The 72,089-nt window shown below is 42.0% G+C and overlaps 2 protein-coding genes and 1 pseudogene across 2 annotated transcripts; all 3 read right to left on the reverse strand.

Moving 5' to 3' along the window:
- Nucleotides 1-11,228: 11,228 nt before the first annotated feature.
- LOC132401213 (immunoglobulin lambda-1 light chain-like) lies at nucleotides 11,229-16,180 on the reverse strand. The gene is made up of 3 exons (XM_059983199.1): nucleotides 16,064-16,180; nucleotides 15,592-15,939; nucleotides 11,229-11,587 (listed from the first exon to the last, which is right to left on the reverse strand). Exons 1-3 carry the CDS (start codon nucleotides 16,110-16,112, stop codon nucleotides 11,265-11,267), a joined length of 720 nt encoding a protein of 239 aa, XP_059839182.1. The 5' UTR covers nucleotides 16,113-16,180; the 3' UTR covers nucleotides 11,229-11,264.
- An 8,659-nt stretch (nucleotides 16,181-24,839) lies between these two features.
- LOC132401219 (immunoglobulin lambda-1 light chain-like) lies at nucleotides 24,840-29,267 on the reverse strand (annotated as a pseudogene).
- A 15,999-nt stretch (nucleotides 29,268-45,266) lies between these two features.
- Nucleotides 45,267-50,211, reverse strand: LOC132401212 (immunoglobulin lambda-1 light chain-like). Its single transcript, XM_059983198.1, has 3 exons — nucleotides 50,089-50,211; nucleotides 49,616-49,963; nucleotides 45,267-45,625 (listed from the first exon to the last, which is right to left on the reverse strand). Exons 1-3 carry the CDS (start codon nucleotides 50,135-50,137, stop codon nucleotides 45,303-45,305), a joined length of 720 nt encoding a protein of 239 aa, XP_059839181.1. The 5' UTR covers nucleotides 50,138-50,211; the 3' UTR covers nucleotides 45,267-45,302.
- Between the last annotated feature and the right edge of the window lie 21,878 nt (nucleotides 50,212-72,089).

Consider the following 72,089-nt stretch of genomic DNA (forward strand, 5'->3'; position numbering starts at 1 on the left):
TGAAAGCGGAAACGATAGGGTTTTTTTTTAAAAGAGACTCCTGGACAGGTGCATGGAGATTAGAAAAATAAAGGGTTAAGGGTAAGCTTATGGAGTTCTAAGATAAGGACATGGTCAGCAGAGTTTTGCGGGCCGATGTGCCTGTACTGTGCTGTAGGTTTTCAACGTCTCTATGTTTCCAGGTGTTCTTTGGAAACCAAAAAGTTAGCTGATGTTGTCTCTTTATTTAAGCGAAACTTTAAGGATAAGCTGCGGAATTACAGCATTGCGAGCCCAGCATTTGTGATGGGAAAGCTACTGCAGGTAATTCTGCGAGACAGGATCTATATGCACATGGAAAGGCAAGGAATGCTAAGGAACAGTAAAGTGGTTTCGTGCGTCAGAAGGCACAGAACCCGAATTTACATGGCTGTTTTGAAGATGTCACCGAAATGGTTAATGTTGGCATGGTAGTAGTTTACCACATGAAATGGACGTCTTGAATTATAATGAACCACTGGGATATTCTGGGATTGCTTTCCTTTAACGCACGTAGGCTGGTATTGACATTATAGAGGTTTATTAAATAGTAAATATTAAATAGGAAATGTTTAAAGCGATACAGGGAAAATGCAGGTGATTGGGTCCAGCTCACGAAGACTCCTTCTTCGGTATGGCTGAAGTGCGTCCAACAATTCGGGAGCTGATCGCAATGAAGTTGTAAAGCCGTTTATCGATCCGATACTACGTTGGTCGTTTCGGGCAGATGGAGCTCGTTAGCCATGTTTGGCAGGTCATCTCGGAGATCTCAAACCTCCGATGCCTTGCGGCTATACCAACACATGGGGAAAGGCTCGGAGAAACCCCGGTATCCCGGTTCAATTAGTGAAAACCCATGCAGCAGAGCGATCTCCAGTCCTCTTGTGCAATGAAGCATCTAGATGACGACATCTCTCTGTGAAACTGGTAGTTGATGTGCAGCTGGTAATCCACATTAAAATAAATATTAGGTCATAGAAATAAATAAATAAGTATATTCGAATTGTTCCTGCAACTGCGCTGCCGATTCGGGCACGGGAAGGTCTGAGAATTGCACTGCAGATAGTTCATTGAATAAAAAAAAATTAAGTTATAAATATTGTCCAGAGGAATGATCTCCCTCGCTCCTGCTTCTCTTGAAAATAACGCTCCCAAAGGTCGTGTACTGTCACCGCACCTACGTAATGCCGATTGTTTGACACGCATTCGGCACCTTTCTACAATGTCAGTCCACGTTTTCCAACCGTCTTCAGTGTGGGACCTGAAACCGCAAATTGCCATTTGAGAGGGCGCAGGTCAATCCACCAAATAATAAATGACTGAATGACGATTTGTTATCATTCTTTAATATGGACATTTCTTTGTCACTCCAGGTGGAAATTATCCTGCCCTTCGATTGCTGTTCTTCCACCCGAGATTGAAGGACAGATTGTGAGTCTGATGTGACTGGTCAACAACCATTCTCTTAGACAGGTGGAGGTGTCTGAGAAATGGACCACAATGTCATGGCTGGGGTCCAGACAACCCGAGCCGTCCGGGATACCCACCAGACCTACACCCTCAACTGTTACCTCACGCTGACCGCCTCCCAGTGGAATTCACAAGAAAAGTGCACTTGTGAGGTTCCACGATTGATTCCTTTCTATTTGCAAGCGGCTTTCCTACAGTCGTACTTTACATTATGGCGGATTAAAACATTTTCACTTTGTAAAGGTAACCCGGAATCTTTTGCTATAGAAAATAAAAATAGATTCTTCTTGCGTGTCAGCGGTTGAATTAAACCAACGGAGGGGCAGCTGATATCACGCCCTGATGGTATTGGTTATTAACCATAAAACTGGGAAGACGAATAGGGCATTTTGTCCCCATAACGCGTCTAGATATTCATCAACTACTTTTTGATAATTGATCTCAGCAACATCTTCCTGTCCTTTTCCTTAATATTGAGAAATCTGTGATCTTATGAATGAATTTAATGGCGATGCCTCCAAAGGCTGGGGAATAACACCATCGACAGCACATGAAGTGCATGTGGTTGAGTGGGGTGCAGGCTGTGCGAACCTGCCGCATCTGGGAACATGACTGAACACCCTTGAGTCAGAATTCCGGTACAAGACCCTTCTCACATTTGTTCCTTGATGCAATCGCCTGATCTGAGACTGCAGCAATGGTTATGGACTCCTCATTTAGGAAAGAATCTTCTCTTCATTGAGCATGTTAAGATCTGTTGGAATTTTAATTTTCATTGAGATTTCCACTCATTCTCGTAAATATCTAGAGAAAAGAGGGCCAGACTATGCAATTTCTTCAGAAGTGGTGATTCTGCAACTAATCTATCAATACCTGATGAAATCCCTTAATGTTTTTGATGAAATCTCCTTCCCTACGTTGGTCCAGATGTCCTAATACTTGGCCTATGTCTTATGCTCTTTTTAAGCAGCCAAGGCTGGACCACGCAGTGACGTCACCATTCGTGTACGCAAATTCTCTCAGGAGAAACGGTTAAATAACATTTGTTTTCCCTGTGGTCTGTTGTTCTGGCATTTCGGCTTTCAGGAAGACGATGGCCAGTTATCTTTAATACATTACCGAATGCCCCGCCATTAAAGTAATTGACACGTCAGTAAGATATACAAAAATTGGTGCATGATATTAAAGACTTAAACTAAAGTTTCAATTAAAATTAGTTCCTGAAACAACAAACAATCGAATAATTAAAATAATAAATTAAAATAAGCCATGTTTGAACAGTTTGTTTCTCTTTATACAACTCATGTTTACCCTACACCCTACAAACAATGGTGCCTCCAATGTTTTGAAGAGGTGAATCTAGCCCAGGATACAAGGCACAATCTAGTGTAATGCTGGGCGTCGTCCTTTCGGTTCTGCTGCAGGTTCTTGCTGCTCTGTATTTTAGTTCATTAGAAAGTGTAAATGCTTGAAATATAGAGGATAGGGAGGCCACAGAGAACAAAGTAAATGTCCGGATAGGATGAAGAGAAAACGAATGGCACACCTCATCAATAGAAAGTCGGTGAATCACAGGTTTTTATTTATTTAGAGCTACAGCACGGAACAGGCGCTTCCGCTCCAACGAGCCACAGCGTTGAGCAGCCTACCTGTTTAAAATTAACCTAATCCCGGGAGAATTTACGGTGATCAATTAATCTAGTAACGGGAACGTTTTTGAACTGTGGGAGGGAACCGGAGCGCCAGGAAGAACCCACGCGGTTCACGGGAAGAACGAACAAACTCCTGCACGCAACGCCGGAAGTGAATTCCGAACTATGGTTGTAGTGTTGCGCTAACCGTTATGCCATCCCGATGCCCGGGAGCCACAGGCAAGGAAAGGTATAAGTGAATACAAGTGCTTAGATTCAGCAAGGTCACGGGTATAAATAAGAATTCCTTCGCGGATCTTCCTCAAGTTTAGCATTTCTCTTCATTGCATAAATACAAATTGTGGGTCGTCAAAAAAAAAGAACCTCAGTTTATTGCGAAATGCCGAAGAGCATGCTCGGAACAGTGAACGTGCATCGAAACTTAAACACAGAAAATGTAGGGAATATTCTGCAGGGCAAGTAGCCTTTGTGTAAGAAGAGCTATTGCTGACAAATCAATTCATCAGATATCCTGATGGCTGGTGGGGGATCAGAAACATAAACGCAGTTTCTTTTTCCACAGATGCTGCTTGAACCGCGTCTCCAGCATGTATGGTTTTGCTTTAGATTTCTAACATCTAACGTTCATTGTCGCACCAATATGACGTGTAAATCACTGAAGGTGCAACGCAATATTACATGTAACTAGATCGAAAAAAGGAAACCATCTTCTCAAGATAATATAGTGCTGGTTGTATAAATACTTCAGGACATTTCGATGTTAAGAAGAAGGAGGTGTTCGGCCACCTAATGAGTATTAAAGTAGATCGGTTCCCAGGGCCAGATGGGAGTTACCGTTGTATCCTGAAGGAGTCAGGAAACGAGATGACTGGGGCCTTGACCAGTATCTTCGTGGCCACTAGCCATAGGCGTGGTCCCAGAGCACTGACGAGTGACTAATGATGCACCTCTCTATCCGAAGGGAACTGGGGAAATCCTCGGAACTATAGACCAGAGAGCTCACGTCAGTTGTAAGAAACTGCGGGAGAAAATACTTCTGGATAGGATATATGTACATTTGGAAATTTACACCCTAACTCGGGAAAGCCAACGAGGCTTTGTACGTTGCAGGTCGTGCCTTGCCAACTACGAGTTTTTTGACAAGATTACGAGAGAGATTGATGAGCGTCGGGCTGTGGATGTTGGTTACATGGCTTTTTGTAATGCTTTTGACAAAGTCCCTCTCTGGAAACTAATCCGGAAGATTAGAAAGTATGGAGTCCGTAGCGAATTGTCTCTTTGTATTCAGAAACTACTTGCGTATAGACGACAGGGGGTAGTGGTTGAAGGGACCCATTCTAGCCGGAGACTGCTAATTAGTAGAGTTACGCAGCGGTCTGAGCTGCGACCTTTGTTGTTTGTGATCTATATAAATGACCTGAAGTCTAAAAATTGTACTTTTAAGGAGCATAAGAGAACACTGAAGAAGCAGATTAGGATGGCTGAAAGAAGGCATGAGGTTGCTCTGGTAGACAAAGCATAGGAAATCCCAAGAGTTTCTACATGTATATTGCGAGTAGAAGAGTAGCAACTGACTAGTTTCCGATCAGAGTGTCCATGAAGCTGAAAGGGATTAGTGAGATCACAATTGGATTTTTTATATCTGTATTTACTCGAGAGATGGACACAGTGTGAGGCAAAAAAGTAGTGTTTTCATGGACTTAAATGGACTAGAGAGGAGGAGGTGCTTACAGTTTTGAGACAACGTCGAGTGGATATATCCCCAGGAGCTGAAGAAGTGTTCTCGGACCTTGTGGGAACCTAGTGCAGAAAGTGCAGGGGACCCAGCAAGCATTTTAAAATGTCCTTAGCCTCAGCCGAGTGTAGCTAATTTTGTTCCGTTGTTCATGGGCTCTCCAAGAATAATATTGGCAATTATAGGCAGGTGAGCCTGACGTTAGTTGTAGGCAGGTTATTGTACTGGATTCTAGGGGATTAGGTTTATAGACATTTGAAGAAAAACAGAGTCTAATTATGAATAGTCAACATGGATGTGCACGAGGTGGGTCATGTCTAACCAATTATTTAAAGATTTTCGAGAACGTCATCAAGAGGTTTGATGACGGAAAGACCATGGATATTGTCTACATGGACTATAGAAAGGCCGATGACAGAGGCTCCATATGGGAGGTTGTGATGTAGGTTAGGTCGCTTGTCATTCAGTTTCAGGTAGTGATCTGGATCAGATATTGTTGCGCTGGAAAAACCAGAGGGTGGTAGTCGATGTTTGCCTCTCTGAGTGGAGGTTTGTGTCTGGTGGTGTATCTCAGGGATGGGTGTTAATACCGTTGATGTTTGTCATCTATATCGACGATCCGAATCATAATGTTGTAATCTAGGACATTAAATTTGTGGATAACAGGTCATTGAACCTTGCATTGGGATCTGAAGCAGCTGGAAAAACAGGCTGAAAACGTCAGATGGTGATTATTCAAGATAAAGTGAGGACAAACTGGGCTGGACTTACACGATGAGCTGTAGGGCACTTAGGAGTACGGTAGAATAGAAGGAATGCCGATCCGTAATTTCTTCATAGTGGCGTCGGAGGTAAGTAGGTCCGTAAAAGGAGGTTTTGGCATATTGGCCTTCGTAGATCAAAGTAAATATTGAGCACAAGAGTTTGGAAGAAACCTTGAAGTTGTATAAGCTTTTTTGCGAAGCCTTATTTGGTGTATTGTATATAATCCTAGTCAGCTGCCCATAGGAATACTAGAACACTAGTGCACAGTACACTATACAGCACAGTAAAGGCCCTTCAGCCCTCGATATTGTGCCGACCCATATCTTCCTTTAAAAAAGTACTAAATCCACACTACCCCGTAACCCTCTAATTTCTTTCATCCATGTGCCTGTCGAAGAGTCTCGTAAATACTCCTAAAGTTTTACCCTCTACCTCCATCCCTGACAATTCATTCCAGGCATCCACAACCCTCTGTATAAAAAATTACTCCTGCTATCTCCCCTAAACTTCACTCCCTTAACTTTGTACATATGCGCTCTGGTGTTTGCTATTCGTGCCCTGGGAAACAGGTAGTGGCTATCCACCTTACCTTTGCCTCTCGTAATCTTGTACACCTCTATCAAGTCCCCTCGCAACCTTATACGCTCCAAGGAGAAAAGTCCCAGCTCTGCTAACCTTGCTTCATAAGACTTGTTTTCCAATCCATGCAACTTCTTGGTAAATCTCCTGAGCATCCTCACCATAGCTTCCACATGTTTCCTATAATGAGGTAACCAGAACTGAACACAATACTCTATGTGTGGTCTCACCAGAGATTTGTAGAGTTGCAACGTGACATCTCTCCTCTTGAATTTAACCCCTCTCTACTCTTGAATTCAATCCCCCTGTTAATGAAGCCTAACATCCCATAGGCCTTCTTAACTATCCTATCAACGTGTGCAGCAACCTTGAGGTATGTATGGAATTGAGCCGCAAGGTTCCTCCGTTCATCCACACTCTTAAGTGATCGACCCCTAACCCTGTAATTAGGCTTCTGGTTTGTCTTTCCAAAATGCATCACCTCACACTTATCCGGATTGAACTCTATCTGCAACTTTTCTGCCCAATCCAGCATCCTGTCTATATCCTCTTGTAGCCTTCGACAACCTACAGCCCAAGCCACAACTCCTCCAATCTTCGTGTCATCCGCAAAATTACTCACCCATTCTTCCGCCTCTTCACCCAGGTCATTTATAAAAATCACAGAGAGCAGGGGTCCCAGGACGTATCCTTGTGACAGTCCACTAGTCACTGACCTCCGGGCAGAATACTTTTATTTCACTACTACCCTCTGTTTTCTTCCTGTAAGCCCTTTTTTAATCCAAATAGCCAAGGTTCCACTGATCCCACGCCTCTTGACTTTCTGGATGAGTCTCTCCTTGGGGACCTTATCAAATGTCTTGCTAAAATTTGCTGATGGTACTAAGCTTGGTGGCAGTGTGACATGTGATGAGGATGTTATGAGAATTCAGGGTGACTTGGATAGGCTGGGTGAGTAGGCAGATACTTGGTAGATGATGTTTAATGCGAATAAATGTGAGGTTGTCCACTTTGGGAGTAAGAACAGGAAGGCAGGTTATTATCTGAACGGTGTGGAGTTAGGTAAGGGAGAAATACAAAATCTAGGAATCCCTGTTCATCAGTCACTGAAGGTGAATGAGCAAGAGCAGCAGGCAGTGAAGAAGGCTAATGGAATGTTGGCCTTTATTACAAAGGGAATTGAGTACAAGAGCAAGGAAATCCTCTTGCATTTCTACAGAGCCCTGGTAAGACCACACCTGGAGTATTGTGTACAGGTTTGGTCTCCAGGGTTAAGGAAGGTCATCCTCGCTGTAGAGGAAGTGCAGCATAGATTCACGAGGTTAATTCCTGGGATGTCTGGACTGTCTTACGCAGAGAGGTTAGAGAGACTGGGCTTGTACACGCTGGAATTAAGGAGATTGAGAGGGGATCTGATTGCAACATATAAGATCATTAAGGGATTGGACAAGATAGAGGCAGGAAATATGTTCCAGATGCTGGGAGAGTCCAGTTCCAGAGGGCATGGTTTGAGGATAAGGGGTAGGTCATTTAGGGCAGAGTTAAGGAAAAACTTCTTCTCCCGGAGAGTTGTGGGGGTCTGGAATGCACTGCCTCGAAAGACAGTGGAGGGCAATTCTCTGGATGCTTTCAAGAAGGTGCTAGATAGGTATGTTATGGATTGGGGAATCAAGGGATATGGGGACAAGGCAGGAACCGGGTATTGATAGTAGATGATCAGCCATGATCTCAAAATTGCGGTGCAGTCTCGAAGGGCCGAATGGTCTACTTCTGCACCAATTGTCTATTGTCTATTGTCTAAACTCCATGTAGAACACATCTACCGCCCTACCCTCATCAATTACTTTAGTTACCTTTTCAAAAAACTCAATTAGGGTCGTGAAGCACGACCTTCCCTTCACAAAGCCATGTTGACTATCCTCGAGTAGACTGCACTACTCCAAATGCTCGTAGATCCTACCCTTAAGAATCCTTTCCAATAGTTTGCAGACCAATGACGGAAGACTCACTGGTCTATAGTTTCCAGGATTCCCCCTATTACCTTTTTTAAACAAGGGAACTACATTTGCCGTTCCCTAGTCTTCCGGGACCTCCCCTGCAGTCAAAGCGGATTCAAAGATCATAGATACTGCTCCAGCGATCTCTTCTCTCTCTTTCAACAGCAACCTGGGGTATATAACGTCCGGTCCTATCTACCTCGATGTTTTTCAGGAGATACAGCACTTCTTCATCCTTAATTACATTGTCCAGCACACAGGCCTGTTCTATTTCGACCTTACTCCGATCGAAGTCGTTTTCACGTGAATACTGAAGCAAAGTATTCATTTAGTGCCACAACCTCCTCGGCCCTCAGGCACATGTTGCGCTCTTTATCCTTCTGAAGACCCCACCTTCATTCTTGCAATCCTTCTGTTCTTCACATACGCTTAGAATGTCTTGGAGTTCTCCTTAATCCTAGATGCCAAGGCCTTCTCATTATCCCTTGAAGTACTCCTAAGTCCTCTCCTAAGCTCCTTACTGGCTATTCCAATTTTCTCATGAGTCACCTACCCCCAATTCCTGCTTTTTATATCTAACATATGCTTCTTTCTTCCTCTTGAGGATTTGTCTCACGTGTTTCGTCACCCACGGTTCCCTTTTCCGACCATTTTTCCATATCTCAGTGGGACAAACCTATCCTGAACCCAGCATAAGTGGTCCCTAAACTTCCTGCACATTACTTCTATGCTTTCACCCTTGAACATCTCTTTTCAATTTCCCTCTTTCTCTTTACAGTTAGACCTTCCACAGTTCAGCACTTATCCATTTTGTCTGCTTTTACCCTTTTCCATAGCTATGCTGAATTTAAGGGAGTTGTGGTCACTCTCACCAAAATGCTCCCGCACCTAGAGGTCTGCCACTTGACCAGATTCAATACCCAGAACTAGATCAAGTATGGCTTCTCCTCTTCAAACACCAGGACATCTGCAGATGCTGGAAATTCAAGCAACACACACAAAATGCTGGTGGAACACAGCAGGCCAGGCAACAGGAGAAGCACTGTCGACGTTTCCAAAGATGTTGCCCGACCTGCTGAGTTCCTCCAGCTTGTTGTACGTGTTGATCTGACCACAGCATCTGCAGTGTGTTTTGTGTTGCCTACATTTATGTTTTCTCCCGTCTGCCCTTCCTCACCAACTCAGAACACATTGCATCATGCCCTTGTCCTTCTACCCTAATCTCTGCACTTACATTCTAATTCCCACTCCCCAGCCAAACTACAAACTTTTGTAGTTTAAACACTCCCCATCAGCTGTAGCAAACCTGCCCGCCAGGATATCGGTCGCTTTCCAGTTCAGGCCCGCCCTTTTGTACAGGTCAGTCCTTCCCCAGAAGAGATCACAAAACGATATCAATAATATTGAAAGAGTGCAGAGAAAATTTACAAGGATTTTACTGGCACTGAACCTGAATTATAGGGAGAGCTTCAATAGGTTTTGACTCCATTAGCTGCAGCAAAGGAGAATGTACAAATAACATTTGTGCATTTGATGGAGATGTACAAAATTGTGAGAAGTATAGACAATGTAAATGCAAGCTGGGCTTTTCCACTAAAATGGCGTGAAATTAGAACTAGAGATCATGGATTAAAGATGAAATGATTAAATGAAGCATGAGGGGAAAGTCTTTATTCCGGCCGTAGTGGGAGTATGCAACGAGCTGCAGTCGGAACGATTGGGTGCGGGTTCTACTTCAACATTCATGAGCAATATAGATAGGCAGATGGATGGGAGTATATGGAGGAAAAAGCCCTGGTGACTAGTCCGCGTAATAGTTCGGCTAGATGGGCTGAAGAGCCTGCTTCTGTGCAGTAGTGGTCTATAATAGTATCTATACGTTTCGGAAGCTTTAAAGTAGTGGCTGCAATAGTTTCAATTTGGGTTCCGGTGGGCATGAACAGTTCATATATTTCACTGGAATTCGAAACGAAAAACCTGGTAACCACGGTTATTTTTTAAAATATTAAAATACCCCTTCGGTTTGAATGATTTTAAAACTATGATTTTTTAAATAAAGATCTAATGTAAAATGACTATTTCAACAAGTTCAAGTTGTGGACATACGAAGGAATAACAATTGGAGCAGGTTGACCAGATCTCCGGTCTCCGGTTTCTGTCATGTCTCGTCTCCCTTGAATCTCTTAAAGATCTTTCGATCTCAATCTACTTGGGCATCGATAAAATTTCTAAGGAATCTAAGGATTAAACGTGCATCGAGAGAAGGATGTTATCTTTTTTCTTTAGTCCTCAATACCCAAACCTATTATCCGAACACTACAACTTTCAGCTCTCCACAGAAAATAAGCGGGACTCGGCTCGGAATTCCACTTGCCTGCTAACAAAGATTTTTAGATGTTTCAATAACATTACCTCCCTTTCATCTAAATGCCATAGAAAATAGGTCGTATACATTTGTTCGCATAAACTCGCACTTATTCTAGAAACAAAATCTGCTGCGCTTCACGCAATATGAGAACCGTCCCAGACCCACCAATTTCGCCAATTCTATATTCATAAATCGTCCTCGGTTGAATGTGTTCCTTCATGACAGATGACTGTGTGTCTGTGTGCATACGTGTGTGCGCTTTCATAGCTCTTTTACATCAGGGCAATTTCATTAAAGAGAAATTTAAAATATATTTCTGCTTCATTCGGAACTCGAAAGAAAAGTCATGAAAACATGTTGCATATCAGACTGGATCGTAAATGTTATTAGGTAGCTGTTGTTGAAATTATCAGCAATCTGGCAAGAACCAAGAATGCCATCTTCAGATTACGGTTATTTGCTGAACATCTGGGAATGCCTTTAACTGAGACTAATTAACATTGGAGTTTGAATTAAGAATTATACTCATTTAATAGAATGGCATTTAAAAATGACGAAACTTAAATGCCGAATCTGAACGCAGATACTGAACTGCAAAAGAATAATGCTTAAAGCTATTTTAATGAAGGAAAATGCGGATAAAATACGCTTTTCATCTTTATTAAGTTTGAAATATGGTTTTAGATACAGCTGGATCTCTCGATCGTTGCTACAAACGGGTTTGCTAGAGCCTCGTGTTTAACCACGCAGGAGTAACGCTCGTGTGAGCTCCATTCTGAGGCTGGCAGAGTCAGGTAACTGCTCACACTGAACGTGTTGTCCGTGTCCTGAAGGACAGGGCTCGTCTCAACGCCATCGCTTTTCGTACGTCTGTCCACGGTCCACTCAATGCCCACAGCTCCCGGATTAAAACGGCTCACCAAACACACCAGTGTCGCTGTGCCCTTTCCCGTAATTTCTTCGGCTGAAGGCCGGAGGACGGTGACAGCGGGGCTCCGAGGATCTGTTTAAAACAAGGTGCCAGTTTAGTATAGGTTGAGTAACAGTTACTGTCAAAAAATCTCTCTTGTTTAAAATGCATTTGTTATTTTATGTATTCCTTCATCATAATGAACAAATATTTATTTTCCGTTTTCCCATTTCTTTCGATTAAATTAGACGTGAAAAAATTACCAACTAAAATCTCCCGTGGTATTTGTTTTTTTGTGACGCTGGGCACAATATGAATGGCGTAAAATGAATGATTTCGGCACAGGTTTTAACCAGTATTGAATGAATGAATGAATGAAATTAATTTATTTCGGTCAGTACAAACATAACAAAAATCATCATTTACAACGATAGGACAAAAGGACAACAAAAAACATAGATATTCTTGAAAACAGACGGAAAGGAAAGACTTATTGCCGCTACCCCTCTTACTTACACAACAACATATTTGGCGTCAATCATCACATCAAAAAAGATCATAATCTTTTTACACACAATCCAATTCCAAATATCAAATATATTTATATAACTCCCATTAATTTAAAATGATGTATTTTATATTTGTTCCTTAAATGATTTTTAAAGTTTTTAAAAACTTGTTAAGTGTAGGCATGTTTTGAAATTCTTGCTACAACTGTTCCATAGAGTCACCCCTCTGACTGAAATACAATGATATTTTTCATCTGTTCTTATCCTTTGATTTTGAAATATACATATTCTTCTCAAATCATGTTGATTTACTCTCATTTTAAACAACCTTTGGATACTTTGTGGTAGTTGTCCTTTGGATTCGGGTTGAATAAATATCTGAGGTTATACCTGGCTGCCAGTTGTGGCTTCCATTGGGACCTAAGCTTCCACCGTTTCTACTTCTACCTTAGACACCTTCACTTTATTCAAATCTTCAGTCATCAAGACAAGAGGCTGAAGTGTAATACATGTTTTGCTTAAAATCGGGGATTAGTACACGGGGCTCTCAACCTTTTTTATGTTATGGTCCCCTACCATTAGTAGAGGGATGTGTAGACCAGAGACTGGGAACCACTTGAATAGTGTATTTAATTCATCTCAGCCATCAGAATACAGAATTCGCTTTGCGCAGTATAAAACTACAGCCTGCCTGCACAGTAAATCACTTTTGGACAGTTTAACATACATGTTGAAAGTTACACGCTTTGTTTCCGAAATATTATTTTTCCACTTAAAGGAAATCATTCAAATCCAGTTTGTGGAGTGTAGCGGATCTTTGTCCTTACACTCTTCACTGAGGAAACCACTTTCTTACAATGTTCACGACCGAGGTGGTAAAGAGAGGGAATACAACTGTGTTCATCTAATATGGTTCAGAACTGCGGCTCAACGTGGTTTACTTTAATATCTTTAAGTAATTTAAAGTAATTTTAAGTAATGTATTTTTAAGTAATTTAAGTAGTTTTAGTAAATTAAGTAATTCTAGAAAGCTTGCTGTTCTGTGGTTCAATTTTTAGTGTAATGACAACTTTAATGATGGATTAATTCCACTGATTTACTTCCCGTTATGCCGCTGTCGTTCAGGGCAGTAACAAAGATCCTCAATCTCTGTCTACAGAAGGAGTCGCACACATGTTTCATGGCTATTTCCATAACAAACTTTCACCTGCCAGCGGTTTTATCCCTGAGATGAACCCCCGAACCTGGATGGCGTAAGGATCACTCTTAGTCGGCCCTCTGCCCTTTGATTTGTTGGGCATGTTTGACACTATCAAAAACCAAAGCGCAACGCCAAGACACTCGCCAACATAGCTCTCCGGGTCAATCAGCCACGCATGTCTTTAAACCCTATGATACGGTGGTCCTCTTGGACGTTGACTTCCACAAGGTGACTCAAATGCATCACGATTTGAAATTGCCAAGTTTCAGTATCACAATCGGCAGAAAAGTCTGTCTGCCATGTTTGCACATATTGACATTCAAAAGTAAGGGAGAAATAATACCAACAGTTGAAAGCATAAAATACTAAAAGGCGTCTGCTAATAACCATATAACAATTACAGCACGTAAACAGGCCAAGTCCGTGCCGAACGCTTACTCTCACCTTGTCCCACCTACCTGCACTCAGCCTATAAACCCCCATTCCATTCCTGTCCGTATACCGATCGATTTTTTAAAAAATGACAAAATGCAACCTGCGTCTACCACTTCTACTGGAAGCTCGCTCCACACAGCTGCCACTCTTGAGGAAAGAAGATCCCCCTCGTGTTCACCCTAAACGTTTGCCCATTAACTTTCATCTCTTTACGATTTATGTCAATGATTTAGATGAGGGCATTGAAAACTATATCAGCAAGTTTGCTGACGATACTAAACTGGGTGGCAGTGTGACATGCGAAGAGGACGTTAGGAGAATACAGGGAGACTTGGATAGGCTGAGTGAGTGGGCAGATACTTGGCAGATGTCATTCAATGTGAATAAATGTGAAGTTATCCACTTTGGAAGCAGGAACAAGAGGGCAGAGTATTGTCTGAACGGTGTCGAGTTAGGTAAGGGAGAAATGCAAAGAGACCTAGGAGTCCTAGTTCATCAGTCAATGAAGGTGAATGAGCAAGTGCAACAGGCAGTGAAGAGGGCAAATGGAATGTTGGCCTTTGTTACAAGGGGAATTGAATACAAGAGCAAGGATGTTCTTTTGCATTTGTGCAGGGCCCTGGTGAGACCACACCTGGAATATTGTGTACAGTTTTGTTCTCCAGGTTTAAGGAAGGACATTCTGGCAATTGAGGAAGTGCAGCGTAGATTCACTAGGTTGATTCCTGGGATGGCAGGGCTGTCTTACGCAGAGAGATTGGAGAGATTGTGCTTGTACACGCTGGAATTGAGGAGATTGAGAGGGGATCTGATTGAAACGTTTAAGATAATTAAAGGATTTGATAGGATTGAGGCAGGAAATATGTTCCAGATGTTGGGAGAGTCCAGTACCAGAGGGCATGGATTGAGAATAAGAGGTCAGTTATTTAAAACAGAGTTGAGGAAGAGCTTCTTCTCCCAGAGAGTTGTGGAGGTGTGGAATGCACTGCCTCGGAAGACGGTGGAGGCCAATTCTCTGGATGCTTTCCAGAAGGAGCTGGATAGATATCTGATGGATAGGGAAATCAAGGGATATGGGGACAAGGCAGGGACTGGGTATTGATAGTGAATGATAAGCCATGATCTCAGAATGGCGGTGCAGACTCGAGGGGCCGAATGGTCTACTTCTGCACCTATTGTCTATTGTCTATTGTCATGTCCTTTCGTTTGCATCTACCCTACTCTGAATAGAAAAAGCCTATCCACGTCAGCTCTATCTGTCCCCCTCATAATTTTAAATACCTCTCTCAAGTCCTCTGTCAACCTTCTACGCTCCATTTACAGACCTTACTTGTTCAACCTTTCTCTGTAACATAGGTGCTGAAATCAAGGTAGCATTCTAGTAAATCCCCTCTGTACTCTCTTTATTTTGTTAACATCTTTCCTATAATTGGGTGAACAGAACTGTACACAATACTGCAAATTTGGCCTCTCCAATGCCTTGTACAATTTTAACATTACATCCCAACTCCTATACTCAATGCTCTGATTTATAAAGGTCAGCATACCAAAAGCAATAAAGATCGAGAAGTTCCATTCTAATATCTGCGTGCCACTCTTCGAAGCTCGTTCACGTCTTAAATGGTGCAAGTTTGTTTCAGATTTCATTCAGATTCAAATTTATTTCTATACAGCAAAACACTGAAGGTTGGTTTTAAAATCCCTTGGCGGTTTAATATAAACATATAACTGCACAAATCTGGCGATGAAAAAAATAGGACAATGATCGATCTAGCAATTAGTCTTTTCAGTGACATCTCAATGACTTTCCCTATAAGTGATGGACTAATTGATCCGCTGTTTTTTATATTCTGTTTCTTTGGACACCACAAGAATTTGCATTAACTGCCTTGTTCATCATTGTTCACGTAAGTACCAAAAGGACAAGCACATTGATTTGATATTTTACTTACTGCCAACTCCCAGCCTCGTTCCTTTGCCGAAGATGTTAACATTATTTTTCCAGACAGCACAGTAATAGTCTGCCGCATCCTCCGACTGGACGCTCGATATTGTCAATGTTGCCGTGTTGCCGGATATTGAGCCGCCGAAACGGTTCGGAACTCCGGAGCCTCTGTTAATGCTGCTCCCCGAATTATACCAGAACAGATACCGAGGAACCTTTCCGGGAATCTGCTGGTACCAGTAAACATAGCTACTTCCTAAAGAGGTTCCAGACAAGGTGCAGGGTATTTGGACGGTCTGGCCCGGAGATGTGGATTTCGAAGGTGGTTGATTCATTGCAACTTCCGCGTTGATATCTGGAAACATTCAGAGGGAAGGAAAAATGTACCGAGATTAATATTCGAGTAATACCAGAAGTGCGAGAAAAATTTCATTGAATAGTATTGGAGATTCAATATAATATCGATAGGAAATACTCACAAATTGCAGTGAACACCAGCGTACTGACTACACGGACCCAGCAAGACATTGTGATTAATTGAGTGACGCTCACACAAGGTGCAGCGGTTAAGTGGCGTCTCAACTTTTCAGCTCGCTTATGAATCCTGTGACGAGCTGGCACTGCGTGTTCTCTATTTATGCAAATCAGTTCAAACAGAATGGCACATTGACACCAATCACAAGTTGCCAACTTTTTCCTGTGTCAAATTAATTTCAACTTGTTAGCCAGATTAGCATTTCGTTTCGAGCTGTGTATATCGACAATATATTTTTAGATAAAGAAATCTCCTCTCGTCCCTTCAGTTGCAGGCGATATTAAAAATACGCAAACTCGCTCTATTATTAAAGGAGGTGTGTCGGAGATTTTTGAAAACAAGAGATGATGAAAAAGGTATTGGCAATTCACTGTCGGATAATTATCTGTCGGGTTGTCAGTGAAGCAAAAGCCACTTATCTGTATATTTTTAGAAAACTGACTGCCAAACCGATGTAAAGGGTTTGCAATGATTTTGGAAATTTTATTTTCCAGCTGCTCCCTAATCATTCACTTAACTGAAGATATTCAGAAGGAAAATTGAGAAAGGGATTGAATCGACCAGACTGCTTATTGCGTGTTGTGAATAATTAAAAGTGAATCAAATGATACCGCTGGTGTTTCTCTATAAATTTTGCCAACCTTAGGTCAATATGGGGAACTATAATTACACGTAGCCACAGGTGCCTTATACCATGTAATGTACGTAGCGTGTGGCGGGTTGAAGGTACGTCTCTACCAGAGGAAATGTAAGGTGTTTCGTCCCACCGCTTGCCTGCAGGTCACCCTAAGGTAATGTGTCACAGCTGCTTGGCCCCGCGATCAATGTCACGTGAAGCAGACGAGCGGGCAGTGGAAGGTCGTATGAGCAACTGGTGCTTAGTAGAAGGCCTGGTTATGCGACCATTGATGACAGGCTGAGAATCTCTGAAGAGTATTGACAATGGCTGTGTTCACCCGACTTGTAAAGTTACTTCTTAGGAGAAAGCAATGGCAACAACTTCTGCAGAAAATTTGCAAAGTATAATCATGGGACGGATAATGCCATGATCGCCCACAACATACAACAGTGCTCATAATGCTTATTATGTGTTTATATGAAATAAGCAGACATTCTGGAAGTGAATATTTTAATTTCATTCGTCTCATAGATCAGGCAGAACAGGGACAAAATTCTTCGATCTTATTAATAGTCAAACCAACGAACATGGCAAATTACAAAGTATATAAGTTTTTGACATGAAGAGCTATTAGCAGAATAATGCGTTTTAGATCAAGTATTTAAACCATGAGTTTTGTTATCCTATTTTTAGGGACTTCCCTCATTCCTCAGAGAACAGTAGAATAAACTCTACAGCTTCGTGTCATTTTTAGGGGAATAAAAAGAGAGGAATTTTAACACAATGAAATGACAGTTATAATAGATTATGCCAGGCATTCCGAGGTCCTCTAGCATTTTGAAGGTGGAGCGAACCTGGAATACGGGGATATCTCTCAATTCCTGTCAGACCACAGAATTAGAATCAATCAGCAGCTCACCAAATATCTCAAAGCAACACAGAATTTAAAAGACGATTTCCGTACCCCAGAAGTTCATGTCCTATTTGCAACAGATTTTTACACAAGAAAACGAGTCAGTGAACTTATTCTATCAACAGGTAAGTGGCAGAACTCTTTCCGAACTCTATGGCCATCACGTGTCCGCTGATTCCAAACAGAAAACCAGTGAGATTTGTTGCTTGTAGCGTAATTCCATCCATATGTAAATTAACAAAACACCGGATGAGATTAACTTGAAGGCAACGGTTGCATTTAAACCCTGAACATGCAACTCTAATGGAAATAATTACATCGTTGTAAACCAAATGGAGCGAACAATTGCAAGTCTTCTATCATGTATTAGCATGATGAACAACAGGAACGACCGTTTCCCCGGAGCTTTGTTGCGCCTCACCGTAGATTACTGTGGTGCGGGTGTCATATTCCCTGCGAACAATGGAAAATCATAGAAGATGCGAATTCTATTTACTGTTACAATAACATTAATCATAATTGCATTTAATCATTTGGATTAAACTAATTTACATTTGCAGCAATCATCCAATTAAATTACTGAATTTGGGCTATTATTTGGAGATATTAACTGCTCCATAGGTTTGCACGGCTGCAACATCCCTCTACAACTTTATATAATCGATATATTTCCACAGTAATCGATGCAGCAGGTTTCAGGTTATCTCCCAATAGCTAAACCGCGCTGTTTCTGACCTGGGAGTATTTGACAGAGTTGTGTGGAGGGTAATATAGTTTGCCTTTGATTCTTGAGGTAATTTTCTGTGAATGTTTCATGGGACATTGCACAAGTTAATGCACGAATAAGGCACAGAGCAAATCTCCTTTACTTTCCCCAATCATTATCCAGCTGTGTCCAGCTCAAGAAGACTGCTTATTCGAATAGCTGAAGTGCGTCCAAGAGTTCGGGAGTTGATCGCAATGCAGTTGTAAAGGCGTTTATCGATCCGATACCACATTGGTTGTTTAGAGCAGATGGAGCTCGTTAACCATGCTTGGCAGCTCATCTCGGAGAAGGAACACTCAGATCTCAAACCTCCGATGCCTTGCGGCGATGCCAGCACATGGGGAAAGGCTCGGAGTAAACCCCGGTATCCTGGTTCAATTAGTTAAAACCCATACAGCAGAGCGAGCTGTAGTCTTTTTCTACAGTCAAGCATCGAGATGACGACATCTCTCTGTGAAACTAGTAGTTGATGTGCAACTGGTAATCCACATTAAAATAAACATTAGGTAACATTAATAAGTAAATATATATATATTCGAATTGTAACTGCAACTGCAACTGCACATGCGCAGTGAATTCGGGCACCGGAAGGTCTGAGTAATTGCACTGCAGCAAGTTAATAGATTAAAAAAAAATAAGTTATAAATATTGTCCAGAGGAATGATCTCCCTCGCTCCTGCTTCTCTTGAAAATAACGCTCCCAAAGGTCGTGTACTGTCACTGCAGCTACGTAATGCCGATTGTTTGACACGCATTCGGCACCTTTCTACAATGTCAGTCCACGGTTTCCATCCATCTTCAGTGTGGGTCCTGAACCCGCAAGTTGCCATTTGAGATGCCGCAGGTCAATCCACGAAGTAATAAATGACTGACTGACGATTTGTTATCATTCTTTAATATGGACATTTCTTTGTTACTCCAGGTGGAGATTGTCCTGCCCTTCGATTCCTGTTGTTCCACCCGAGATTGAAGGACAGATTGTGACTCTGATGTGACTAGTTAACAACTATTCTCTTAGACAAGTGGAGGTGTCTGAGAAATGGACCAGAATGTCGTGGCTGCTGTCCAGACAACCCGAGCCGTCCGGCATACCCACCAGACCTACACCCTCAACTGTTACCTCACGCTGACCGCCTCCCAGTGGAACTCACAAGAAAAGTGCACTTGTGAGATTCCAAGATCGATTCCTTTCTATTTGCAAGCGGCTTTCCTACAGTCGTACTTTACATTATGGCGGAATAAAACATTTTCACTTTGTAAATGTAACCTGGAATCCTTTGCTACAAAAATTAAAAATATATTCTTCCTAAAATCAGTATACCTTGCGTATCAGCGGTTGAACTAAACCAGAGGAGGGGCAGCTGATGCCGTGCCCTGACAGTATAAGTCATCAAACATAAAACTGGGTAGAAGAATAGGGCATTTTGTTCCCTCTAACACGTCCAGACGTTCATTAAGTACTGGTTGATATTAGATCTCAGGAACATGCTCCTGCCCTTTGCCTTAATATTGAGAAATCTGTGATCTTATGGCCGAATTTAATGACGATGCCTCCAAAGACTTGAGTATGGGGTGTCAGGGAGAGGAAGTACCACTGACGGGTAACACGTCGAACTCTTCTGAGTAGTTCGCCCGCATTGGTCCTCACCTGACACTCAGCTCTCACCAGTGGTTCCTCGTAGCTGTTTGCGTGCAACAGCGGCCACACCCCGGGCAACGGCTTCGACTGGCCGGTAAAACTGGGTGAGGGTAGCTGATGGGCCTCAAATCCTCAGTGAGTTAGGGCTTGTCCACCTACGGATGCGAAGACTGAATTCGGCGGACTACGCGGAGGAGACCCCCAGTTGGCGGTCCAACGAGTAGAAAGGCGGATCCAGCAAAGCGTTGTGGAGCGCAACCAGGGCACGATGAGACACGTAGAACCCTGCTGGCCGCCCACTGCATCCCGACTTATCTCCAGCCGTCTCGACTCCGTCTCGCAACTGGGTACAGATAGGCCGGGACGAGAGAGTGAGGCTGACGATTTGCGCAACTCTCCCTCACTTTAATCCAAATCCAGCGCAAATCACGACTCCAAATCCATTCCACTAAAAAACTTCAAGTCTTGTGGCGATGTGCGAGTGGCGAAGCAGCAGGTTTGGATATACTGGAAGCTGTAGTCACAAACCTGCACACAGGCGGCCCAGGGCATTGGGTCATTCTCCGCTGGAATGAAGCAGCAGTGGAGCTCGGCTGCCCCCTGGGTGTCTGAGCAGTCCTCTTTGGGAATCGCTCTGCTCACCTCCATGGAGGAAGGGGCTAGAAAAGGTGCCTCAAACATAGCCTGCTTCATTTTACCCTGGCCGGCACATCGCGGCTGGCGGGGATCCCACTCAGCGGTCGAACTACAAAGAAAACGAAAGTGAAGGTGCTCAACCTTAGCACGTGGAACGTGCGAACTCTGCTTGACATCACCAAGGCTGTCAGACCAGAAGGAAGAACAGAACTGGTCGCCAAAGAACTAGCCCGCTATAACGTGGACATTGCAGCACTCAGCGAAACCAGACAAGGGCCAGCTTACAGAAGGTGGTGGTAGGTACACCTTCTTCTGAGCGGTCGCCGCAGCACTGAACGACGAGAGGCTGGCGTTGGATTTGCCATCCGGTCCCACCTCGCTCGTAAAACTTGCCAAGCTTCCAGAGGGCATCAACGATCGCCTGCTGACGCTTCGGCTCCCACTCGGCAACAAGACGCTGATCAGCGCATATGCCTCAACAATGACCAAGCCAGATGACATCAAAGAGAAATTCTATGAAGAACTTGACTCCCTCATAGCAGCAGTCCCACAGTCAGAGAAGCTTATTGTCCTCGGGGTCTTTAACGCCAGAATGGGACAGATTACCGGACTTGGGAAGGGATTCTTGGAAGACATGGTATTCGCAAGTGTACAGCTATGGCCTACTGCCCCTCAAGACATGAGCTACGCATGGCCCTGTCATCACCAACACCTTATTCCGCCTCCCTACCCGGAACCAGACATCTTGGATGCATCCACGCTCTGGGCACTGGCATCTGATGGACTATGCCATCACCAGAAAGAGGGACTGACAAGATGTGAGAGTGACAAAGGCCATGTGTGGTGCCGACTGCTGGACGGATCATCGACTCATAGTGTCCAAGTTTAAAGTTCGCATCCTGCCCGTGAGAAGCCCCCAAGGTCAGAAGACTGCAAAGAGGCTCAATGTCTCCAAGCTGAACAGCAGAGTAGTTGCAGAAGAATTTCGTGAAGACCGAGATAGCAAACTGCATGACACACCCCAGGATGACCAGACCAGCATTGAAGAGCAGTGGACGGCTTTCAGAGATGCAGTCTACTCTACCGCTCTCGAACACTTCGGACCAGCAATGCGTAGACATCAAGACTGGTTCGATGAGAACGGCGAGGAGATACAGGCACTGTTGTCAGAGAAACACCAACCGTTCAGAGCGTACCTGAATGACCCCACATCATAAGCCTTCGCCAGTGCAAGACGGAAAGTGCAGAAGAAACTCCGTGAGATGCAGGATGTCTGCTTCAGCAATAAGGCCGATGATATCCAGGGCTACGCAGACAGTTTTGACAACAATCGTTTCTACGACGCTTTGAAAGCTATGTATGGACCTCCGTCCTCTGGCTCCTCCCCCCTCTTCAGTGCAGATGGGACTCGGCTGCTGACAGAGAAAAAGCATATTTTGGAGAGATGGGCTGAACATTCAACCAGGTCCTCAACCGCCCTGCCGAAATCAATGATGAGGTCATTGCTCACGTACCTCAGGTGGAGATCAACCTGGACCTTGACAAGCTCCCTACAGAAGAAGAAGTCAGAAAAGCCATCAGGCAACTTTCTTGCAGCAAAGCACCAGGGTCAGATGCAATCCCTTCTGAAGGCTACAAAGCAGGAGGACCATTCATGATGCAGAAGCTGACTGAACTCTTCCAGTCTATGTGGAATGAAGGAAAGGTCCCGCAACAGTTGAAGGATGCCAGCATAGTCCACATCTACAAGAGGAAAGGCAACCGCCAGTCTTGTGACAATCACCGAGACATCTCCCTCCTGTCCATAGCTGGGAAGTTCTTGGCTTGCGTCCTGCTTAATCGCCTTCTCCAACACCTTGAGCAAGGTCTCCTCCCAGAAAGCCAGTGTGGCTTCCGTGCAGAGCGTGGAACTGTCGACATGATATTTGCTGCACGCCAACTTCAGGAAAAATGTCAAGAGCAGCACAGCAACTTCTTTTTGACCTTCGTCGATCTGACCAAGGCATTTGATACGGTCAGCAGAGATGGCTTACGGAAGATAATGGTGAAGTTTGGCTGCCCTAGCAGGTTCATCACGATTGTTCGGTAGTTCCACGATGGTATGATGGTGAAAGTTTTGGATGATGGTGTCGAGTCAGAAGCCTTCCCAGTGAGGAACGGTGTGAAGCAAGGATGCGTTCTCGCCCCCACCCTCTTTAGCATGGTCTTCTCTGCTATGCCGACTGATGCCTTCCGCGATTGTCAGGATGGTATACACGTCAGATACCGGACTGGCGGTGGGCTATTCAACCTCCGGCGTCTACAGGGTGTTACAAAGGTAAAGGAGACCTTCTTCAGAGACCTCATGTTCGCTGATGATTGCGCCCTCAACGCCAGCACAGAGCAGAAGATGCAGAGAGAAATGGACTGCTTCTCACGAGCCTGTGACAACATTGGACTTACAATCAGCACCACAAAGACCGAAGTTATGTAGCAGCCAGCACGCGGAAAGCCCTATCAGGAATCACACATCACAGTAAAGTGGCAGACGCTACTGGCAGTAGACAGCTTTACTTATCTGGACAGTATTCTATCACGAGCGGTGAACATAGATGCAGAGATCAGCAACAGAATTGCCAAAGCCAGTGCTGCCTTTGGGAGACTCCGTGAGAATGTATGGGAGCGGAGAGGACTCCGCCTTACCACCAAGCTGAAGGTTATTACCACCCTCCTCTATGCCAGCGAGACCTGGACTATCTACAGCAGACACGCTAAACAGCTCAATCATTTCCTCCTGAGCTGCCTCCGCAGACTTCTCCACGTACGATGGCAGGACAAGGTCCCGGACACGGAGGTCCTGGAGCGGGCTAGCACCCACAGCGTCTAATCCCTCCTACAGAAAGCACAAGCCAGATGGCCTGGCCATGTCGTCAGGATGTCTGACAGTCGACTAGCAAAACAGCTGCTGTATGGAGAGCTGAGCCAGGGCAAGCGCCCAGTTGGAGGGCAGAAGAAATTTTTTAAAGTCTGCCTCAAAATGTCCCTCAAAGACCTCAACAACAATAGTTCATGTATTTCACTGTAATTCGAAGCGGAACACCTGGTAACCACGGTTATTTTTAAAAATATTAAAATGCCGCTTCGGTTGGAATCATTTTGAAACTGTGACTTTAAAAATAAAGATCTAACATAAAATGACTACTTCAGCAAGTTCAAATTGTGGACATACGAAAGAATAAGAATAGGAGCAGGCTGACCAGATCTCCGGTCTCCGGTTTCTGTCATGTCTCGACTCATTTGATTCTCTTAAAGATCTTCCGGTCTCAATCTACTTGAGCATCGATAAAATTTCTAAGGAAACTAAGGATTAAATGTGCATCGAGAGAAGAATGTTATCTTTTTTTTCCAGTCCTCAATATCCGAACCTATTATCCGAACACTACAACTTTCAGCTTCCACAGAAAACAAGCGGGACTCGGCTCGGAATTTAACTTGGTTGCTCACAAAGATTTTAGATGTTTCAATAACATTACCTCCCTTTCATCTAAATGCCATAGAAAATAAGCCGTATATATTCGTTCACATAAAGTCGCACTTATTCTGGAAGCAAAATCTGCTGCACTTCACACAATATGAGGATCGTCCCAGACCCACCAATTTTGCCACTTCTATATTTATCAATCGTCTCGGTTGAATGTGTTCCTTCATGACAAATGACTGTGTGTCTGTGTGTACTTTAATAGCTTTCATAGCTCTTTCTTTTACATCAGGGCAATATCATTAAAGAGAGATTTAAAATATATTTCTGCTTCATTCGGAACTCGAAAGAAAAGTCATGAAAACATGTGCATATCAGAGTGGATCGTTAATGTTATTGGGTAGCTGTGGTCGAAATTATCAGCAGTCTGGCAAGAACCAAGAATGCAATCTTCAGTTTACGGTTATTTGATGAACATCTAGGAATGCCTCTAACTGAGATTAATTAACATTGGAGTTTGAATTAAGAATTATACTCATTTAATAGAATGGCATTTAAAACTGACGAAATTTAAATGACGATTCTGAACGCAAATACTGAACTGCAAAAGAAAAATGTTTTAAAGCTATTTTAATGAAGGAAAAACGGATAAAATAAGCTTTTCATCTTTATTAAGTTTGAAATATAGTTTTAGATACAGCTGGACCTCTCGATCGTTGCTACAAACGGGTTTGCTAGAGCCTCGTGTTTAACCACGCAGCAGTAACGATCTTGTGAGCTCCATTCTGGGGCTGGCAGAGTCAGGTAACTGCTCACACTGAACGTGTTGTCCGTGTCCTGAAGGACAGGGCTCGTCTCAACGCCATCGCTTTTCGTACGTCTGTCCACGGTCCACTCAATGCCCACAGCTCCCGGATTAAAACGGCTCAACAAACACACCAGTGTCGCTGTACCCTTTCCCGTGATTTCTTCGGCTGAAGGCCGGAAGAGAGCGACTGCTGGGCTCCGAGGATCTGTTTAAAAGAAGGTGCCAGTTTAGTATAGGTTGAGTAACTGTTTCTGTTAAAACATTTCTTTTGTTTAAAATGCATTTTTTATTTCATGTATTCCTTCATCGTAATGAACAACTATTTATTTTCCGTTTTCCCATTTCAATCTGTTAAATTAGACGTGAAAAAATTACCACCTAAAATCTCCGGTGATGCTTGGTTTTTTGTGACACTGGGGCACAATATGTATAGTGGCGTAAAATGAATGATTTCGGCTGAATTCCAGCATTGAATGAATGAATGAAATTAATATATTTCAGTCAGTACAAAGATAACAAAAAGCATCATTAAAACGATGATTTCATAGGACAAAATTACAAGAAAAAACACAGATATTCTTTAAAACAGACCGACAGGGTCCTGCTTATGACGCCTAACCCTCTTACTTACGTAACAACATATTTGGAGTCAATGATCACATCAACAATAATTGATAATCTTTTTACACAAAATCCAATCCCAAATATCATATATTATATTACTCCCATTCATTTTAAATTATGTATTTTATATTTGTTCATTAAATAATTTTTCAATATTTTTTAAACTTAAGTGTAGTGCATGTTTTTAGATTCTTACTACAACTGTTCCATAGATTCACCCCTCTGACTGAAATATAATGATTTTTCACATTTGTTCTTATCCTCTGATTTTGAAATATACATGTTCCTCTCAAATCATGTTGACTTTTTCTCATTCAAACAACCTTTGGATACTTTGTGGTTGTTGTCCATTGGATTGAGGTTGAATAAAAATCTGAGGTTATTCCTGGCTACTGATTGTGGCTTCCATTGGGTCCTAAGCTTCCACCTTTTCTACTTCTACCTTAGACACTTTCACTTCATTCAAATCTTCAGTCATTAAGACCAGAGGCAGAAGTCCAATACATGTTTTGCTTAAAATCGGGGCTTAGTACACGGAGCTCTCAACCTTTTTTATGTCATGGACCCCTACTATTAGCAGAGAGATGTATAGACCCGAGACTGGAAACCCCTTGAATAGCGAATTTAATTCATCTTAGCCATTGGAATACAGAGTTTGCTTTGCGCAATATAAAATTACAGACTGCTTGTACAGTAAATCATTTTTGGACAGCTTAAGATTCATGTTGAAAGTTACACGCTTTGTTTCTGGAATATTATTTTTTCCACTTAAAGCAAATAATTCAAATCTGGTTTGTGGAGTGTAGCGGATCTTTCTACTTACACTCACCACTGACGAAACCATTTTCTTACAATTTTCACGACCTAGGTGGTAAATAAAGGGAATACAACTGTGTTCATCTAATATGGTTCAGAACTACCGCTCAACGTGGTTTACTTTCAGATTTTCAAGTAATTTCTCGTGCAAAGTTGAAAATCTCACTGTTCTGTGGTTGTATTTTTTAGGGTAATGACAACTTTTATGATAGATTAATTCCTCTGATTTACTTCCCGTTATGCCGCTGTCGTTCAGGGCAGTAGTAAAGATCCTCAATCTATGTCTACAGAAGGAGTCGCAAACAGATAGAGAGGGATGTTTCATTGCGATTTCCGTAACAAACTTTGACCTGCCAGGGTTGTTATCCCTGTGGTGAACCCCTCAACCTGCATGGGGAAAGGAGCACTCTTAGTCGGCCCTCTACCCTTTGACCTGCTGGGCACAGTTGACACTATCAAAATCCAAAGCGCAAGCCCATAATACTCGCCGACATAGCACTCTGGGTCAATCAGCCACGCATGTCTTCAAACCCTACGATAAGGTAGTCCTCTTGGAAATTGATTTCCACATGGTGACTCAAGTGCTCACGATTTTAAATTGCCAAGTTTCAGTATCACAATTGGCAGAAAAGTCTGTCTGTTATGTTTGCACATATTGACATTCCAAAGTAAGAGAGAAATAATACCAACAGTTGAAAACATGAAATACTAAAAGGCGTTTGCTAATAGCCATTAACAATTTCAGCATGGAAAAATGTCATCTCAGCCTTTCTCGTCCGTGCCGAACGCTTACTCTTACCTAGTCCCAGCTACTCGCACTCAGCCCAAAACCCTCCAATCCTTTCCTGTCCATATACCTACCCAATTTTTTTTTAAAATCACAAAATCGAACCTGCCTCCACCACTTCTACTGGAAGCTCGTTCACTGAGTAAAGAAGTTCCCCCTCCTGTTACCCCTAAATTTTTGTCCCTTAACTCTCAACTCATGTCCTCTTGTTTGAAACTCCCCTGCTCTCAATGGAAAAAAAACTATCCACGTCAAGTCTATCTGTCCCCCTCATAATTTTAAATACCTCTATCAAGACCTCCCTCAGGCGTCTACGTTCCCAAGAATAAAGACCTAACTTGTTCAACCTTTCTCTGTAACTTAGGTGCTGAAACCCAGGTAACATTCTAGTAACTCTGCTCTGTACTCCCTCTATTTTGTTGATATCTTTCCTGAAATTCGGTGACCAGAACTGTAGACAATACTCCAAATTTGGCCTCTCCAGTGCCTTGTGCAACTTTAACATTACATCCCAGCTTCTATACTCAGTGCTCTGATTTATAAAGGCCAGCATACCAAAAGCAATAAAGATTGAGAATTTCTATTCTAATTTCTGCGAGCCACTCTTCGAAGCCCGTTCTGGTCGTAAATGGTGCAAGTTTGTTCAGATTTCATTCAGATTCAAATTTAATTCTATACAGCAAAACACTGAAGGTCGGTAAAAAATCTATTGGCGGTTTAATAGAAACATTTAACGGCTCAAACTGGCGATGAAAAGAATTAAATATAAAATAGGACAATGATTAATCTAGCAGTTAGTCGTCTCAGTGACATCTCACGGAGTTTCTCTCTAATTGATGGACTAATTGATCCATTGTTTTTGATATTCTGTTACTCTGGGCACTTCAAGAATTTGCATTAACTGCCTTGTTCATTATTATCCATGTCTGTGTTGGCAAATATGGTACCAGTTTTGTTACTTTTTCGAAAAATGTAAGGAGACACCGGAACAACTTGACGAAGGTGGCGAATGATTAAAAAAAATCATATTTTCAGCATGTCGGAGATAACTAGATAATGAGGAAAATTTCAGAAAGATTCTAGCTTATTGCATTGGAACCAATCGCCTTCATCATCTATCTTTCTTCGTCTATGCAAGTTTGTGATTTTTAAAGAACCCTTCAGTGACCAGTGATCAGTAGCTAGCAGATAGATTGGGGCATCGGCCCAAAATGGTGTCATCAGCAAAGGCGCATCCACCAACTGATGCAATTAAAATTCGGGAATTTAGGATTTTACTTATATACTAATGATAGAAATAATTCTGCACCTGGTTTAGCAATTAGCATTTCGGCTTCCACAAAGCCAGCTCAAACTATAGAAACAACAGAGCGGCATTTGGCGGTTCGGCCGCGCGAGTTCAATTAAATTATCAAAGGACCGTTACTCGTGGCTGGATATTTGAAAACAGCCACCATTTGTTTCGAAGCCACCCTTAGAAGACACAGTTTTAATTATTGTTCACGTAAGTACCAAAAGGACAAGCGCATTGATTTGATCTTTTACTGCCAACTCCCAGCCTCGTTCCTTTGCCGAAGATGTTAACATTATTTATCCACACAACACAGTAATAGTCTGCCGCATCCTCCGACTGGACGCTCGATATTGTCAATGTTGCCGTGTTGCCGGATACTGAGCCGTCGAAACGGTTCGGAACTCGGGAGTCTCGGTAAATGCTGCTCCCGAATAATACCAGAACAGATACCGAGGAACTTTTTCGGGAATCTGCTGGTACCAGGAAACAGTGCTACTTCCTAAAGAGGTTCCAGACATGGTGCAGAGCATCTGGACGGTCTGCCCCGGAGATCTGGATTTCGAAGGTGATTGATTCATTGCAACTTCCGCGTTGATATCTGGAAACATTCAGAGGGAAGGAAAAATATACCGAGATTAATATTCGAGTAATACCAGAAGTGCGAGAAAAATATCATTGAATAGTATTCGAGATTCAATATAATATCCATAGAAAATACTCACAAATTGCAGTGAACACCAGCGTACTGACTACACGAACCCAGCAAGACATTGTAATTAATTGAGTGAAGCTCACAAAAGGAGCGTCGGTCAATTGGCGTCTCAACCTTCCAGTTCGCTTTTGAATCCTGTGACGAGCTGGCACTGCGTGTTCGCTATTTATCCAAATCAGGTCAAGCAGAATGGCACAATGACACCAATCACAAGTTGCCAACTTTTTCCTGTGTCAAATTAATTTCAAGTTGTTAGCCAGATAAGCATTTGGTTTCGCGTTGTGTATTTCGCCAATATATTTTAGATAAAGAACTTCTCCTTTCGTCCCTTCAGTTGCACGCGATATTAAAAATACGCAAACTCGCTCCAATATTAAAGATGGTATGTCCGAGATTTTTGAAACCAAGAGATGATGAGAAAAGTACTGGTAATTATTAACAGGTCTGTCGGATTGTCAAGGAAGGCCAAGCCACTTATCTGTATATTTTTAGAAAACTCAGTACCAATCCGATGTACAGAGCTTGCAAAGATTTTTGAAAGCTTATTTTTCAGCTGCTCCCTAATCACCCCACTTTAGTGAAGATATTCAGAAGGAAAATTGAGAGGTATTGAATCGAGCAGACTGCTTATTGCGTGTTGTGAATCAATTGGATTCAGCTGGTGCCGAGGGTAGTTCACTATAAATTCTTACAACCTTAAGTCAATATGGGGAACTATATTTGCATGTCACCACAGGTGCCTTATTCCATTTAATGTACATAGCATATAGCAAGGTGAAGATTAGTCTCTGCCTAAGGAGATGTAAGGCGTTCCGTCCCACCGCTAGCCTGCAGGTGACCCTGAGGTAATGTGTCACAGCTGCTTAGCCCCGCGATCAATGTCACGTGATGCAGTCGAGCAGGCAGCGTAAGGTCGTATGAGCAACTGGTGCATAGCAGAAGGCCTGGTTATGCGACCACTGACCACAGGCAGACAATCTCTGAAGAGTATTGACAATGGCTGTGTTCAACCGACTTGAAAAGAAACTGCCTGGGAGAAAGAAATGGCAACCACTTCTGCAGAAAAATTGCAAAATATAATCTTGAGGTAGATCGCCCACGTCATACAACGGTGCACATTATGCTGATGATGAGTTTATAAGAATTAAGCAGACATTCTGGAAGTGAATGTTTTAATTTTTTTCGTCTCACAGATCAGGCAGTACAGGGAAATAAATGCTTCGGCCTTAATAATGGTCAAAACAACGAACATAGCAAATTACGAAGGATATAGGTTTGGGACATGAAGAGCTATTAGCAGAATAATGCAGTGTAGATCAGGTATATAAGCCATGAATGTTGTTATCCTATTTTCAGAGACTTCACTCACTCCTCAGAGAAGAGAAGAATAAACTCTACAGTTTTGTGTCATTTTCAGGGGCATAAAAAGAGAGGAAGTTTAACGCAATGGAATTGAAAGCGACAGATAGAATAGATTATGCCAGGCCCAAAAGGCATAAAACAATTGTTCAAAAATAAATCAGAAAATCTTAGCAATCCCTTAGTTTTCCAAGCCAATTAAGCTTGATCTATAATGGAAGGGTGGAAAAAGCAATTAAATGCAATAGGACTACTTAAAACGAATTGAGTCAACACGAAAAATTTCCGAAATTGAAACCATATACGTAAAGTATGTTTAACTATCGGGTTGTCAATTCGTTTCGGCAATTCAGAGAGAGCAAAAGGGAGAGAAATCCCTAAAATAGAACCCAGAGCATAACCTGATACAGATTTAATTTCTAAACTCATCCAATGAGGGCCAAACGATCCACCCCAATCTTTCAACCAACATGACAAATATCTAATATTAACTGCCCAATAATAAAATCTGAAATTTGGTAATGCTAACCCGCCTTCCTTCTTTGTCTTCTGTAAATATATTTTACCTAACCTGGGATTTTTATTTTGCCATATAAATGAGGAATATATATATATTTGGACAGTTGTTTTATGTCTTTTGAGCAATTATCCAACAAATATAACTTGCCTAGATTTCATTTTCTTTTTAGATTTTTACAGATTAGACATTTTTTAAGTACTGTACTCCCTACGTTTCCAAATTTTGTGCCTTCAAATATTTTGGAGAGTTTGTTTGAATTAGACCCTTTTCAAAAAGGGCTTATTTCAAAACTTTATAATATAATTGTGAAGATACGTTCAGAGCCCCTTTATAAGACCAAAAAGGATTGGGAGAGAGAGCTTAACCTTATTATTCCTAGTGAGAATTGGGATAGAATTCTTCAGTTAGTTAATACGTCATCGATATGTGCCAAACATTCATTAATACAATTTAAGGTCGTACATAGGGCCCATATGTCCAAGGATAAATTAGCTCATTTTTACTCTTACATAAATCCTATTTGTGATAGATGTCAATCTGAAATCGCGACTCTAACTCATAGGTTTTGGTCATGTTCGCTTTTGAAAAAATATTGGAAATATATTTTTGATATTATTTCTGCAGTTTTGAATATTGATTTACAACCTCATCCTATTACCGCAATTTTTGGTTTACCAATGATGGACTCACTGCATTTATCTTCTTCCGCCCGTCCAATGATTGCATTTCTAACTCTGATGGCTAGAAGATCTATATTTTTGAATTGGAAGGAAATTAACCCTCCCACTGTATTTAATTGGTCTCTCAAACTATGTTATGTTTAAATTTAGAAAAAATTAGAAGTGGTGTTTTTGATACTTCTATTAAATTTGAAAAGATATGGAGACCATTTATTCAATATTTTCATATGATGTAATATGACCACGTTCCAAGTTCATTTGACTTTCCAGCTTTTAGCTTATGTATGTTGAGAGGACCGGAAGTGACGGCACTGATGTTTATTTATTCTTGTGAGATATTAAAAACATCCCATTTTTTCTCCCAACGTTTCTTTTTTTTTCTTCTTTTTTATTGCTTCTCTTTTCTTCTTTATTAGTCGTTAGATTAGTAGATTAGTTAATTGTGCATTATGTATATATATTTTTTTCTTTTTTCTGTTTTTTTATATCATATATTATGAAATATCTAGACTTACTATGTTCATACATATACTGTATGGTTTATGTCTTGGTAAAGCCATTTATACTGTAACTATTGTTTATGTCTTTTTTCATCTGTAATGGAATGTGTATGTTTGTAATTTTTTAAATTAATATATCATTTGTATTTTGTCCTCATGATTAATAATAATAATAAAAAGATTGAGAAAAAATGAAAAAGATTATGCCAGGCCTTTCGAGTGCCTCCAGAACTTTGAAGGTGGAGCTAACCTGGGATATGGGGATATCTCTCAATTCCTGTCGGAGCACATAATTAGAATCTGTCAACCAGCAGCTAACCAAATATCTCAAAGCAACACAGATTTTAAAGGGCGATTTTCGAGCCCAAAAGTTCATGTCCTCTTTGCAACTGATTTTTACATAAGAAAACGAGTCAGTGAACGTATTCTGTCAATAGGTAAGTGGCAGAACTCTTTCGGAATAATATACAGAATCGCCATCATGTGTCCGCTAATTCCAAAGAGAAAACCACTGAGATTTGTTGCTTGCACCTTAAATTCATCTATATGCACATTAACAAAACACCGAATGAGATTAACTTGAAGGGAACAGCTGCATTTAAACCTTGAGCACACAACTCTAATAGAAATAAGTACATTGATGTTACCAAATGGAGCGAACGATTGCAAGTCTTCTATCATGTATTAGCATGATGAACAACAGAAACGACCGTTTCCGCGGAGCTTTGTTGCGCCTCACCGTAGATTACTGTGGTACAGGTGTCATAAGCCCTGCGAACGTGGAAAGAACATACATGATGCGAATTCTATTTGTTGTTACAATAACATTAATCAAAATTGCCTGAAGGAACTTTAATCATTTGCATTAAACTTAGTTACATTTGCAGCAATCATCTAAATAAATTTCTGAATTTGGGCTATTATTTGGAGATATTAACTGCTGCGTTGGGTTGCATGGCTGGAACATCCCTCCAGAACTTTATATAATCGATATGTTTCCACAGTAATCGATGCAGCAGGTTTCAGGTTATCTCCCAATAGCTAAACCGCGCTGTTTCTGATCTGGGAGTATTTGATAGAGTTGTGTGGAGGGTAATCTGGTTTGCATCTGATTCTTGAGTTAATTTTCTGTGAATGCTTCATTGTGTACGGACCAAGTTAGTGCACGAATTAGGTACAGAGCAAATCTCCTTTACTTTCTCCAATTATTATGTCCTTGAATTTGCAATTCATATCTTTTTCTATTCATATCAATTTGCAAGTAAAATTCATATCTGTACGTTTTCCTTTCACAAACTCCAAGCATACGAATATGGTGAGGTTAAAACATATTAATTTCACTTACAATATCGCCGTAAACACTGGCTGGGCCAGGATAGCACGAGGTAGATCGAAAGAAAAGCAGCTACACTGACCGTTAGTGGTAACAATCTTCAGCAGAATACAGAAATACAGAATTTAGTTAAACGGGTCCATTTTTTCTATTGCAGGATCAGAATCGACTTCCTGTTGGGAAATGAGACTTGACAAGCGACTGGTGGTGTCGGTTTGGAGCCAGTCACCATAATTCCATTAGATTTTAAACAAGTTTTGAGAAAGAGACACTTTTAGTTCTGAAGTTAAATGCCTAACTTTGAGCAAAGTAAAATTTGATGGGATTAGACCGGAACTCTCAAAGATCAATTCGGAGAAGCCGTTAGCAGGCATAGTGAAGTTTGGCAAGTCGGAAGCTTTTGAAAATGGGATACAGAGAATTCAGGGCCAATATACCAGTGAACGGCAACGTAGGTAGTATTCAGGAGCCCTAAATAATGGAGGGAAATTGAAGTCTGTTGAACAGAATGGAATAGCCGTCTGGGATGTAGCAAAAACTGTTGGGAAAACGAGGAATGCTGGAGTCCAGTTAATGACGAAATCAAGAGCGAAAACGGCCATAAGACGTCCTTGACGGGTAAGTTGATCATAAGAGATTCTTTAAATATATAAAAAAAACAAAAGAAGGAGCTGGGGAGACAAATGGCCCACTTTGGAATTAGTTTGTTTGTCGAGACAAAGGAGGACCTAAATGAATGCTTCTATTCTACTTTAATGAGGAAAAGTCGTGGAAGCGGGAAAGCTCAAGGACGAGCAGACTGATGCCCTGAAAGGTAATGATATTAAGCAAAATCGATGTTTCTGTTTTTGAAGAGGAGAACGATGAATAAACCCTTGATCTTGCTCTCTGTATCCAAAAACGTGTAGCGAGCTTGGGTGCAGTTTGCTAGATCTTTTGCAGAGACTTGTTGTGTCTTTGTTAACCACAGGTGTTCAAGACAATGAGAAGCTGTACAAGATAACGAGAGGCATTGATCATGTTGGTAGTCAGAGGCTTTTTCCCAGGGCTAAAATGGCTAGCACGAGAGGGCACAGTTCTAAGGGGCTTGGAAGTAGGTACAAAGGAGATGTCAGGGGTAGATTGTTTTACACAGAGAGTGGTGAGTGCGTGGAATGGCTTGCCGGCTGCTGTGATGCAAGCGGAAATTATAGGGTTTTTAAAGATACTCCTGGACAGGTACATGGTGCTTAGAAAAACAAAGGCTAATGGGTAGGCCTATGTAGTTCTGAGGTGTTCAGCACAGTTTTGTGGGCCGAAGTGCCTGAACTGTGCTGTAGCTTTTCTATGCCTGTACGTTTCTAGATGTGGTTTGGAAACCTAAAGGTTAGCTGATGTTGCCTCTTTATTTAAGTGAAACTTTAAGGATAAGCAACGGAATTACAGCCTTGTACTCCCAACATTAGTGGTGGGAAAGGTACTGCCGCTAATTCTGCGAGACAGGATCTATACGCACATGGAAAGGCAAGTAATGCTTAGGAACAGTAAAGTGGTTTTGTGCGTCAGAAGTCACAGATCCCGAATTTACATTGCTGTTTTGAAGATGGCACCGAAATGATTGATGTGAGCATGGTAGTAGTTTACCACATGGAATGGACGTCTTGAATTATAATGAACCGCTGGGACATTCTGGGATTGCTTTCCTTTAACGCATGTAGGCTGGTATTGACATTATAGAGGTTTATTAAATCGTGACGGGAATATATATGGTGAAAGGTCAAAGTGCATTTCCCGTTTACACGGCTCCTAAAATCGGAGTGGATGGGCTTAAGGTGAGAGGGGAATATCAAAGAGGACCTATGGATAAGTGTTCATCGCAAAGGTGGTGACGATGTGGAAATACCTGCCAGAGGAAGTGACAGGCGCAGCAACAATTTCGAGGTTTAAAATCCGCTTGGAGATGAGCACGAATAGGAAATGTTTCAAGAGATACAGAGAAAATCTAGGTGAATCGGTCCAGCTCAAGAACACTGCTTATTCAGTATAACTGGTGAGCCCAAGAATTCGGGAATTGATCGCAATGTAATGTAAAGGCGTTTATCGATCCGATACTACATTAGTCGTTTCGAGCAGAAGGAGCTCGTTAACCATGCTTGGCAGCTCATCTCGGAGAAGAAACACTCAGATCTCAAACCTCCGATGCCCTTGCGGCTGTGCCAACACATGGGGAAAGGCTCGGAGAAACCCCGGTATCCCGGTTCAATTAGTGAAAACCCATGCAGCAGAGCGACCTCCAGTCTTCTTGTACAGTCAAGGATCTAGATGACGACATCTCTCTGTTAAACTGGTAGTTGATGTGCAACTGGTAATCCACAATAAAATAAATATTAGGTCATAGAAATAAATAAATATATATATTCGAATTGTTCCTGCAACTGCGCTGCCGATTCGGGCACGGGAAGGTCTGCGAATTGCACTGCAGCTAGTTAAATGAATTTTAAAAAATTAAGTTATAAATATTGTCCAGAGGAATGATCTCCCTCGTTCCTGCTTCTCTTCAAAATGACCCTCCCAAAGGTCGTGTACTGTCACCGCACATACGTAATGTCGATTGTTTGACACGCATTCGGCACCTTTCTACAAGGTCAGTCCACGTTTTCCAAACATCTTCAGTGTGGGACTTGAACCCGCAACTTGCCATTCGAGAGGCCGCAGGTCAAACCATCAAATAATAAATGACTGACTGACGATTTGTTATCGTTCTTTAATATGGACATTTCTTTGTCACTCCAGGTGGAAATTGTCTGCCCTTCGATTGCTGTTCTTCCACCCGAGATTGAAGGACAGATTGTGACTGTGATGTGACTAGTCTACAACTATTCTCTTAGACAGGTGGAGGTGTCTGAGAAATGGACCAGAATGTTGTTGCTGGTGTCCAGACAACCCGAGCCGTCCGGGATACCCACCAGACCTACATCCTCAACTGTTACCTCACGCTGATCGCCTCCCAGTGGAACTCACAAGAAAAGTGCACTTGTGAAGTCCCACGATTGATTCCTTTCTATTTGCAAGCGGCTTTCCTACAGTCGTACTTTACATTATGGCGGAATAAAACATTTTCACTTTGTAAATGTAACCCGGAATCTTTTGCTACAAAAAATAAAAATATATTGTTCTTGCGTGTCAGCGGTTGAATTAACCCAGCGGAGGGGCAGCTGATATCGTGCACTGACTGTATTGGTTACTAACCATAAAACTGGGAAGTGGAATAGAGCATTTTGTTCCTCTAACGCGTCCAGATAGTCATCAAGTACTGATTGATATTAGATCTCAGCAACATGTTCCTTCCCCTTTCATTAATATTGAGAAATCTGTGATCTTATGAATGAATTTAATGAAGCTGGCTGGCGAATAACACCATGGTCAGCACATTGAATGCGTGTGGTTGAGTGAGATGCAGGCTGTGCGAAGCTGCCGTTTCTGGGAACATGACGGAACGCCCCTGAGGCGGAATTCCGGCAGAAGGCGCTTTTCACATCTGTTCCTAGATGTAAACGCCTGATCTGAGACTGCAGCAATGGTTATGGACTCCTCATCTAGGAAAAAAATCTTCTGTTCATTGAGTATGTTAAGATCTGTAAGAATATTAATTTTCATCGAGATTTGCACACATTCTTGTAAATATCTAGAGAAAAGAGGGCCAGACTACGCAATTTCTTCACAAATGTTGATTCTGCAACTAAACTATCAATACCTGATGAAATCCTTCAATGTTTCTGATGAAATCTCCATCCCTACATTGGGCCAGATGTCCTAATCCTTGGCCTATGTCTTATGGTCTTTTTAAGCAGCCGAGGCTTGGCATCGCAATGACGTCACCATTCGTGTACGTAAATTCTGTCAGGAGAAAGGGTTAAATAACATTTGTCTTCCCTGTGGTCTGTTCTGGCGTTTCAGCTTTCAGGAAGCCGACGGCCAGTTATCTTTAATACATTACCGAATGCCTCGCAATTAAAGTAATTGATTACGTTTGTAAGGTATATTAAAATGGGAGCATGATATTATAGACTTAAACTAACGTTTCAATTAAAATTAGTTCCTGAAACAACAAAGAATCGAATAATTAAAACAATAGATTAAAATAAACCATATTTGAACAGTTTATATTTCTCTTTATACAACTCATGTTTTCCCTACAACCCACAAACAATGGTGCCTCCAATGATTTGAACAGGTGAATCTGGCCCAGGATACAAGGCACAATCTAGTGTAATGTTGGGCGACGTCCTTTCGGTTCTGCTGCATCTTCTTGCTGCTCTGTATTTTAGTTCATTAGAAAGTTTAAATGCTTGAAGTATAGAGGATAGAGAGGCCACAGAGAACAAAGTAAATGTTCGGATAGGATGAAAAGAAAACGAATGGCACACCTCATCAATAGAAAGGTGGTGAATCACAGGTTTTTATTTATTTCGAGATACAGCACGGAACAGGCGCTTCCGCTCCAACGTGCCACACCGTCGAGTAGCCTACCTGTTTAAGCTAGCCTAATCCCGGTAGAATTTACGAGACAAGTAACGAGAATCAACTAACGGGAACGTTTTTGAACTGCGGGAGAAAACCGGAGCACCAGGAAGAACCCCACGCGGTTCACGGGAAGAACGAACTAAGTCCAACACGCAAAGCCAAAAGTGAAGCCCGAGCTATTGTTGTAGTGTTGCCTAACCGTTATGCCATCCCGATGCCCGGGAGCCACGGGCAAGGAAAGGTATAAGTGAATACAAGTGCTTAGATTCAGCAAGGTCATGGGGATAAATAAGAATTCCTTCGCGGGTCTTCCTCAAGATTAGCATTTCTCTTCATTGCATAAATACAAATTGTGGGTCGTCGAAAAAAATGAACCTCAGCTCATTGCGAAATGCCGAAGGGCATTCTCGGAACAGTGCAGGTGCAGCTAAACTTAAACACAGAAAATGTAGGGAATACGCTGCAGGGCAGGAAGCCTCTGTTTAAGAAGAGCTATTGCTGACAATTCAATTCATCAGATATCCTGATGGCTGGTGGGGGATCAGAAACACAAACTCTGTTTCTTTTTCCACAGATGCTGCTTGAACCGCGTCTCCAGCATGTATGGTTTTCTTTTAGATTTCTAACATCTAACGTTCATTGTCGCACCAATATGACGTGTAAATCAGTGACGGTGAAACGTAATATTACATGTATGCAAGATCGCAAAAAGGAAACCATCTTTTCAAGATAATATAGTGCTGACTGTATAAATATGTTGGGGCATTTCGAGGTTAAGAAGAAGGAGGTGTTCGGCCTCCTATTATTAAGGTAGATCGGTCCCCAGGGCCAGATGGGAGCTACCGTTAGTTACAGAACGAGTCAGGAAACGAGATGGCTGGGGCCTTGACCAGTATCTTCGTGGCCTTTAGCCATAGGCGAGGTCCCAGAGGACTGACGAATGACTAATGATGCACCTCTCTAGCCGAAGGGAACAAGGGAAAATCCTCGGAACTATAGACCAGAAGGAGCACGTCAGTTGTAAGAAATTGCGGGAGAAAATACTTCGGGATAGGATATATGAGCATTTGGAAATTTCTACCCTAACCAGGGAAAGCCAATAAGGCTTTGTATGTTGCAGGTCATCCCTTGCCAATTTCGAGTTATTCGACAATAATACGAGATAAATTGATGAGGGTAGGGCTGTGGATGTTGGTTACATGGATTTTTGTAAGGCTGTTGACAAAGTCCCTCTCAGGAAACTAATCCGGAAGATTAAGAAGCATGGAGTCCGCGGCGAGTTGTCTCTTTGTATTCATAAACTACTTTCGCATAGACGCCAGGGGGTAGTGGTTGAAGGGACCCACTCTAGCCGGAGACTGTTATTAGAGTTATGCAGAGGCCGGAGCTGCGACTTTTGTTGTTTGCGATGTATATAAATGACCTGGAGTCTAAAAAGTGTACTTTTAAGGAGCATAAGAGAACACTGAAGAAGCAAATTAGGATGGCTGAAAGAAGGCATGAGGTAGTTCTGGTAGACAAAGCATAGGAAATCCCAAGAGTTTCTACATGTATATTGTGAGTAAAAGGATAGCAAGTGACTAGTTTCCGATTAGAGTGGCCATGAAGCTGAAAGGGGTTAGGGAGATCACAAATGGATTTTTTATATCTGTATTTACTCAAGAGACGGACACAGTGTGAGGCAGAATAGTAGTGTATTCATGTGCTTAAAAGGATTACAGAGGAGGGGGTGCTTACAATCTTGGGACAAGGTATGGCGGATATATCTCCAGGAGCTGAAGAAGTGTTCTAGGACCTTGTGGGAGGCTAGTGCAGAAAGTGCAGGGGACCCAGCAAACATTTTAAAATGTCCTTAGCCTCAGCTGAGGGTAGCCAATTTTGTTCCGCTGTTCAAGAAGCTGTCCAAGAATAAGATTGGCAATTATAGGCAGGTGAGCCTGACGTTAGTTGTAGGCAGGTTATTGCACTGGATTCTAAGGGATTAGGTTTATAGGCATTTGGAGAAAAACAGAGTCTAATAATGAATAATCAACATGTAGTGTGCGTGGTGGGTGATGTCTAACCAATTATTTAGAGATTTCCGAGAACGTTATCTAAAGGTTTGATGAAGGAAAGAAAGTGAATATTGCCGACATGGACTATAGCAAGGCCGTTGACATAGGTCCCATATGTGAGGTTGTCATGAAAGTTAGGACTCTTGTCATTCAGTATCAGGTAGTAATCTGGATCAGATATTCGCTTCACTGGAAAAGCCAGAGATTGGTAGTCGATGTTTGCCTCTGAGTGGAAGCTTGTGTCTAGTGGTGTACCTCAGGGATGGGTGTTATGCACTTTGTTGTTTGTCATCTGTATCAACGATCCGAATCATAATGCAATCTAGGTCATCAAATTTGTGGATAACAGCAAGATCGGGGAGGTAATGAACGGTGAGTAAGGTCATTGAACCTTGCAGTGGGATCTGGAGCAGCTGGGAAAACAGGCTGAAAACGTCAAATGGTTATTAGTCAAGACAAAGTGAGGACAAACTAGCTTGGACTTACACGAGGAACTGTAGGGCACTTAGGAGTACGGTAGAACAGAAGGAATGCCGATCCATAATTTCTTCATAGTGGCGTCGTAGGTAAGTACTCTGTAAAAAGAGCTTTTGGCATGTTGGCCTTCGGAGATCCAAGTAAATGTTGAGTACAAGAGTTTGGACGAAACCTTGAAGCTGTATAAGATTATTGCAAAGCCTTATTTGGAGTATTGTATATAGTCCTAGTCACCTGCCCATAACAACGCTAGAACACTAGAATACTACGGCACCGTACAGGCCCTTCAGCCTTCGATGTTGTGCCGACCCATATATTCCTTTAAAAAATACGAAACCCACACTACCCGTAACCCTCTATTTTTTCTTTCATGTATGCGCCTGTTCATGAGGCTCTTAAATACTCCTAATGTTTTAGCCTCTACCACCATCCCTGACAAGTCATTCCAGGCAGCTACAACACTCTGTATAAAAAATTACTCCTGATATCTCCCTTAAACGTCACTCCCTTAACTTTGTACATCTGCCCTCTGGTGTTTGCTATTCGTGCCCTGGGAAACAGCTACTGGCTATCCACACTATCTATGCCTCCCATAATCTTGTACACCTCTATCATGTCTCCATTCAACCTTATACGCTCCAAGGAGAAAAGTCCCAGCTCTGCTAACCTTGCCTCATACGACTTGTTTTCCAATCCAGGCAACTTCTTGGTAAATCCCCTCTGCATCCTCTCCATAGATTTCACATCCTTCCTATAATGAAGTAACCAGAACTGAATAGAATCCTCTAAGTGTGGTCTCACCAGAGGTTTGTTAAGTTGCCACATAACCTCTCTACTCTTGAATTCAACCCCTCGATTAATAAAGCCTGACATCCCATAGGCCTTCTTAACTAGCCTATCAACCTGTGCAGCAACCGTGAGCTATGTATGGATTTGTACCTCAAGGTCCCTCTGTTCATCCACACTCTTATGTAACCGACCATTAACCCTCTACTCATCCTTCTGGTTTGTCTTTCCAAAATACATCACCTCACACTTATCCGGATTGAACTCCATCTGCAACTTTTCTGCCCAAGTCTGCACCCTGTCTATATCCTCTTGTAGCCTTAAACAACCTGCAGCTCCATCTACAACTCCTCCAATCTTCGTGTCATCCGGAAACTTACTCACCCATCCTTCCGCCTCTTCATCCAGGTCACTTATAAAAATCACAAAGAGCAGGGGTCCCAGGGGTCCTTGTGGCAGTGCACTAGTCACCGACCTCCAGGCGGAATACGTTCCTTTCACTACTACACTCTGCTTTCTTCCTGTAAGCCCTTTTTAAATCCAAATAGCCAAGGTTCCACTGATCCCATGCCTCATGACATTCTGGATGAGTCTCTCGTGGGGGACCTTGTCAAATGCCTTGCTAAAATCCATGCAGGCCACATGTACCGCCCTACCCTCATCAATTGCTTTTGTTACCTCTTCAAAAAACTCAATTAGAGTCGTGAGGCTCGAACTTCCCTTCACAAAATAGACTATCCTTGAGTAGACTGCACTTCTCCAAATGCTTGTGATCCTATCCTTAAGAATCTTTTCCAATAGTTTGCAGACCAACGACCTAAGACTCACTGGTCTATAGTTCCCAGGATTCTCCCTATTACCTTTTTTAAAGAAGGGAACTACATTTGCCGTTCTCCAATTCCCCGGGACCAGTAGTCAAATCAACGCGTACAACAAGCTGGAGGAACACATACGGTTCCCTTTTCCTACCATTTTCTCCTTCTATCAGTGGGTCAAACATATCCTGAACTCAGCACAAGCGGTCCCTAAACTTCCGGCACATTGCTTCTGTGCTATCACCCTTGCACGTCTGTTTTCAATTTAATCTCGCTAGTTCCTGCCTCATCCCTTCACAGATAGCCCTTCCGTAGTTCAGTACTTTTCATTTTGTCTGTTTTTATCCTTTTCCATATCTATGCTGAAGTTATGTGAGTTGTGGTCACTCTCACCAAAATTTTCCCCCACAAGTGAACTGCCACTTGAACAGGTTCAATACCCATAACTAGATCAAGTATGGCTTATCCTCTTCAAACAGCAGGAAATCTGCAGATTTTGGAAATTCAAGCAACATACTCAAAATGCTGGCGGAACACAGCAGGCCAGGCAGCTTCTATAAGGAGAAGCACTGTCGACGTTTCAAACCGAGATCCTTCGACAGTACGAAAGGTCTCGGCCCGAAACGTTGACTGCTCGTTTCCACGGGTGCTGCCCGACCTGCTGAGTTCCTCCAGCTTGTTGCACGCGTTGATTTGACTACAGAATTTGCAGTGTACTTTGTGTTGTCTACATTTATGTTTTGTCCCCTGTCTGTCCATCACCGACTCAGAACACATAGCATCACGCCCTTGTCCTTCTGACCTGATCTCTGCACTTACATTCTGATTCCCACCCCACTGCCAGGCAAGCTTAAACACTCCCCAACAGCTGTTGCAAACCTGCCCGGCAGTATATTGGTCGCTTTCCAGTTCAGGCCCGTCCTTTGGTACAGGTCAGACCTTCCCCAGAAGAGATCACAATACGATATCAATAATATTGAAAGAATGCAGAGAAAATTTAGAAGGATTTTACCAACACTGAACCTGAATTATAGGGAGAGCTTCAATGGGTTTTGACTTCATTAACTGCAGCAAAGGAGAATGATTGGTGATTTGATGGAGATATACAAAATTATGAGATGTATAGACAATGTAAATGCAAGCGGGGCTTTTCCACTAAAATGGCGTGAAATTAGTACTAGAGATCATGGATTAAAGATGAAATGATTAAATGAAGCATGAGGGGAATGTCTTTACTCGGACTGTGGTCATGGAACGAGATGGAGTCGGAAGGACTGGGTGCGGGTTCTATTTCAACTTTCATGAGCAATATAGATAGGAACATGGATGGGAGAAGATGGAGAACAACGCCCTGGTGACTAGTCCGCGTAATAGTTCAGCTAGATGGGCTGAAGAGTCTGCTTCTGTGCAATAGTGATCTATAAAATTATCTACACGTTTCGGAATCTTTAATGTAATGGCTGCAATAGTTTCAATTTGGGTTCCGGTGAGCATGAACAGTTCATGTATTTCACTGAATTTCGAGGTTGTGGACATACGAAGGAATAATAATAGGGGCAGGCTGACCAGATCTCTGGTCTCCGGTTTCTGTCATATCTCGACTCCTTTGCATCTCTTAAAGATCTTCCGATCTCAATCTACTTGGGCATCGATAAAATTTCTAAGGATTAAATGTGCATCGAGAGAACAATGTTACCTTTTGTTTCAGTCCTCAATACCCAAACCTATTATCCGAACACTACAACTTTCAGCTCTCCACAGAAAACAAGAGGGACTCGGCTCGGAATATAACTTGCCTGCTGAAAAAGATTTTTCGATGTTTCAATGACATTACCACCCTTTCATCTAAATACCATAGAAAATAGGCCGTTTTATTCGTTCACATAAACTCGCACTTATTCTGGACGCAAAATCTGCTGCATTTCACGCAATATGAGGATCGTCCCAGACCCACCAATTTCGCCACTTCTATATTTATCAATCGTCCTCGGTTGAATGTGTTCCTTCATGACAGATGACTGTGTGTCTGTGTGCACAAGTGTGTGCGCTTTCATAGCTCTTTCCTTTACGTCAGTGCAATAACATTAAAGAGAGATTTAAAATATATTTCTGCTTCATTCCGAACTCTAAAGAAAAGTCATGAAAACATGTTGCATATCAGACTTAATCTTTCATGTTATTGGGTAGCTGTGGTCGAAATTATCAACAATTTGGCAAGAACCAAGAATGCACTCTTCAGGTGTGGCCTTTTATACATTGGTGAGACCCGACGCAGACTGGGAGACCAGAAAAAGCAGGATCTCCCAATGGCCACACATTTTATTTCCAGGTCCCATTCCCATTCTGATATGTATATCCATGGCCTCCTCTATTGTCAAAATGAATCCAAACTCAGGTTAGAGGAACAACACCTTAAATACCGGCTGGGTAGCCTCCAACGTGATGGCATGAACATTGACTTCACTAACTTCCTTTAATGCCCCTGCTCCCCCTGTTACCCCATCCGTGACATATTTAGTTGTTTGCCTGTTCTCCAGCTTCTTCTGGTGCTCCTCCCTCCATTCTTTCTCCTGAGGCCTCCCGTCCCATTATCCTTTCCCTTCTCCAGCTCTGTATCACTTTCGCCAATCACCTTTCCAGCTCTTAGCTTCATTCCACCCCCTCCGGTCTTCTCCTATCATTTCGCATTTCCCCCTCCCCCCACTACTTTGAAATCTCTTACTACCTTTCCTTTCGGTTCGTCCTGACGAAGGATCTCGGCACCAAACGTCGACAGCGCTTCTCCCTATAGATGCTGCCTGGCCTGCTGTGTTCCACCAGCATATTTGTGTGTGTTGATGCAATCTTCAGATTACGGTTACTTGATGAGCATCTGGGAATGCCTTTAACTGAGACTAATTAACATTGGAGTTTGAATTAAGAATTATAGTCATTTAATAGAAAGTCATTTAAAAATGACGAAACTTAAATGATGAATCTGAACGCAGATACTGAACTGCAAAAGAATAATGTTTTAAAGCTATTTTAATGAAGGAAAGGACGGATTAAATAAGCTTTTCATCTTTATTAAGTTTCAAATGTAGATTTAGATACAGCTGGATCTCTCGATCGTTGCTACAAACGGGTTTGCGAGAGCCTCGTGTTTAACCACGCAGGAGTAACGCTCGTGTGAGCTCCATTCTGAGGCTGGCAGAGTCAGGTAACTGCTCACACTAAACGTGTTGTCCGTGTCCTGAATGGCAGGGCTCGTCTCAACGCCATCGCTTTTCGTACGTCTGTCCACGGTCCACTCAATGCCCACAGCTCCCGGATTAAAACGGCTCACCAAACATACCAGTGTCGCTGTGCCCTTTCCCGCAATTTCTTCGGCTGAAGGCCTGAGGACGGTGACCATGGGGCTCCGGGGATCTGTTTAAAACAAGGTGACAGTTTAGTATAGGTTGAGTAACTGTTTCTGTTAAAACATCACTTTTGTTTAAAATGCAGTTGGTATTTCATGTATTCCTTCAACTTAATGAACAAATATTTATTTTACCGTTTTCCCATTTCTATCGGTTAAATTAGACGTGAAAAAATTCCCACCTAAAATCTCCCGTGATATTTGTTTTTTGTGACGCAGAGGCACAATATGAATGTCGTAAAATGAATGATTTCGGCACGGGTTTTAACCAGCATTGAAAGAATGAATGAAATTAATTTATTTCGGTCCGTACAACATAACAAAAAGCATAGATATTCTTGAAAACAGACCGAAAGGCTACCACTTATTGCCGCTACCCCTCTTACTTACACAACAACATGTTTGGCGTCAATCATCACGTCAAAAAAGATTATAATCTTTTTACACAAAATCCAAATCCAAATATCAAATATATTTATATTACTCCCATTCATTTAAAACCATGTATTTTATATTTGTACATTAAATAATTTCTAAATTTTTAAAAAACTTGTTCAGTGTATGCATGTTTTGAAATTCTTACTACAACTGTTCCATAGGGTCACCCCTCTGACTGAAAGATAATGATATTTTACATCTGTTCTTATCCTTTGATTTTGAAATATACATATTCCTCTCAAATCATGTTGACTTCCTCTCATTTTAAACAACCTTTGGATACTTTGTGGTAGTTGTCCTTTGGATTCCGGTTGAATAAAAATCTGAGGTTATACCTGACTGCCAGTTGTGGCTTCCATTGGGACCTAAGCTTCCACCGTTTCTACTTCTACCTTAGACACCTTCACTCCATTCAGATCTTCAGTCATCGAGACAAGAGGCTGAAGTCCAATACATGTTTTGCTTAAAATCGGGGATCAGTACACGGGGCTCTCAAACTTTTTTATGTTATGGACCCCTACCATTAGCAGAGGGATGTGTAGACCCGAGACTGGGAAGCACTTGAATAGTGTATTTAATTCATCTCAGCCATCAGAATACAGAATTCGCTTTGCGCAGTATAAAACTACAGCCTGCCTGCACAGTAAATCACTTTTGGACAGTTTAACATATGTGTTGAAAGTTACACGCTTTGTTTCCGAAATATTATTTTTCCACTTAAAGTAAATCATTCAAATCTGGTTTGTGGAGTGTAACGGATCTTTGTCCTTACACTCTTCACTGAGGAAACCACTTTCTTACAATGTTCACGACCGAGGTGGTAAAGAGAGGGAATACAACTGTGTTCATCTAATATGGTTCAGAACTGCGGCTCCACGTGGTTTACTTTAATATCTTTAAGTAATTTAAAGTAATTTTAAGTAATGTATTTTTAAGTAATTTAAGTAGTTTTAGTAAATTAAGTAATTCTAGAAAGCTTGCTGTTCTGTGGTTCAATTTTTAGTGTAATGACAACTTTAATGATGGAATAATTCCACTGATTTACTTCCCGTTATGCCGCTGTCGTTCAGGGCAGTAATAAAGATCCTCAATCTCTGTCTACAGAAGGAGTCGCACACATGTTTCATTGCTATTTCCATAAAAAACTTTCACCTGCCAGCGGTTTTATCCCTGAGATGAACCCCCGAACCTGGATGGCGTAAGGATCACTCTTAGTCGGCCCTCTGCCCTTTGACTTGTTGGGCATGTTTGACTCTATCAAAAACCAAAGCGCAACGCCATGGCACTCGCCAACATAGCTCTCCGGGTCAATCAGCCACGCATGTCTTTAATCCCTATGATACGGTGGTCCTCTTGGACGTTGACTTCCACAAGGTGACTCAAATGCATCACGATTTGAAATTGCCAAGTTTCAGTATCACAATTAGCAGAAAAGTCTGTCTGCCATGTTTGCACATATTGACATTCAAAAGTAAGGGAGAAATAATACCAACAGTTGAAAGCATAAAATACTAAAAGGCGTCTGCTAATAACCATATAACAATTACAGCACGTAAACAGGCCAAGTCCGTGCCGAACGCTTACTCTCACCTTGTCCCACTTACCCGCACTCAGCCTATAAACCCCCATTCCATTCCTGTACGTATACCGATCGATTTTTTTAAAAAATGACAAAATGCAACCTGCGTCTACCACTTCTACTGGAAGCTCGCTCCACACAGCTACCGCTCTTGAGGAAAGAAGATCCCCCTCGTGTTCACCCTAAACATTTGCCCATTAACTTTCATCTCTTTACGATTTATGTCAATGATTTAGCTCTTTACGATTTATGTCAATGATTTAGATGAGGGCATTGAAAACTATATCAGCAAGTTTGCTGACGATACTAAACTGGGTGGCAGTGTGACATGCGAAGAGGACGTTAGGAGAATACAGGGAGACTTGGATAGGCTGAGTGAGTGGGCAGATGCAGATACTTGGCAGATGTCATTCAATGTTAATAAATGTGAAGTTATCCACTTTGGAAGCTGGAACAAGAGGGCAGAGTATTGTCTGAACGGTGTCGAGTTAGGTAAGGGAGAAATGCAAAGAGACCTAGGAGTCCTAGTTCACCAGTCAATGAAGGTGAATGAGCAAGTGCAACAGGCAGTGAAGAGGGCAAATGGAATGTTGGCCTTTATTACAAGGGGAATTGAGTACAAGAGCAAGGATGTCCTTTTGCATTTGTACAGGGCCCTGGTGAGACCACACCTGGAATATTGTGTACAGTTTTGGTCTCCAGGTTTAAGGAAGGACATTCTGGCAATTGAGGAAGTGCAGCGTAGATTCACTAGGTTGATTCCTGGGATGGCAGGGCTGTCTTACGCAGAGAGATTGGAGAGATTGGGCTTGTACGCGCTGGAATTGAGGAGATTGAGAGGGGATCTGATTGAAACGTTTAAGATAATTAAAGGATTTGATAGGATTGAGGCAGGAAATATGTTCCAGATGTTGGGAGATTCCAGTACCAGAGGGCATGGATTGAGAATAAGAGGTCAGTTATTTAAAACAGAGTTGAGGAAGAGCTTCTTCTCCCAGAGAGTTGTGGAGGTGTGGAATGCACTGCCTCGGAAGACGGTGGAGGCCAATTCTCTGGATGCTTTCAAGAAGGAGCTGGATAGATATCTGATGGATAGGGAAATCAAGGGACATGGGGACAAGGCAGGGACTGGGTATTGATAGTGAATGATCAGCCATGATCTCAGAATGGCGGTGCAGACTCGAGGGGCTGAATGGTCTACTTCTGCACCTATTGTCTATTGTCATGTCCTTTCGTTTGCATCTACCCTATTCTGAATAGAAAAAGCCTATCCACGTCAGCTCTATCAGTCCCCCTCATAATTTTAAATACCTCTGTCAAGTCCTCTGTCAACCTTCTACGCTCCATATACAGACCTTACTTGTTCAACCTTTCTCTGTAACATAGGTGCTAAAATCAAGGTAACATTCTAGTAAATCCTCTCTGTACTCTCTCTATTTTGTTGACATCTTTCCTATAATTAGGTGAACAGAACTGTACACAATACTCCAAATTTGGCCTCTCCAATGCCTTGTACAATTTTAACATAACATCCCAACTCCTATACTCAATGCTCTGATTTATAAAGGTCAGCATACCAAAAGCAATAAAGATTGAGAAGTTCCATTCTAATATCTGCGTGCCACTCTTCGAAGCTCGTTCATGTCTTAAATGGTGCAAGTTTGTTTCAGATTTCATTCAGATTCAAATTTATTTCTGTACAGCAAAACACTGAAGGTTGGTTTTAAAATCCCTTGGCGGTTTAATATAAACATATAACGGCACAAATCTGGCGATGAAAAAAATAGGACAATGATCAATCTAGCAATTAGTCTTTTCAGTGACATCTCAATGACTTTCCCTATAAGTGATGGACTAATTGATCCGCTGTTTTTTATATTCTGTTTCTTTGGACACCACAAGAATTTGCATTAACTGCCTTGTTCATCATTGTTCACCTAAGTACCAAAGGACAAGCGCATTGATTTGATATTTTACTTACTGCCAATGGCCAGCCTCGTTCCTTTGCCGAAGATGACAACACTATTTATCGACACAGCACAGTAATAGTCTGCCGCATCCTCCGACTGGACGCTCGATATCGTCAATGTTGCCGTGTTGCCGGATACTGAGCCGCCGAAACGGTTCGGGACTCCAGAGCCTCTGTTAATGCTGCTCCCCGATCTATACCAGAACAGATACCGAGGAACTTTTCCGGGAATCTGCTGGAACCAGGCAAGATAGCTACTTCCTAAAGAGGATCCAGACAAGGTGCAGGGTATTTGGACGGTCTGGCCCGGAGATGTGGATTTCGAAGGTGGTTGATTCATTGTAACTTCCGCGTTGATATCTGGAAACATTCAGAGGGAAGGAAAAATGTACCGAGATTAATAGTCGAGTAATACCAGAAGTGCGAGAAAAAATATCATTGAATAGTATTCGAGATTCAATATAATATCCATAGAAAATACTCACAAATTGCAGTGAACACCAGCGTAGTGACCACACGAACCCACCAAGACATTGTAATTAATTGAGTGAAGCTCACACAAGGTGCAGCGGTTAAGTGGCGTCTCAACCTTTCAGCTCGCTTATGAATCCTGTGACGAGCTGGCACTGCGTGTTCTCTATTTATGCAAATCAGTTCAAACAGAATGGCACATTGACACCAATCACAAGTTGCCAACTTTTCCCTGTGTCAAATTAATTTCAACTTGTTAGCCAGATTAGCATTTCGTTTCGAGCTGTGTATATCGCCAATATATTTTTAGATAAAGAAATCTCCTCTCGTCCCTTCAGTTGCAGGCGATATTAAAAATACGCAAACTCGCTCTATTATTAAAGGTGGTGTGTCGGAGATTTTTGAAAACAAGAGATGATGAAAAAGGTATTGGCAATTAACTGTCGGATAATTATCTGACGGGTTGTCAATGAGGTCCACGCCACTTATCTGTATATTTTTAGAAAACTGACTGCCAAACCGATGTAAAGGGTTTGCAATGATTTTGGAAATTTTATTTTCCAGCTGCTCCCTAATCATTCACTTTACTGAAGATATTCAGAAGGAAAATTGAGAAAGGGATTGAATCGACCAGACTGCTTATTGCGTGTTGTGAATAATTCAAAGTGAATCAAATGATACCGCTGGTGATTCTCTATAAATTTTGCCAACCTTAGGTCAATATGGGGAACTATAATTACATGTAGCTACAGGTGCCTTATACCATGTAATGTACGTAGCGTGTGGCGGGTTGAAGGTACGTCTCTACCAGAGGAAATGTAAGGTGTTTCGTCCCACCGCCAGCCTGCATGTCACCCTAAGGTAATGTGTCACAGCTGCTTAGCCCCGCGATCAATGTCACGTGAAGCAGACGAGCAGGCAGTGGAAGGTCGTATGAGCAACTGGTGCTTAGCAGAAGGCCTGGTTATGCGACCACTGACGACAGGCTGAGAATCTCTGAAGAGTATTGACAATGGCTGTGTTCACCCGACTTGTAAAGTTACTTCTTAGGAGAAAGCAATGGCAACAACTTCTGCAGAAAATTTGCAAAGTATAATCATGGGACGGATAATGCCATGATCGCCCACAACATACAACAGTGCTCATAATGCTTATTATGTGTTTATATGAAATAAGCAGACATTCTGGAAGTGAATATTTTAATTTCATTCGTCTCATAGATCAGGCAGAACAGGGACAAAATTCTTCGATCTTAATAATAGTCAAACCAACGAACATGGCAAATTACAAAGTATATAAGTTTTTGACATGAAGAGCTATTAGCAGAATAGTGCGTTTTAGATCAAGTATTTAAACCATGAGTTTTGTTATCCTATTTTTAGGGACTTCCCTCATTCCTCAGAGAACAGTAGAATAAACTCTACAGCTTCGTGTCATTTTTAGGGGAATAAAAAGAGAGGAATTTTAACACAATGAAATGACAGTTATAAAAGATTATGCCAGGCATTCCGAGGTCCTCTAGCATTTTGAAGGTGGAGCGAACCTGGAATACGGGGATATCTCTCAATTCCTGTCGGACCACAGAATTAGAATCAATCAGCAGCTCACCAAATATCTCAAAGCAACACAGAATTTAAAAGACGATTTCCGTACCCCAGAAGTTCATGTCCTATTTGCAACAGATTTTTACACAAGAAAACGAGTCAGTGAACTTATTCTATCAACAGGTAAGTGGCAGAACTCTTTCCGAACTCTATGGCCATCACGTGTCCGCTGATTCCATACAGAAAACCAGTGAGATTTGTTGCTTGTAGCGTAATTCCATCCATATGTAAATTAACAAAACACCGGATGAGATTAACTTGAAGGCAACGGTTGCATTTAAACCCTGAACATGCAACTCTAATGGAAATAATTACATCGTTGTTACCAAATGGAGCGAACAATTGCAAGTCTTCTATCATGTATTAGCATGATGAACAACAGGAGCGACCGTTTCCCCGGAGCTTTGTTGCGCCTCACCGTAGATTACTGTGGTGCGGGTGTCATATTCCCTGCGAACAATGGAAAATCATAGAAGATGCGAATTCTATTTGCTGTTACAATAACATTAATCATAATTGCATTTAATCATTTGGATTAAACTAATTTACATTTGCAGCAATCATCCAATTAAATTACTGAATTTGGGCTATTATTTGGAGATATTAACTGCTCCATAGGTTTGCACGGCTGCAACATCCCTCTACAACTTTATATAATCGATATATTTCCACAGTAATCGATGCAGCAGGTTTCAGGTTATCTCCCAATAGCTAAACCGCGCTGTTTCTGACCTGGGAGTATTTGACAGAGTTGTGTGGAGGGTAATATAGTTTGCCTTTGATTCTTGAGGTAATTTTCTGTGAATGTTTCATGGGACATTGCACAAGTTAATGCACGAATAAGGCACAGAGCAAATCTCCTTTACTTTCCCCAATCATTATCCAGCTGTGTCCAGCTCAAGAAGACTGCTTATTCGAATAGCTGAAGTGCGTCCAAGAGTTCGGGAGTTGATCGCAATGCAGTTGTAAAGGCGTTTATCGATCCGATACCACATTGGTTGTTTAGAGCAGATGGAGCTCGTTAACCATGCTTGGCAGCTCATCTCGGAGAAGGAACACTCAGATCTCAAACCTCCGATGCCTTGCGGCGATGCCAGCACATGGGGAAAGGCTCGGAGTAAACCCCGGTATCCTGGTTCAATTAGTTAAAACCCATACAGCAGAGCGAGCTCTAGTCTTTTTCTACAGTCAAGCATCGAGATGACGACATCTCTCTGTGAAACTAGTAGTTGATGTGCAACTGGTAATCCACATTAAAATAAACATTAGGTAACATTAATAAGTAAATATATATATATTCGAATTGTAACTGCAACTGCAACTGCACATGCGCAGTGAATTCGGGCACCGGAAGGTCTGAGTAATTGCACTGCAGCAAGTTAATAGATTTTAAAAAAATAAGTTATAAATATTGTCCAGAGGAATGATCTCCCTCGCTCCTGCTTCTCTTGAAAATAACGCTCCCAAAGGTCGTGTACTGTCACTGCAGCTACGTAATGCCGATTGTTTGACACGCATTCGGCACCTTTCTACAATGTCAGTCCACGGTTTCCAACCATCTTCAGTGTGGGTCCTGAACCCGCAAATTGCCATTTGAGATGCCGCAGGTCAATCCACGAAGTAATAAATGACTGACTGACGATTTGTTATCATTCTTTAATATGGACATTTCTTTGTTACTCCAGGTGGAGATTGTCCTGCCCTTCGATTGCTGTTGTTACACCCGAGATTGAAGGACAGATTGTGACTCTGATGTGACTAGTTAACAACTATTCTCTTAGATAAGTGGAGGTGTCTGAGAAATGGACCAGAATGTCGTGGCTGCTGTCCAGACAACCCGAGCCGTCCGGGATACCCACCAGACCTACATCCTCAACTGTTACCTCACGCTGACCGCCTCCCAGTGGAACTCACAAGAAAAGTGCACTTGTGAGATTCCAAGATCGATTCCTTTCTATTTGCAAGCGGCTTTCCTACAGTCGTACTTTACATTATGGCGGAATAAAACATTTTCACTTTGTAAATGTAACCTGGAATCCTTTGCTACAAAAATTAAAAATATATTCTTCCTAAAATCAGTATACCTTGCGTATCAGCGGTTGAACTAAACCAGAGGAGGGGCAGCTGATGCCGTGCCCTGACAGTATAAGTCATCAAACATAAAACTGGGTAGAAGAATAGGGCATTTTGTTCCCGCATTGGTCCTCACCTGACACTCAGCTCTCACCAGTGGTTCCTCGTAGCTGTTTGCGTGCAACAGCGGCCACACCCCGGGCAACGGCTTCGACTGGCCGGTAAAACTGGGTGAGGGTAGCCTCAAACTCTCAGTGAGTTAGGGCTTGTCCACCTACGGATGCGAAGACTGAATTCGGCGGACTACGCGGCGGAGACCCCCAGTTGGCGGTCCAACGAGTAGAAAGGCGGACCCAGTAAAGTGTTGTGGAGCGCAACCAGGGCACGGTGAGACACGTAGAACACTGCTGGCCGTCCACTGCATCCCGACTTATCTCCAGCCGTCTCGACTCCGTCTTGCAACTGGATACAGATAGGCCGGGACGAGAGAGTGAGGCTGACGATTTGCGCAACTCTCCCTCACTTTAATCCAAATCAAGCGCAAATCACGACTCCAAATCCATTCCACTAAAAAACTTCAAGTCTTGTGGCGATGTGCGAGTGGCGAAGCAGCAGGTTTGGATACACTGGAAGCTGTAGTCACAAACCTGCACACAGGCGGCCCAGGGGATTGGGTCGTTCTCCGCTGGAATGAAGCAGCAGTGGAGCTCGGCAGCCCCCTGGGTGTCTGAGCAGTCCTCTTTGGGAATCGCTCTGCTCACCTCCATGGAGGAGGGGGCTAGAAAAGGTGCCTCAAACATAGCCTGCTTCATTTTACCCTGGCCGGCACATCGCGGCTGGCGGGGATCCCACTCAGTGGCCGAACTACAAAGAAAACGAAAGTGAAGGTGCTCAACCTTAGCACGTGGAACGTGCGAACTCTGCTTGACATCACCAAGGCTGTCAGACCAGAAGGAAGAACAGCACTGGTCGCCAAAGAACTAGCCCGCTATAACGTGGACATTGCAGCACTCAGCGAAACACGCCTAGCAGACAAGGGCCAGCTTACAGAAGGTGGTGGTAGGTACACCTTCTTCTGAGCGGTCGCCGCAGCATTGAACGACGAGAGGCTGGCGTTGGATTTGCCATCCGGTCCCACCTCGCTCGTAAACCTTGCCAAGCTTCCAGAGGGCATCAACGATCGCCTGTTGACGCTTCGGCTCCCACTTGGCAATAAGAGGAGTGCCACGCTGATCAGCGCATATGCCCCAACAATGACCAAGCCAGATGACTTCAAAGAGAAATTCTATGAAGAACTTGACTCCCTCATTGCAGCAGTCCCACAGTCAGAGAAGCTTATTGTCCTCGGGGACTTTAACGCCAGAGTGGGGATAGTTTACCAGACCTGGGAAGGGATACTTGGAAGACATGGTATTGGCAAGTGTACAGCAATGGCCTACTGCCCCTCAAGACATGCGCTACGCATGGTCTTGTCATCACCAACACCTTATTCCGCCTCCCCACCCGTAACAGGACATCTTGGATGCCTCCACGCTCTGGACACTGGCATCTGATCGACTATGTCATCACCAGAAAGAGGGACTGACAAGATGTGAGAGTGACAAAGGCCTTGTGTGGTGCCGACTGCTGGACGGATCATCGACTCATAGTGTCCAAGTTTAAAGTTCGCATCCTGCCTGTGAGAAGCCCCCAAGGTCAGAAGACTGCAAAGAGGCTCAATGTCTCCAAGCTGAGGGGCAGCGTAGTTGCAGAAGAATTTCGTGAAGACCGAGATAGCAAACTGCATGACACACCCCAGGATGACCACACCAGCATTGAAGAGCAGTGGACGGCTTTCAGAGATGCAGTCTACTCTACCGCTCTCGAACACTTCGGACCAGCAATGCGTAGACATCAAGACTGATTCGATGACAACCACGAGGAGATACAGGCACTGTTGTCAGAGACACACCAACCGTTCAGAGCGTACCTGAATGACCCCGCATCATAAGCCTTCGCCGGTGCAAGACGGAAAGTGCAGAAGAAACTCCGTGAGATGCAGGATGTCTGGAGAGAACGCTTCAACCAGGTCCTCAACCGCCCTGCCGAAATCAATGATGAGGTCATTGCTCACGTACCTCAGGTGGAGATCAACCTGGACCTTGACAACCTACCTACAGAAGAGGAAGTCAGAAAAGCCATCAGGCAACTTTCTTGTAGCAAAGCACCAGGGTCAGATGCAATCCCGGCTGAAGGCTACAAAGCAGGAGGACCATTCATGATGCAGAAGCTGACTGAGCTCTTCCAGTATATGTGGAATGAAGGAAAGGTCCCGCAATAGTTGAAGGATGCCAGCATAGCCCACCTCTACAAGAGGAAAGGCAACCGCCAGTCTTGTGACAATCACAGAGGCATCTCCCTCCTGTCCATAGCTGGGAAGTTCTTGGCTTGCGTCCTGCTTGATCGCCTTTTCCAACACCTTGAGCAAGGTCTCCTCCCAGAAAGCCAGTGTGGCTTCCGTGCAGAGCGTGGAACTGTCGACATGATATTTGCTGCTCGCCAACTTCAGGAAAAATGTCCATTTGATACGGTCAGCAGAGATGGCTTATGGAAGATAATGGTGAAGTTTGGCTGCCCTAGCAGGTTCATCACGATTGTTCGGTAGTTCCACGATGGTATGATGGTGAAAGTTTTGGATGATGGTGACGAGTCAGAAGCCTTCCCAGTGAGGAACGGTGTGAAGCAAGGATGCGTTCTCGCCCCCACCCTCTTTAGCATGGTCTTCTCTGCTATGCCGACTGAAGCCTTCCGCGATTGTCAGGATGGTATACACGTCAGATACCGGACTGGCGGTGGACTATTCAACCTCCGGCTTCTACAGGGTGTTACAAAGGTAAAGGAGACCTTCTTCAGAGACCTCATATTCGCTGATGATTGCGCCCTCAACGCCAGCACAGAGCAGAAGATGCAGAGAGAAATGGACTGCTTCTCACGAGCTTGTGACAACATTGGACTTACAATCAGCACCACAAAGACCGAAGTTATGTAGCAGCCAGCACCCGGAAAGCCCTATCAGGAACCACACATCACAGTAAAGTGGCAGACGCTACTGGCAGTAGACAGCTTTACTTATCTGGACAGTATTCTATCACGAGCGGTGAACATAGATGCAGAGATCAGCAACAGAATTGCCAAAGCCAGTGCTGCCTTTGGGAGACTCCGTGAGAATGTATGGGAGCGGAGAGGACGCAGCCTTACCACCAAGCTGAAGGTTATTACCACCCTCCTTTATGCCAGCGAGACCTGGACTATCTACAGCAGACACGCTAAACAGAATCATTTCCTCTTGAGCGGCCTCCGCAGACTTCTCCACGTACGATGGCAGGACAAGGTCCCAGACACGGGGGTCCTGGAGCGGGCTAGCACCCACAGCGTCTACACCCTCCTACAGAAAGCCCAAGCCAGATGGCCTGGCCATGTCGTCAGGATGTCTGACAGTCGACCAGCAAAACAGCTGCTGTATGGAGAGCTGAGCCAGGGCAAGCGCTCAGTTGGAAGGCAGAAGAAATTTTTTAAAGTCTGCCTCAAAATGTCCCTCAAAGAGCTCAACAACAATAGTTCATGTATTTCACTGTAATTCGAAGCGGAACACCTGGTAACCACGGTTATTTTTAAAAATATTAAAATGCCGCTTCCGTTGGAATCATTTTGAAACTGTGATTTTAAAAATAAAGATCTAACATAAAATGACTATTTCAGCAAGTTCAAATTGTGGACATAAGAAAGAATAAGAATAGGAGAAGGCTGACCAGATCTCCGGTCTCCGGTTTCTGTCATATCTCGACTCATTTGATTCTCTTAAAGATCTTCCGGTCTCAACCTACTTGAGCATCGATAAAATTTCTAAGGAAACTAAGGATTAAATGTGCATCGAGAGAAGAATGTTATCTTTTTTTTCCAGTCCTCAATATCCGAACCTATTATCCGAACACTACAAATTTCAGCTTCCACAGAAAACAAGCGGGACTCGGCTCGGAATTTAACTTGTTTGCTCACAAAGATTTTAGATGTTTCAATAACATTACCTCCCTTTCATCTAAATGCCATAGAAAATAAGCCGTATATATTCGTTCACATAAAGTCGCACTTATTCTGGAAGCAAAATCTGCTGCACTTCACACAATATGAGGATCGTCCAAGACCCACCAATTTTGCCACTTCTATATTTATCAATCGTCTCGGTTGAATGTGTTCCTTCATGACAAATGACTGTGTGTCTGTGTGTACTTTCATAGCTTTCATAGCTCTTTCTTTTACATCAGGGCAATATCATTAAAGAGAGATTTAAAATATATTTCTGCTTCATTCGGAACTCGAATGAAAAGTCATGAAAACATGTGCATATCAGAATGGATCGTTAATGTTATTGGGTAGCTGTGGTCGAAATTATCAGCAGTCTGGCAAGAACCAAGAATGCAATCTTCAGTTTACGGTTATTTGATGAACATCTAGGAATGCCTCTAACTGAGATTAATTAACATTGGAGTTTGAATTAAGAATTATACTCATTTAATAGAATGGCATTTAAAACTGACGAAATTTAAATGACGATTCTGAACGCAAATATTGAACTGCAAAAGAAAAATGTTTTAAAGCTATTTTAATGAAGGAAAAACGGATAAAATAAGCTTTTCTCGATCGTTGCTACAAACGGGTTTGCTAGAGCCTCGTGTTTAACCACGCAGCAGTAACGCTCGTGTGAGCTCCATTCTGGGGCTGGCAGAGTCAGGTAACTGCTCACACTGAACGTGTTGTCCGTGTCCTGAAGGACAGGGCTCGTCTCAACGCCATCGCTTTTCGTACGTCTGTCCACGGTCCACTCAATGCCCACAGCTCCCGGATTAAAACGGCTCACCAAACACACCAGTGTCGCTGTACCCTTTCCCAAGATTTCTTCGGCTGAAGGCCGGAAGAGAAGTAACTGTTTCTGTTAAAACATTTCTTTTGTTTAAAATGCATTTGTTATTTCATGTATTCCTTCATCGTAATGAACAACTATTTATTTTCCGTTTTCCCATTTCAATCTGTTAAATTAGACGTGAAAAAATTACCACCTAAAATCTCCGGTGATGCTTGTTTTTTTGTGACACTGGGGCACAATATGTATAGTGGCGTAAAATGAATGATTTCGGCTGAATTCCAGCATTGAATGAATGAATGAAATTAATATATTTCAGTCAGTACAAAGATAACAAAAAGCATCATTAAAACGATGATTTCATAGGACAAAATTACAAGAAAAAACATAGATATTCTTTAAAACAGACCGACAGGGTCCTGCTTATGACGCCTAACCCTCTTACTTACGTAACAACATATTTGGCGTCAATGATCACATCAACAATAATTGATAATCTTTTTACACAAAATCCAATTCCAAATATCATATATTATATTACTCCCATTCATTTTAAATTATGTATTTTATATTTGTTCATTAAATAATTTTTCAATATTTTTTAATCTTGTTAAGTGTAGTGGATGTTTTTAAATTCTTACTACTACTGTTCCATAGATTCACCCCTCTGACTGAAATATAATGATTTTTCACATTTGTTCTTATCCTCTGATTTTGAAATATACATGTTCCTCTCAAATCATGTTGACTTTTTCTCATTCAAACAACCTTTGGATACTTTGTGGTTGTTGTCCATTGGATTGAGGTTGAATAAAAATCTGAGGTTATAGCTGGCTACTGATTGTGGCTTCCATTGGGTCCTAAGCTTCCACCTTTTCTACTTCTTCCTTAGACACTTTCACTTCATTCAAATCTTCAGTCATTAAGACCAGAGGCAGAAGTCCAATACATGTTTTGCTTAAAATCGGGGATTAGTACACGGAGCTCTCAACCTTTTTTATGTCATGGACCCCTACTATTAGCAGAGATATGTATAGACCCGAGACTGGGAACCCCTTGAATAGCGTATTTAATTCATCTTAGCCATTGGAATACAGAGTTTGCTTTGCGCAATATAAAATTACAGACTGCTTGTACAGTAAATCATTTTTGGACAGTTTAAGATACATGTTGAAAGTTACACGCTTTGTTTCTGGAATATTATTTTTTCCACTTAAAGCAAATAATTCAAATCTGGTTTGTGGAGTGTAGCGGATCTTTCTACTTACACTCACCACTGACGAAACCATTTTCTTACAATTTTCACGACCTAGGTGGTAAATAAAGGGAATACCGCTCAACGTGGTTTACTTTCAGATTTTCAAGTAATTTCTCGTGCGAAGTTGAAAATCTCACTGTTCTGTGGTTCTATTTTTTAGGGTAATGACAACTTTTATGATAGATTAATTCCACTGATTTACTTCCCGTTATGCCGCTGTCGTTCAGGGCAGTAGTAAAGATCCTCAATCTATGTCTACAGAAGGATTCGCACACAGATAGAGAGGGATGTTTCATTGCGATTTCCGTAACAAACTTTGACCTGCCAGGGTTGTTATCCCTGTGGTGAACCCCTCAACCTGCATGGGGAAAGGAGCACTCTTAGTCGGCCCTCTACCCTTTGACCTGCTGGGCACAGTTGACACTATCAAAAACCAAAGCGCAAGCCCATAATACTCGCCGACATAGCACTCTGGGTCAATCAGCCACGCATGTCTTCAAACCCTACGATAAGGTAGTCCTCTTGGAAATTGATTTCCACATGGTGACTCAAGTGCTCACGATTTTAAATTGCCAAGTTTCAGTATCACAATTGGCAGAAAAGTCTGTCTGCCATGTTTGCACATATTGACATTCCAAAGTAAGAGAGAAATAATACCAACAGTTGAAAACATAAAATACTAAAAGGCGTTTGCTAATAGCCATTAACAATTTCAGCATGGAAAAAGGTCATCTCAGCCTTTCTCGTCCGTGCCGACCGCTTACTCTTACCTAGTCCCAGCTACTCGCACTCAGCCCAAAACCCTCCAATCCTTTCCTGTCCATATACCTACCCAATTTTTTTTTTAAATCACAATATCGAACCTGCCTCCACCACTTCTACTGGAAGCTCGTTCACACAGCTAGCACTCTCTGAGTAAAGAAGTTCCCCCTCCTGTTACCCCTAAATTTTTGTCCCTTAACTCTCAACTCATGCCCTCTTGTTTGAAACTCCCCTGCTCTCAATGGAAAAAAAACTATCCACGTCAAGTCTATCTGTCCCCCTCATAATTTTAAATACCCGAGATTGAAGGATAGATTGTGACTCTGATGTGACTAGTCAACAACTATTCTCTTAGACAGGTGGAAGTATCTGAGAAATGGACCAGAATGTCGTGGCTGCTGTCCAGTCAACCCGAGCCGTCCGGGATACCCACCAGACCTACACCCTCAACTGTTACCTCACGCTGACCGCCTCCCAGTGGAACTCACAAGAAAAGTGCACTTGTGCGGTTCCAGGATTGATTCCTTTCTGTTTGCAAGCGGGTTTCCTACAGTCGTATTTTACATTATGGAGGAATAAAACATTTTCACTTTGTAAACGTTACGTAGAATCTTTTGCTACAAAAATTAAAAATATATTCTTCCTAAAACCTGTATATCTTGCGTGTCAGCGGTTGAATTAAACCAGAGGAGGGGCAGCCGATGCCGTACCCTGACTGTATTCGTTATCAAACAGAAAACTGGGAAGAGGGATAGGGCATTTTGTTCCCCCTAACGCGTCCAGACATTCATTAAGTACTGGTTGATATTAGATCTCAGCAACATGCTCCTGCCCTTTGCCTTAATATTGAGAAATCTGTGGCCTTCTGAATGAATTTAATCAAGCTGCCTGGCGAATAACACCATGGTCAGCACATTGAGTGCGTGTGGTTGAGTGAGATGCAGGCTGTGCGAAGCTGCCGTTTCTGGGAACATGACGGAACGCCCCTGAGGCAGAATTCCTGCAGAAGGCGTTTTTCACATCTGTTCCTAGATGCAAACGCCTGATCTGAGACTGCAGCAATGGTTATGGACTCCTCATCTAGGAAAAAAATCTTCTGTTCATTGAGTATGTTAAGATCTGTAAGAATGTTAATTTTCATCGAGGGTTGCACACATTCTCGTAAATATCTAGAGAAAAGAGGGCCAGACTACGCAATTTCTTCACAAATGTTGATTCTGCAACTAAACTATCAATACCTGATGAAATCCTTCAATGTTTCTGATGAAATCGCGATCCCTACATTGGGCCAGATGTCCTAATCCTTGGCCTATGTCTTATGGTCTTTTTAAGCAGCCGAGGCTTGGCATCGCAATGACGTCACCATTCGTGTACGTAAGTTCTGTCAGGGGAAAGGGTTAAATAACATTTGTCTTCCCTGTGGTGTGTTCTGGCGTTTCAGCTTTCAGGAAGCCGACGGCCAGTTATCTTTAATACATTACCGAATACCTCGCAATTAAAGTAATTGACACGTTTGTAAGGTATATTAAAATTGGAGCATGATATTATAGACTTAAACTAACGTTCTAATTAAAATTAGTTCCTGAAACAACAAATAATCGAATAATTAAAATAATAAATTAAAATCAACCATATTTCATTAGTTTATATTTCTCTTTATACAACTCATGTTTACCCTATAACCCACAAACAATGGTGCCTCCAATGTTTTGAACAGGTGAATCTGGCCCAGGATACAAGGCACAATCTAGTGTAATGGTGGGCGACGTCCTTTCGGTTCTGCTGCAGGTTCTTGCTGCTCTGCATTTATTAGAAAGTATTAGAAATGTGTTCATTAGAAAGTGTAAATGGTTGAAGTATAGAGGATAGGGTGGCCACAGAGAATAAAGTAAATGTCCGGATAGGATGAAAAGAAAACGAATGGCACACCTCATCAACAGAAAGGTGGTGAATCACAGGTTTTTATTTATCTAGAGATACAGCACGAAACAGGCGCTTCCGTTCCAACGAGCCACACCGTCGAGCAGCCTACTTGTTTAAACTAGCCTAACCCCGGGAGAATTTACGATGATCAATTAATCTAGTAACGGGAACGTTATTGAACTGTGGGAGGAAACCGGAGCACCAGGAAGAACCCCACGCGGTTCACGGGAAGGACGAACAAACTCCAACACGCAACGCCGGAAGTGAAGTCCGAACTATGGTTGTAGCGTTGCGCTAACCGTTATGCTAACCCGATGCCCGGGAGCCACAGGCAAGGAAAGGTATAAGTGAATATAAGTGCTTAGCTTATGCAAGGTCACGGATATAAATAAGAATTCCTTCACGGATCTTCCTCAAGATTAGCATTTCTCTTTATTGCATAAATACAAATTGTGGGTCGTCGAAAAAAATGAACCTCAGTTCATTGCGAAATGCCGAAGGGCATGCTCGGAACAGTGATGTTGCAGCTAAACTTAAACACAGAAAATGTAGGGAATACTCTGCAGGGCAGGAAGCCTCTGTGTAAGAAGAGCTATTGCTGACAATTCAAGTCATCAGATTTCCTGATGACTGGTGGGGGATCAGAAAGACAAACTCTGTTTCTTTTTCCACAGATGCTGCTTGAACCGCGTCTCCAGCATGTATGGTTTTGTTTTAGATTTCTAACATCTAACGTTCATTGTTGTACCAACATGACGTGTAAATCAGTGAAGCTGCAACGTAATATTACATGTATGCAAGATCGCAAAAAGGAAACCATCTTTTCAAGATAATACAGTGCTGACTGTATAAATATGTTGGGGCATTTCGAGGTTAAGAAGAAGGAGGTGTTCGTGCTCCTATTATTAAGGTAGATCGGTCCCCAGGGCCAGATGAGAGTTACCGTTGGTTACAGAAGGAGTCAGGAAACGAGATGGCTGGGGCCTTGACCAGTATCTTCGTGGCCTCTAGACGTAGGCGAGGTCCCAGAGGACTGACGAGTGACTAATGATGCACCTCTCTATCCGAAGGGAACTGGAGGAAATCCTCGGAACGATAGACCAGAGAGCTCACGTCAGTTGTAAGAAATTGCGCGAGAAAATACTTCGGGATAGGATATATGAGCAATTGGAAATTTACACCCTAACTCGGGAAAGCCAACAAGGCTTTGTACGTTGCAGGTCGTGCCTTGCCATCTTCGAGTTATTTGACAATATTACGATAGAAATTGATGAGGGTAGGGCTGTGGATGTTGGTTACATGGATTTTTGTAAGGCTTTTGACAAAGTACCTCTCAGGAAACTAATCCGGAAGATTAGGAAGCATGGAGTCCGTGGCGAATTGTCTCTTTGTATTCATAAACTACTTGTGCATTGTATTCATAAACTACTTGTGCATAGACGCCAGGGGGTAGTGGTTGAAGGGACCCATTCCAGCCGGAAACTGCTATTATTAGAGTTATGCAGAGGCCTGAGCTGCGAATTTTGTTGTTTGCGATGTATATAAATGACCTGGAGTCTAAAAAGCTCTTTTAAGGAGCATAAGAGAACACTGAGGAAGCAAATTAGGATGGCTGAAAGAAGGCATGAGGTTCCTCTGGGAGACAAAGCATAGGAAATTCCAAGAGTTTCTACATGTATATTGCGAGCAAAAGGATAGCAAATGACTAGTTTCCGATCAGAGTGTCCATGAAGCTGAAAGGGATTAGGGAGATCACAAATTGATTTTTTATATCTGTATTTACTCGAGAGACGGACACAGTGTGAGGCAAAACAGTAGTGTATTCATGGGCTTAAAAGGATTACAGAAGAGGAGGTGCTTACAGTTTTGGGACAACGTCTGGCGGATATATCGCCAGGAGCCGAAGAAGTGTACTCGGACCATGTGGGAGGCTAGTGCAGAAAGTGCAGGGGACCCAGCAAGCATTTTAAAATGTCCTTAGCCTCAGCGGAGGGTAGCCAATTTTGTTCCGCTGTTCAAGAAGTTCTCCAAAGTTTTAATCCATTTTATAAATGATGTTCCTAATCCATATTTTTCCAATACCTTAAATAAAAAATCCCATTCCAATCTATCAAATGCTTTCTCTGCATCTAAAGCAACCGCCACACTCATTTCCTCCCTCTTTTGTGCTAAATGGATTATACTAAATAACCGAGTTACATTATCTGCCGATTGTCTATTTTTGATAAATCCTGTTTGATCCATATGCACTAATTTTGGTAAGCATTTAGATAATCTATTAGATAAGATTTTTGCTATTATTTTATAATCAGTGTTTAATAAAGAAATAGGTCTATATGATGCTGGTTTTAAAAGGTCTCTGTCTTTTTTTGGCAATACTATTAAAATAGCTGTTGAAAAAGATTCTGGAAGTTTATGCGTTCTTTCCGCCTGATATATTAATTCCATAAAAGGAGGAATTAATAAATCTTTAAACTTTTTATAAAATTCAGGTGGAAAACCATCTTCTCCTGGAGATTTATTACTTTGAAGTGATCCCAAAGCTTCTTCAACTTCTTTCACTGTAAAAGACATACCTAATCCCTTCTGTTCTTCTGTATTTAATTTTGGAAGAGTTATTTGTGATAAAAATTCTTCTACCTTAAATACTAATCCCAAAGCTAAAGTAGTGACAAATGGTCAAATTTCAACATCATTTCAGTTAACAAGATCAACTCGGCAAGGTTGCCCACTATCACCTGCTTTGTTTGTGTTGGCAATAGAACCATTAGCTGAATTAATTAGAATGGACCCAGATATTAAGGGTTTCAGAGTTAATCAGGAAGAATACAAGATTAACTTATTTGCTGATGATGTTCTAATTTATTTAACAGATCCATTACATTCACTACGCAAATTATCTTATAGACTAGAAGAATATGGGAAAATATCGGGTTATAAAATAAATTGGGATAAAAGTGAAATTTTGCCTCTTACTAAAGGAGATTATAATCAATGTCGATTAATAACTCAATTTAGATGGCCAGCAAATGGTATAAAATATTTAGGTATAAGAGTTGATAATGATATAAAAAACTTATACAAATTAAATTACTTACCACTTTTGAAAAAAATTCAGGAAGATCTTGAAAAATGGATGGCACTACCAATAACATTAGTAGGTAGAGTAAATACTATAAAAATGAATATATTCCCTAGATTACAATATTTATTTCAATCATTACCAATACAATTACCCCAGAAGTTTTTTCAAGAGTTAAATAAATATCTGAGGAAATTCCTCTGGAAAGGTAAGATGTCCAGAATATCGTTGGAAAAATTGACATGGAAATTTGATCTAGGAGGATTACAACTTCCAAATTTTAAGAATTATTATAAAGCAAATCAACTTAGATTTATTGCATCTTTTTTCGAGAAAGATAAACCGGCATGGATTAGAATAGAATTAGATAAAATAGGAGAAAATGTACCAGAAGATTTTATATACAAATGGGAATCTAAATGGATACGGGAAAAGAAAGAATCTCCTATATTAAAACATTTGATTGATTTATGGAATAAGATAAATGTTGATGATGAGATAAAAAAAATCTTTATTAGCAAAGAGATCTTTAATTCAAAATAGACTTATTCCTTTTACAATGGACAATCAACTTTTATATAATTGGATTCAAAATGGGATTAGATATATAGGGAATTGTTTTGAAGGAGGTATATTAATGTCATTTGAACAATTAAAGAATAAATATAAAATATCAAACAACACTTTATTTTGTTACTTTCAATTAAGGGCTTATTTAAGAGAAAAATTAGGTCAAACAATGTTATTGCCGAAATCTAATGAAATAGAAATTTTAATTCAAAAAGGAAATATCAAAAAATTTGTATCTTGCATGTATAATTTGATTCAAAGACAGGTAATTAAGCAAGGAGTCCATAAGTCAAGACAAAAATGGGAAAGTGATTTGAATATTAAAATTGAAGAAACAAATTGGTCAAGACTATGCCTTGACAGTATGACAAATACAATAAATGTTCGGTTAAGATTAGTGCAGTATAATTTTCTACATCAATTATATATTACATCACAAAAAATAAAAAAATTTAATCCAAATTTATCGGATCAGTGTTTCCGATGTAACCAGGAAACTGGTACTTTTTTACATTCGACATGGTCTTGCTCTAAAATTCAACCTTTTTGGACAAATTTAAGACTTTTACTGGAACAAATTACAGGAACACAATTTCCTCATAATCCAACATTATTTTTACTAGGTGATATTGAAGGGATAAAACCGAAACTCAAACTAAATAAGTATCAGAAAGAATTTATAAAAATTGCACTGGCAGTAGCCAAAAAAGCTATTGCAGTTACTTGGAAATCGGATTCACATTTAAGTATAGATTCTTGGAAGAAAGAAATCTATGGTTGTATTCCATTAGAAAAAATTACTTATAATTTAAGAGATAAATATGAAACATTTTTGAAAATTTGGAGCCCTTATTTACAAAAGACAGGATTAAATATATAGATGCTTTTAAGATGAAACAATTGGTTATTAGGGGAAAGAAATAAATATACATATTAAAATTATTACGAACTCCATGGAGCATGTGGAGATCTTCCAACCACCAGGCATTCTTTCTTTCTTTCTTTCTTTCTTTCTTTCTTTCTTTCTTTCTTTCTTTCTTTCTTTCTTTCTTTCTTTCTTTCTTTCTTTCTTTCTTTCTTTCTTTTTTTTCTAAGGGGCAGTTAGGGGGGAGGGGTTAAGGGGAGGGGGTATGGGTTATATACATTGTTTTTTCATACTTTGTAATCATTTAAAAATGCAATAAAAATTATTTAAAAAAAAAAAAAAAAAAAAAGTTCTCCAAGAATGGGATTAGCAATTATAGGTAGGTGAGCCTGACGCTAGATGCAGGCAGGTTATTGCACTGGATTCTAAGGGATTAGGTTTATAGGCATTTGGAGAAAAACAGAGTCTAATAATGAATAATCAACATGCAGTGTGCGTGGTGGGTCATGTCGAACCAATTATTTAGAGATTTCCGAGAACGTTATCAAAAGGTTTGATGAAGGAAGGAAAGTGGATATTGCCTACATGGACTATAGCAAGGCCGAAGACATAGGTCCCATATGGGAGGCTGTCATGAAAGTTAGGACACTTGTCAGTCAGTATCAGGTAATAATCTGGATCAGATATTCGCTTCACTGGAAAAGCCAGAGAGTGGTAGTCGATGTTTGCCTCTCTGAGTGGAGGCCTGTGTCTAGTGGTGTACCTCAGGGATGGGTGTTATGTTCGTTGTTGTTTGTCATCTGTATCAACGATCCGAATCATAATGCAACCTAGGTCATCAAACTTGTGGATAACAGCAAGATCGGGGAGGTAGTGAACGGTGAGTAATGTCTTTGAACTTTGCAGTGGGATCTGGAGCAGCTGGGAAAACAGGCTGAAAACGTCAGATGGTTATTAGTCAAGACAAAGTGAGGACAAACTAGCTTGGACTTACACGAGGAACTGTAGGGCACTTAGGAGTACGGTAGAACAGAAGGAATGCCGATCCATAATTTCTTCATAGTGGCGTCGTAGGTAAGTACTCTGTAAAAAGAGCTTTTGGCATATTGGCCTTCGGAGATCAAAGTAAATATTGAGTACAAGAGTTTGGACGAAACCTTGAAGTTGTATAAGATTTTTGCGAAGCCTTATTTGGAGTATTGTATATAGTCCTATTCACCTGCCCATAGCAAAACTAGAACACTAGAATACTACGGCACAGTACAGGCCCTTCAGCCATCGATGTTGTGCCGACGCATATATTCCTTTAAAAAAATACAAAACCCACACTACCCCGTAACCCTCTATTTTTTCTTTCATGTATGTGCCTGTTCATGAGGCTCTGAAATACTCCCAATGTTTTAGCCTCTACCACCATCCCTGACAAGTCATTCCAGGCACGTATAACACTCTGTATAAAAAATTACTCCTGATATCTCCCTTGAACATTGTACATGTGCCCTCTGGTGTTTGCTATTCGTGCCCTGGGAAACAGCTACTGCCTATCCACACTATCTATGCCTCCCATAACCTTGTAGACCTCTATCAAGTCCCCATTCAACCTTATACGCTCCAAGGAGAAAAGTCCACGCTCTGCTAACCTTGCCTCATACGACTTGTTTTCCAATCCCCGCAACTTCTTGGTGAATCCCCTCTGCATCCTCTCCAAAAATTCCACATTCATCCTATAATGAGGTAACCAGAACTGAACACAATCCTCTAAGTGTGGTCTCACCAGAGGTTTGTAGAGTTGCTACATGACCTCTCTACTCTTGAATTCAACCCCTCTATTATTGAAGCCTATCATCACATAGGCCTTCTTAACTAGCCTATCAACCTGTGCAGTAACCGTGAGCTATGTATGGATTTGTACCCCAAGGTCCCTCTGTTCATCCACACTCTTAAGTAACCGACCATTAACCCTCTACTCATCCTTCTGGTTTGTCTTTCCAAAATGCAGCACCGCACACTTATCCGGATTGAACACCATCTGCAACTTTTGTGCCGAACTCTGTACCCTGTCTATATCCTCTTGTAGCCTTCGACAACCTACAGATCCATCCACAACCCCTCCAATCTTCGTGTCATCCGTAAACTCACTCACCCATCCTTCCGCCTCTTCATCCAGGTCATTTATAAAAATCACAAGGAGCAGGGGTCCCAGGGGTCCTTGTGGCAGTGCACTAGTCATCGACCTCCAGGCGGAATACGTTCCCTTCACTACTACACTCTGCTTTCTTCCTGTAAACCCTTTTTTAATCCAAATAGCCAAGGTTCCACTGATCCCATGCCTCATGACTTTCTGGATGAGTCTCTCGTGGGGGACCTTGTCAAACGCCTTGGTAAAATCCATGCAGACCACATCTACCACCCTACCCTTACCACAAAATGCTGGTGGAACACAGCAGGCCAGGCAACTTCTATAAGGAGATGCACTGTCGACGTTTCGAGCCGAGATCCTTCGACAGCAGGAAAGGTCTCGGCCCGAAACGTTGACTGCTCGTTTCCACGGGTGCTGCCCGACCTGCTGAGTCCCTCCAGCTTGTTGTACGCGTTGATTTGACTACAGAATCTGCTGTGTATTTTGTGTTGTCTACATTTATGTTTTGTCCCCTGCCTGTCTATCACCAACTCAGAACACATAGCATCACGGCCTTCGGACCTGATCTCTGCACTTACATTCTGATTCCCACCCCACTCCCCAAAGCTTAAACACTTCCCAACAGCTGTAGCAAACCTGCCGGGCAGTATATCGGTCGCTTTCCAGTTCAGGCCCGTCCTTTTGTACAGGTCAGACTTTCTCCAGAAGAGATAATATTGAAGGAGTGCAGAGAAAATTTACAAAGATATTACTGACACTTAACCTGAATTATAGGGAGAGCTTCAATAGGTTTTGACTCCATTAGCTGCAGCAAAGGAGAATGATTGGTGATTTGATGGAGATATACCAAATTATGAGATGTATAGTCAATGTAAATGCAAGCTGGGCTTTTCCACTAAAATGGCGTGAAATTAGAACTGGAGATCATGGATTAAAGATGAAATGATTAAATGAAGCATGAGGGGAATGTCTTTACTCGGACTGTAGACGCAGTATGGAACGAGATGTAGTTGGAAGGATTGGGTGCGCGTTCTATTTCAACTTTCATGAACAATATAGTTAGGCACATGGATGGGAGAGTATGGAGAACAACGCGCTGGTGACTAGTCCGCGTAACCGTTCAGCTAGATGGGCTGAAAAGTCTGCTTCTGTGCATTAGTGATCTATAAAAGAAACTATACGTTTCGGAATTTTTAATGCAATGGCTGCAATAGTTTCAATTTGGGTTCCGGTGGGGATGAACAGTTCATGTATTTCACTGAAATTGGAAGCGAAAAACCTGGTAACCAGGGTTATTTTTAAAAATATTAAAATGCCCCTTCGGTTTGAATGATTTTAAAACAGTGATTTTTAAAATAAAGATCTAATGTAAAATGACTATTCCAGCAAGTTCAAGTTCAAGTTCTGTACATACGAAGGAATAACAATTGGAGCAGGCTGACCAGATCTCTGGTCTCCGGTTTCTGTCATTTCTCGTCTCCCTTGAATCTCTTAAAGATCTTCCGATCTCAATCTACTTGGGCATCGATAAAATTTCTAAGGAAACTAAGGATCAAATGTGCATCGAGAGAAGAATGTTATCTTTTTTTTTCAGTCCTCAATACCCAAACCTATTATCCGAACACTACAACTTTCAGCTCTCCACAGAAAACAAGAGGGACTCGGCTCGGAATTTAACTTGCCTGCTGAAAAAGATTTTTAGATGATTCAATGACATTACCTCCCTTTCATCTAAAGACCATAGAAAATAGGCCGTTTTATTCGTTCACATAAACTCGCACTTATTCTGGAAGCAAAATCTGCTGCATTTCACGCAATATGAGGATCGTCCCAGACCCACCAATTTCGCCAGTTCTATATTTATCAATCGTCCTCGGTTGAATGTGTTCCTTCATGACAGATGACTGTGTGTTTGTGAGCACACGTGTGTGCGCTTTCATAGCTCTTTCTTTTACGTCAGGGCAATATCATTAAAGAGAGATTTAAAATATATTTCTGCTTCATTCGGAACTCGAAAGAAAAGTCATGAAAAGATGTTGCATATCAGACTGGATCGTTAATGTTATTGGGTAGCTGTGGTCGAAATTATCATCAATTTGGCAAGAACCAAGAATGCACTCTTCAAGTGTGGCCTTTTACATATTGGTGAAACCCGACGGAGACTGGGAGACCGTTTCGCTGAACACCTACGCTCGGTCCGCCAGAAAAAGCAGGATCTCCCAGTGGCCATACATTTTATTTCCACGTCCCATTCCCATTCTGATATGTATATCCATGGCCTCCTCTATTGTCAAAATGAATCCAAACTCAGGTTGGAGGAACAACACCTTATATACCGGCTGGGTAGCCTCAAACGTGATGGCATGATCATTGACTTCTCTAACTTCCGTTAATGTTCCTCCTCCCCCTCTTACCCTATCACTGACATATTTAGTTGTTTGCCTGTTCTCCATCTTCCTCTGATGCTCCCCTCTCCTTTCTTTCTCCCGAGGCCTCCCGTCCCATGATCCTTTCGCTTCTCCAGCTCTGTATCACTTTCGCCAATCACCTTTCCAGCTCTTAGCTTCATCCCACCCGCTCCGGTCTTCTCCTAACATTTCGCATTTCCCCCTCCCCCAACTACTTTGAAATCTCTTACTATCTTTCCTTTCGGTTAGTCCTGACGAAGGATCTCGGCACGAAACGTCGACAGCGCTTCTCCCCATAGATGCTGCCTGGCCAGCTGTGTTCCACCAGCATATTTGTGTGTGTTGATGCAATCTTCAGATTACGGTTACTTGATGAGCATCTGGGAATGCCTTTAACTGAGACTAATTAATATTGAGGTTTGAATTAAGAATT

This window comes from Hypanus sabinus, chromosome 10 (genome assembly GCF_030144855.1).
Source record: "Hypanus sabinus isolate sHypSab1 chromosome 10, sHypSab1.hap1, whole genome shotgun sequence".
Lineage (NCBI taxonomy): Eukaryota > Metazoa > Chordata > Chondrichthyes > Myliobatiformes > Dasyatidae > Hypanus > Hypanus sabinus.

Bases quoted from the DNA above. Each gene is read 5' to 3' on its own strand.
- LOC132401213 (XM_059983199.1), bottom strand. From the start codon at position 16,112: ATGTCTTGCTGGGTCCGTGTAGTCAGTACGCTGGTGTTCACTGCAATT. The intron at 15,940-16,063 runs GTGAGTATTTCC...GAATGTTTCCAG, and splicing joins GCTGGTGTTCACTGCAATTT to ATATCAACGCGGAAGTTGCA. The intron at 11,588-15,591 runs GTAAGTAAAATA...TGTTTTAAACAG, and splicing joins AACGAGGCTGGGAGTTGGCA to ATCCTCGGAGCCCCGCTGTC.
- LOC132401212 (XM_059983198.1), bottom strand. From the start codon at position 50,137: ATGTCTTGGTGGGTTCGTGTGGTCACTACGCTGGTGTTCACTGCAATT. The intron at 49,964-50,088 runs GTGAGTATTTTC...GAATGTTTCCAG, and splicing joins GCTGGTGTTCACTGCAATTT to ATATCAACGCGGAAGTTACA. The intron at 45,626-49,615 runs GTAAGTAAAATA...TGTTTTAAACAG, and splicing joins AACGAGGCTGGCCATTGGCA to ATCCCCGGAGCCCCATGGTC.